Source organism: Pristiophorus japonicus, chromosome 18 (assembly GCF_044704955.1).
Source record: "Pristiophorus japonicus isolate sPriJap1 chromosome 18, sPriJap1.hap1, whole genome shotgun sequence".
NCBI lineage: Eukaryota > Metazoa > Chordata > Chondrichthyes > Pristiophoridae > Pristiophorus > Pristiophorus japonicus.
The window spans coordinates 113,703,075-113,775,163 of NC_091994.1; the positions used below are offsets into that span (position 1 = coordinate 113,703,075).

Consider the following 72,089-nt stretch of genomic DNA (forward strand, 5'->3'; position numbering starts at 1 on the left):
ATATGAAAGATTAGTGCAAATGGTGCAGCCAGATGTAAGTCCCAGTGCGCTAGAACCTGATGATTATGAAAAATATATGTCTCTAACACCTGAGGAGAAAACTGAAGAGCTGAGAAAAGTGACGAGGCAGAATGAAGAACTGAGGAGAAAGCTGGAAGAGATGAAAGAGCATTATAACATGTCAACAGGTACTGTTGAGTCAAGTCTGTTTGATAAATCTTGGGCTGTAATTTGCGGCCCCTACGGGTACGAGACCACTTTCTCCAGGATTGCATTTGCTGCCCAAAATGCCCCCTATTGCCAAGAATGCCCCCTACTGCCAAGAATGCCCCTTACTGCCCAGAATTCCCCCTACCGCCCAGAATGCCCTTACCACCCAGAATGCCCCCTACCACCCAGAATGCCCCCACCGCCCAGAATGCCCCCCACCCGCCCCCTACCACCCAGAATCCCCCCTACTGCCCAGAATGCCCTTACCACCCAGAATGCCCCCTACCGCCCAGAATGCCCCCTACTGCCCAGAATCCCCCCTACTGTCCCCCACCCGCCCCCTACCACCCAGAATGCCCCCTACTGCCCAGAATGCCCTTACCACCCAGAATGCCCCCTACTGCCCAGAATCCCCCCTACTGTCCCCCACCCGCCCCCTACCACCCAGAATGCCCCCTACTGCCCAGAATGCCCTTTGCCGCCCAGAATCGCCGTGTAACACCCATTTTTGCTGCCGGGCGCTTTTTTTCTTCTTTTTTGACCAAACTTGCGCCCAAAGTACCATCAGGATCTTAGCGGCCTTTTTGACAGTAAATGGGTGGAACTTGCCTTTGATCAATTCCAGGTCCTTTATCATTTACATTTTTTTGTAATGGTTGTGCTCCGCCACTAGTGGCCCCAGAGCCGGTTTTGTTTTCAGTCTCTGGGTCTGGGCTGTTCCCCTCCTGCCCCCCTCAGCCTGCTTATGTTGCCTGCTTAGAAGCTCCAAGCCTTAAAGGAAAACTGTTTCAACAGGCCAGGAGTCTTCCCCCCGCACAGCTGACCCATTTTCAGAATTCTCGCTCTACCTGGACCTCTCCCTCAGGCCTCTTACCCTCTCTAGACCTCTCCATTGCAAACTGCCGATGGGACATCGACTATCTCAATTTCTCTGCTCCCCTCACTCACTCCAAACTCCCTCCCTCTGAACTTACAGCACTCCGCTCGCTGAGATCCAACCCCAACCTTGTCCTCAAACCTGCTGACCAGGGTGGCGTTGTTGTTGTTTGGCGAACCAACCTCTACCTTGCAGAGGCTGATCGCTAACTCTCTGACACCTCCTCCTACCTCCCCCTGGACCATGACCCCACTACTGAACATCAAGCCATCATTTCCCAGACCATCACTGACCTCATCTCCTCTGGAGATCCTCCCTCCACAGCCACCAACCTCATAGTTCCCCAACCCCGCACAGCCCGCTTCTACCTCCTTCCCAAGATCCACAAACAGCACTGCCCCGGCAGACCCATCGTTTCAGCCTGTTCTTGCCCCACGGAACTTATTTCTTCCCATCTTGACTCTAGTTTTTCTCCCCTTGTCCAGTCTCTTCCCACCTACCTCCACGACTCCTCCGACGCCCTCCGTCACTTTAACAGTTTCCAGTTTCTCGGCCCCAACCGTCTCCTTTTCACCATGGACGTCCAATCCCTCTACACTTCCATCCCCCACCAGGATGGCCTGAGGGCGCTCCGCTTCTTCCTCGAGCAGACGCCCAACCAGTCCCCATCCCCCACCCTCCTCCGCCCGGCTGGACTTGTTCTCACATCGAACAACTTCTCCTTTAACTCCACTCACTTCCTCCAAATTAACGGTGTTGCTATGGGAACCCACATGGGCCCGAGCTATGCCTACCTTTTCATGGGATATGTGGAACATTCTTTGTTCCAGTCCTACTCGGGTCCCCTCCCTCACCTCTTTTTCCGGGACATTGATGACTGTATTGATGCCGTTTCCTGCTCTCGCCCTGAACTAGAAAATTTCATTCACTTTGCATCCAATTTCCACCCTTCCCTCACCTTCACATGGTCCATCTCCGACTCTTCCCTTCCCTTCCTCGACATCTCTGTCTCCATCTCTGGGGATAGGCTTTCGACCAGTACCCACTATAAGCCCGCTGACTCCCACAGCTCCCTGGACTACACTTCCTCCCACCCCGCATCCTGTAAGGACTCCATTCCATTCTCCCAGTTTCTCCGTCTCCGTCGCATCTGCTCTGATGATGCCACCTTTCACACTAGTGCCTCTGACATGTCTTCCTTTTTCCTCAACTGAAGATTCCCCTCCGCCGTGGTTAACATGGTCCTCGACCGTGTCCATTCTATTTCCCGCACCTCTGCTCTCACCCCTTCCCTCCCTCCCAGAACCATGACAGGGTTCCCCTTGTCCTCACCTTTCACCCCACCAGTCTCCACGTTCAACGGATTATCCTCCGCCATTTCCGCCACCTCCAGCGTGATCCCACCACCAATCACATCTTCCCCTCCCCTCCTCTCTCAACGTTCCGAAGGGACTGCTCCCTCCGCGACACCCTGGTCCATTCCGCAGTCACCACCAGCACCCCCTCCCCTTCCCACGGCACCTTCCCGTGCAAGCGCAGGAGATGCAACACCTGCCCTTTTACCCCCTCCCTTCCCACTGTCCAGGGCCCCAAACACTCCTTCCAGGTGAAACAGCGATTTACTTCTACTTCTTTCAATTTAGTATTCTGTATTCGCTGCTCACGATGTGGTCTCCTCTACATCGGGCAGACCAAGCATAGATTGGCTGACCGCTTTGCGGAACACCTCCGTTCAGTCCGTGAGCGTGACCCTGGGCTTCTGGTCACCTGTCACTTTAATTCTCCACTCCCACTCTGACCTCTCTGTCCTCAGTCTCCTCTCACTGTTCCAACGAAGCTCAACGCAAACTCGAGGAACAGCACCTCACAAGGCACAGAGTTCAAATCTTTAAAGAACCAACCACTTTGTATATAAAAGCAAAACACTACCGATGTTGGAAATCTGAAATATAAACAGAAAATGCTGGAAATACTCAGTGGGTCAGGCAGCTTCAGTGGAGAGAGAAACCGAGTTAATGTTTCCGGTCTGTGACCCTTCGTCAGAACTGGAAATAGTTCGAGATGTAACATGTTTTTAAGTAAGTGTCGGGGCAGGGAAAGGGGGAGGGGGAGGGGAGGGAAGGACAGAGTGGAAGGTCTGTGATTGGGTGGAAGGCAGAAAAAATTTGAGAGACAAAAAGGGGATGGTAATGGGACAAGTTAGGAAACAAAAGATGGGTCTGGAAGTTGGGAATATTGGCCCCAAGTTTCCACATGATTTGCGCCTGATTTTTAGGAGCAACTGGTGGAGAACGGACTATCTTAGAAATCGCAATTCTCCACATTTTTGTTTCTGCAGTTCTAGTCAGGTAGAACAGTTCCACTTTGGAACAGAATTTTTTCTTCAAAAGGGGACGTGTCCAGCCACTGACGCCTGATTTCAAAGTTTCCACAGTGAAAACGTACTCCAAACTAACTTAGAATGGAGCAAGTGAAGATTTTTGTTGAACTGAAAAAACCTGTTCTACACATTAAAAAATCAGGCGCAGGTTACAAATTAGGCGTCCAGAACGAGGGGGGGGGGGAAGGGAAGTCATTAAATTCTACAATAAATCCTTATTTATACTTATACAAATATTATACAAATAAATCCAACCTGAATAAACATTTATAAGCAAAGAAAAAATTAAATAAAGCATCTTCCTACCTGTGTGAAAGTGCTTCAGGCAGGTTCAGTCAGCTCAGCGGTGTGGCGTCGTTCCCGCGAACGGGAGGGAGGGAGGGAGGGCCCGACCGACGGGGGGGGGGCGGGGGGGAGGGCCCGACTGACGGGGGGGGGAGGGCCCGACCGACGGGGGCGGCGGGAGGCCGTCGGGAAACGGCTGCCTCAACTTCTGAGGCTTCCTGCACCTTCTCACTGCTGCAGGAAGCCTCAGTGCCGATGTGCTGATGGCAATGTGCTTTTATTAAAAAATGTTCAAAAATTAAACAGCTACAAAGAACTACAAAAATGGCCGAGTGCCAATGTTTCCTTCACACTGCGCGTGCGCGAACGCTCCAACGCGCACGCGCAGCGTTTCCGGCACAAAAAAAACTAATTTAAATGGTACCCGCCCCCCCCTCCCACTTACAAAATCGGCGCGAGTGTAGGCCCCGCCCCCTGGGCGCCGCGCCAAGTTGCCATTGAGCTGCAGGGCGCTCCAGAATCGCGCGTTTATTTTCAGGCGCGGTTTTCGGCGCGAAAAACGGGCGCCCAGCTCGGAGGGGCGTCCGTTTTGTAACGTGTGGAAACTTGGGGCCCTAAGAACCATCAACAGCTCCCATCCAAAAGAAAGGGGGCAGAGATTACGACCACTGGAGATCGTTTCTTCATCATAAATTGTACAAATTGGCCAGATCAGTTGATGAGATATTGGGGGAGAAATTCATTATCGCCCCGATTGGGGGTGGTCACTTTTGAAAGCGGGGAAATAATTGGTTTTATCGCTCCAGGAAGGGAGTGGAGCTAAATCAAGCACCCCACTTCATTCTTGGAGCGTGAAAGGACGCGGGCGGGACGGAGAACTGAGCAGCGTGCCCACTGGGCCATGCCGCACCTCCGTGTACAATGGGCCCTTCCCTCCCTTACAGCACACGGCCATCGCTGCGGGCTCGGCAATTTCAACCACCCAGGGAACGCCGATCTCACGCGATCGGCCCGGCACTCGAGCAGCGTCCCAGGCTGAGCGATCCCGGGCAGGAACCCGCGAATAAAACAGCAACAACAACGGTATGTTTTTTTTTTTTACTTACTTCAGCCACCTGGCCTTTAATCATCGCCCCGGTAACGGCCGGTCGCCCGATCCGCGCCTCCTGCCGCTCTCGGTGTTTGCGCCCGGCGTTGCCGCAGGTGGCGGAAGTGAATTTTGGGTCTGGGGGCGCTAACGGGGTGATGGCGCGGCGATGACATCGCGATCTCCAGGTGCAGGAGATTGGGGAACAATGCTGTAGTGCCGCCACTAAACCCCGCCCAATATGGCGGAGTCAGCGTCGCGCCTGGTCGCACAGGCAGTTGTGCCCCAGTTAGCCCCCCCCCCCACGTCCCCACCGTCCCACCCGCCCCACCCCTCGCCCCCCAGGAAGGCACAACCCCACCAATTTCTAGCCCTGACTGTTGAAGGAAGTTGTTCAGAGTTTTGAACAAATACATGTTAATGTTCTTTTTCATAGGGGCAGTCATATCAATAAACAGGCAGCTGTCACTCACTGAGGCCCAGCTGAGGAAAGCTGGGGCTGAAGTGGAAAGACTGCAGAAGGAACTGAAGGCCAGATGCACTCAGCTGCAGGACATGTCCAACAAGGTACGGAGCAGACAAGTAAATGGGCAGCACGGTTCTGGGTCCTGGAAATTGCCAAGTGCCAATCCCAGCATTGCCATTGGGATCGCGCTCACCATGGACCTTGCACAGCCAGCCCCACCAGAGAATGGAGGGTCAGTGAGGACATCCCATCGGCCGGCAGGTACTTGTGCTGCTAGCGCTGCCGTGTGTGTGTGGGGGGGGGGGGGGGGGTGGAATATGCTGGGGACCCCTCCTGCACACCTGCAGAGAAGGCTTTATATGTTCCTTGGTCCTTGTCCTCATCTCCTGGACTAGTTTCAATCGCCGAGCTGGGTCGGAGAACAATTTCCAGGATTTCTTTCCCCCAATTGGCCTGGGTTTTGTCTGTTTCTTTGTCGCTCCCAGGAGGTCACATGGCCTTTCGGTGGGGTGGGGAGCGTATAGTGTGACACGTGAGGCACCGTGGTTATGTGGGATGGGCCAGAGCGTCTTCGCCTCTCCACCATTGCTACACTTGCAAGGGATTCTGTACTTGTGTTCTGCGGTGCGGACAGAAGCCAGTCCACGGAATCAGATGAAGCCAGTGCATCACACACCTCCACACAGGGCGGCCGAGTGAGAGAATTATTTCCACAAACACGTCTCTGTGGGTAGGGGAGGGGAATCTACTCCGAGAAGGGTCTTCTGGCAGATTAACTCTTCCTGGGACCTCCTTGTGGTACCATTCGTGCTCTCGGATTCTAACTGACAACCTAGAATAATATTCTGTTTCACAAATGGGACTTATTAAAAGGGGGTGTGCCCGAGTGGCTGTTTTTAATCAACAAATGCTGGGGACACATGCCATTCATATCTTGCTGAGCCATGTCATATTTGGCCAAATCGATTCATTCAGCTCAAACGATACAAGTGTACAGAATTTTGCCCCAAACACCGCCTCCTCACCTGACTTTATTACACACTCTATGCTATCCTTGCGAACATAAATTGACAGTAAAAGCTAAGCTGAGGGTTCCCCCTATCATGGGGCATGCACTATTTGCTGCCCCCCTGGCACACTTATTCTGAACTCCCGTCACACTGTGAGGGCGAGCAGAGGGACTTCACCGTCCATATCTGCTATTTGATTCTTCACATATTAACATGGGATTCCCTTTGTACCTTTGCCAAGTTGTTGAACTTTGTCGTCCGGAAGGACACATAATTCACATGGTCAGCAACTTCACACAAAGCTCACTGCTGCCTGGTTTTAGTGGCGATATATTCCTGCGGGTCTGACCCCTGCACGTTCTGTCTCTCCGTCTCTCTGGGTGTTGAGTTTTCCTTCTGTGCAACTAGGATATTGGCCTCGATTTTAATCCCCTCTGACGGGCGGGAGAGGATGGGGATGGTGGAGGGAGGGGAGGATTTAAAATACAGGTATTGAGCAATCTGACCCCAACCCTCTTCCCACCGTGGCTGCAGTGTGGACCATCTACAAGATGCACTGCAGCAACTCGCCAAGGCTTCTTCGGCAGCACCTCCCAAACCCGCGACCTCTACCACCTAGAGGGACAAGGGCAGCAGGCTCATGGGAACACCACCACCTCCACGTTCCCCTCCCAGTCACACACCATCCTGACTTGGAAATATATCGGCCGTTCCTTCATCGTCGCTGGGTCACAATCCTGGAACTCCCTCCCTAACAGCACTGTGGGAGCACCTTCACCACACGGACTGCAGCGGTTCAAGAAGGCGGCTCACCACCACCTTCTCAAGGGGCAATTAGGGATGGGCAATAAATGCCGGCCTTGCCAGCGATGCCTACATCCCAGGAATGAATTAAAAAATAAGCCCCTATCACACGGCGATTCACGGCCTGGACAAAGCTCCCAATAATTGCAGGCTGGGGCCATCAGCCTGAGAACATCACGGCCCAATGAGGTCATCGGCGGCGTGCCTATAACCCGAACACGGAGCGGGTCCCGTGCTGTCTGATGCCCAGCAGCCACATGGTGGGGGGAATCGACCGGCCAGGTGAGAGGAGGTTTAGAGCTTTGCCTGGTTTTAAGCTCCTTGTGAGCCTGGAGGAGCTGGAGTGCTTCTCCATCCCGCCCCCCGAGGCCTCACAAGGAAGCTTTTACTGGCCCCCCCCCCCACCCAGCCCCAACCCTCCCCTCGCGGCCCGAGGCTTCCCATGGTTCTCCGGCTCTGGCCTCCTGACACCATTCCTGCCCACCACAGGCAAACTGGCCGGCTGTTGGGCGGAGTCTGCGCAGAATTATTTATTAATGAAACATTGCGGTTAAGGTCGGGTTCTTCGCCCCCAAACTGCCCCCCCCCGAGCTGCCCCTGAGCAACCCCCCCCCAAGCTGCCCCCCCCGAGCTCCCCCCAAGCTGCCCCCCCCTGAGCTGCCCCCCTCGAGCTCCCCACAAGCTGCCCCCCCCCGAGCTGCCCCCCCCCGAGCTGCCCCCCCCTGAGCTGCCCCCCCCCGAGCTGCCCCCCCTGAGCTGCCCCCCTGAACTGCCCCCAAGATGCTGCCCCCCCCCCGAACTGGGCCCCCCCCCCAAGCTGACTCCCCCCCAGCTGACCCCCCCGGCATTCCCCCTCGAGATGCTCCCCCGAATTGCCCCCCTGAGTTGCCCACCCCCCGAGATGCCCCCCCCCCCCGAACTGCCTCCCTCAGCTGCCCCCGAGATGCCCCCCACCCGATCCCCAGCAAGGTCAGTAGCTTCTGAGCACCCAGTGTCTGGGCTGCTACATGGAGAATGGCGGAGGGTACCAGAGGCTGGGTTGCTTCGTGATACCAAACTCCAGGAAGAATTAGCAGCTTTCAGGAGAGAGGAGAAAAGTGGGAACGGGGGTTGGGGTGGAATGGATGAGGAAGAGATATTCTGTAACATGCTTTTCTCATCGTGCAGTTTTCCAATCTGAAAGAAGAAAACAACAGTGTAAAAATCATGACCGATCTGCAGAAGGAAAACTTCAGTTTCAGAGAGGTAGGCCTCTGCATATCATTTCATTTTATTATGGTCTTATTGGGAAATAACATCACTTTTTAATAATTTGTTCCTGGGATGTGGGTGTTGCTGGCAAGGCAGGCACTTATTGCACAATCAACCACATTGCTGTGTGTCTGGAGTCACATATCGGCCAGACCGGGTAAGGGCAGCAGATTTCCCTCCCTAAAGGGCATTAGTGAACCAGATGGGTTTTTACGACAATCCGGTAGTTTCATCCTAGCTTTTTATGCCAGATTTATTTATTTAACTTCCCCAGCTGCCGTGGTGGGATTTGAACTTTTGTCTCTGGATCATTAATCCAGGGCTCGGGATTACTTGGAAATATATCGGCCGTTCCTTCATCGGCGCTGGGTCACAATCCTGGAACTCCCTCCCTAACAGCACTGTGGGAGCACCTTCACCACATGGACTGCAGCGGTTCAAGAAGGCGGCTCACCACCACCTTCTCAAGGGGCAATTAGGGATGGGCAATAAATGCCGGCCTTGCCAGCGACGCCCACATCCCAGGAATGGATAACGTTTGCACAATGCATGAGTGCAGTAACTGTGGCTGTCCAATCAGAGATCCTGACCTGATGAAGTGCCATTGAGTGGCATTCGAGGTACCCGCGAGCCACAGCGAGTTCACGAGCCCGGTGCTGGCTGCCACTGACGTCTGATAAAGATCGCAGTCATTGTAGGGTTGTGCCAACCAATCCTCGGTTATATGCAGGTTTGCTCGGACTGATCTGCAAAGGTTTTACCTCAACCACAAGAGGGAGTCGAACTGATCCTGACTGTTTAGCTCCCAGTTAAGCAACACCTCGATTTCAAAATTCTCACCCTTGTTCACAAATCCCTCCATGGCTTCGCCCCTCCCTATCTCTGTAATCTCCTCCAGCCCCACAACCCCCCCCCCCCCCCCCGAGATGTCTGCGCTCCTCTAATTCTGCCCTCCTGAGCATCCCTGATTATAATCGCTCCACCATTGGTGGCCGTGCCTTCTGTTGCCTGGGCCCCAAGCTCTGGAACTCCCTCCCTAAACCTCTCCGCCTCTCTGTCCTCCTTTAAGATGTTCCTTAAAACCTCCCTCTTTGACCAACCTTCCCTGATATCTCCTTATGCGGCTCGGTGTCAAATGTTATAACACTCCTGTGAAGCGCCTTGGGACGTTTCACTGCGTTAAAGGCGCTATATAAATACAAGTTGTTGTTGTTTCAAGACTGCCCGATTCTACGGCCTATCTACAGGGGAACCCTGGTTAGACTGCTAGTCTGGGCCATCCCTCTCTCGGATGTGAGCACTTCAGTACAGTAGAAATCCAGGAGCATTTGCTAAAGATAGTGAAGATAGGAAATACCATTGCCGTGTTTCTGGTGTTGCCAAGACACAGCGACCAAGGGAAATCTTGCCTGAAAGACTTTTAGTTAACCCCTTATTTTATCTTGTGTGATTATCGGTGGTATTGACTCGTACTGAGCTCAGGCAGCCCCAGAGGAAGGTGATTGATCACAGAGCCATTGATTATCTCTGAAATTCCAGCAATTTTCTTTCTTTGAAAATAAATGACCAGGCGAGTGTCTTCGACCAAGAGTCGCAGAATGGGATGGGCACCCTTGGAGGCACAAGACGGTTTTGTGTTATTTTTAATATTTTACTTTCTGATTGACTTTCAGCTTGTTGCCGAACTGCAGTCGGAGCAGAGTGTGAAAGATGAAGCAATCTTGGGGCTGAAGACTGAGACGGACAAACTCCTGCTTCACGTCACCGCCGAAGAAGTGAGGAAGAAGCGACTTCAGGCGGAGTGCGACAATGCCACCAGTCAGGCCAACGTACTGCAGCACGAACTGCAGAATTTAAACATTGCCCTGAAATTCACCAAGACCAGGGTACATGTGCTCTCTCGGGTTCATTGTTGTCTGTGTGGCGATTCGCAGGCCATTGCTTTACTGGTATCAAAGTGCTCAAAGAATCATTCACAAGTTACGAGGGAGGAAAACGAACCCAACCTGAATACAGGGCCACCCACGTGTGATCAGCCCGGTGACATTTTTCACATATTGCCACCTTAATGTTAGGAAAAAGAACTCACAACTCTTAACAAAAAGTTTGTAAAAAGGAACATTTTCCACCTAATTTTTTTTTAGCAAATTCAGTTTGTTGCAGAAAATCAGCTCTTTCTCGTGTTAACCCTGCTGTTCCCAGCCTTTGTTTGTCAAGGGCATTGCACGTTGCAAATAAGTCGTGTTTTCTAGATATTTGTACCTGAAAGATGTAACTCTAAACCTTTTTGCCTCTTCACCTCCCTGTCATCCTGTTAGAAACATTGGCATATTCTTTGACCAAGCCTTTTCTGACTCCTCCTAATCTCTCCCTTTCTGACTTAGCATCTGTTTTTCTTAACATCTCTCTATGACAGCCGTCATATAAACACAGACTATTGCTATTGTTGAGACAGAATCTGATATTTGTCATACTTGATATTTCTCCATCTTTTCTCTACCATTTTATCTTTATATTGGAATTTCCAATTTAATTGACATTTATCCAACTTCTTTTCATCGCATAGAATTACATCGAGTGTACAACATAGAAACAGGCCATTGGGCCCCCCCGCTCCGTGCCGGGGTTTATGCTCCACACCAGCCCCCTCCCACCCCTCTCCATCTCACCCCATCACCATATCCTTCTATTCCCTTCTCCCTCATGTGTTTATCCAGTTTCCCCTTAAATGCATCGATACTATTCACCTCAACCCCTCCCTGTGGCAGCGAGTTCCACATTCTCACCACTCTCTGGATAAAGAAGTTTCTCCTGAATTCCCCATTGGATTTATTAGTGACATCTTATATTGATGGCCCCTAGTTATGGACTCCTCCACAAGTGGAAACATTTTCTTTACAGTTTTAGATACCTCTTTAAGATTAGTGAAAAGAGAAGATTATTATCCTTGGATGTCAATCAGACACCATAATTAATTTTCCGAAACAATATTGACCAAGCTTTTCCATCCCCTAAAGATGTATAAGCAGATATTTTCTAGAGTTTGGAAGAATGACAGGTGATCTCATTGAAACATAAGATTCTGAGGGGGATTGACAGGGTAGATGCAGGGAGGATGTTTCCCCGGGCTGGGGAGTCTAGAACCAGGGGTCACAGTCTCAGGATAAGGGGGCGGCCATTTAGGACTGAGATGAGGAGGAATGTCTTCACTCAGAGGGTGGTGAATCTTTGGAATTCTCTGCCCCAGAGGGCTGTGGAGGCTCAGTTGTTGAGTCTATTCAAGACAGAGAGCGATATATTTTTGGATATTAAGAGAATCAAGGGATATGGGGAGAGTGCAGGAAAGTGGAGTTGAGGTAGATGATCAGCAATGATCCAATTGAATGGTGGAACAGGCCAAATGGCCGACTCCTGCTCCTAATTCTTATGTCCTTATCCCCACCAATAACCAGCAGGCAAACGTGGCCTGCCCTGCTTTAGGAAACTAGTCATTGTCCCTAATCAGTTTTCCAAAACCAGAGGTCCAACTCTCTGACCACTTGCCGTAATAACTGAGGATTTCCACGGGCCAATCTTGTAACAAGGCCTCTGCTCTCAGGACACCTATCTGCACAGGGCTCTGGAGTGGACATTCAGTGAAAGAATGACATTTACAATAACACAACCTGACACATGAGTTAAGTGCCTCACTTTGACAGAACCTTCTCTTAAAGGCTCAAATAATGACCTGAAGTTTAAATATTTACAGAATATTCTTATGAATCAAACTCCTAGATAACAAACACATAAGCAAAGGCAACCCAATTTCCACACTCTTATAATAAATATTCTTTCAGTTATGGAACACACACTGCCTGCTACAAATGATCGGGACCGTGTACGGTTGCGGGTTTGCACGGGAAGGTTGCTATAATATTGAAATTTCAAGAGAGAGAAAAATAAAATGGAGCAAAGAAACTAATTTTTTAAAGTTCTCCGGTTCTAACCTACTCCAAGCATTTACTGACAACAATTCACAACCCTCTAAGTGAAGAAATTCCTTCTCATCTCAGCCTTAAATGTTACTACTTTCTTGGTTTTAATAATATAGAAGGATTATTTATTCATTTACCAGTGTCCTCCTATATTTATCTGCAGCTTGAAAGATTCATTAGCAAAATAGTACAAGCTGTGTACACCACACCTGGAATCGTCCAACCCACAACCCAGGTCAGTGACGAGGACACTCTGACAGTGCTCCAGGTAAGAATTTTCATTAAACCTCCGCCACTCTATTTGTCTCTTGGCTTTGGTTGATGGAAGGTGGTAGCAATATTTCACACAAGTTGTACCATTATACTTGTAGCAATTTAGACTCAGCCGGTGTTGCCTGACCTGAATGTTTTAATTTGCAATATTCTTGTTAGATTCAGCTCGAAAGTGATAAACTCCTCAAACCTGCAAGCATCAAATTTTCTCAACTTTAGGCGAGCAGGCTGAAGCCCATTGTTATATACATAGCTTTGGTGAGACCACACCTGCACTACTGGGCACAGTTTTGGTCTCCTTATCTGAGAAAGGACATATATGCCTTAGAGGCGGTGCATTGAAGGTTCACTCAGTTGACCCCTGGGATGAGAGGGCTGTCCTACGAGGAAAGATTGAGTCAATTGGGTCTACACTCTCTGGATTTTAGAAGAATGAGAGATGATCTCATTGAAACACGTAAGATTCTGAAGGGGATTGACGGGGTAGATGATGAGAGGATGTTTCCCCGGGCTGGAGAGTCGAGAACCAGGGGTCATAGTCTCAGGATAAGGGGTCGCCCAAGACTGAGATGAGGAGGAATTTCTTCAATTGTGAATTTTTGGAATTCTCTCCCCCAAAAGGCTGTGGATGCTGGATCGTTGAGTATATTCAAGGCTGAGATCGATAGATTTTTGGAATCTTGAGGAATCAAGGGATATGAGGATCGGGCGGGAAAGTGAATTTGAGAAATAAGTTCAGCCATGATCTTACTGAATGACGGAGCAGGCTCGAGGGGCCAAATGGCCGACTCCTGCCCCTATTCTTATGTTCTTATGTTAATCGCAAACATTTCATGCCATTGTGAGAAGATGCCTTTGGGACCAGTCTTACTCCACTCCATTTTCACAGTTGGGGGCTCACATGGCAAAGAGTACTAAGTATGATTGACAACAACAACAACTTGTATTTATATAGCATCTTTAACGTAGTAAAACGTCCCAGGGTGCTTCACAGCAGCGATTATCAAACAAAATTTAACACCAAGCCACATAAGGAGATATTAGGAAAGGTAACCAAAAGCTTGGTCACAGAGATAGGTTTTAAGGAGCGTCTTGAAGGAGGGAAGAGAGGTAGAGAGGTGGAGAGGTTTAGGGAGGGAGTTCCAGAGCTTGGGGCCCAGGCAACAGAAGGCACGGCCACCAATGGTGGAGCAATTATAATCAGGGATGGTCAAGAGGGCAGAATTAGAGGAGCGCAGAGATCTCGGGGGGTTGTGGGGCTGGAGGAGATTACAGAGATAGGGAGGGGTGAGGCCATGGAGAGATTTGAAAACAAGGATGGGAATTTTAAATTTGAGGCATTGCTTAACCGGGAGCCAATGTAGGTCAGCGAGCACAGGGGGTGATGGGTGAGCGGGACTCAGTGCGAGTTAGAACACAAGGCAGCGAGCACAGGGGGTGATGGGTGAGCGGGACTCGGTGTGAGTTAGGACACAGGGCAGCGAGCACAGGGGGTGATGGGTGAGTGGGACTCGGTGCGAGTTAGGACATAGGGCAGCGAGCACAGGGGGTGATGGGTGAGTGGGACTCGGTGCGAGTTAGGACATGAGTCAGCGAGCACAGGGGGTGATGGGGTGAACGGGACTGGGTGACAGCTCGGTAGACTGAACCCATCTTCACCCAATCAACCATCTATTGATCCATCTCGCTCCCTGTCTCTGACATATGTGCAGTTGTAGGCTTGCAGCAACAATCAGATACTGTTGTGTTTTAAATGTGGACCGAAAACACATGCCACACACAGACCTTCAATATAATATACAACTTATTTACCTTCCTTCGATATAGGTTGCATTATCATTAAAAATACTGAGCAGTAACAATCCCATCACAGAACAGGTCTGAGAATTGTAAATGATGAAGAAACATTTTTAGATCTTTTAAATCTTTGGAAATAGGTCAATAATAACATGCAGCACATTTCTTAACATGGACGATGTTGCATTTCTGGGATTACTTCACTCCGTTTTGCTTTTTTATCCCTCAACCAACATCAGTAAAAAAAAAAAAATTATCTGGTCATTATATTGCTGTTTGTGGGAGCTTGCTGTGCGCAAATTGACTGCCGCGTTTCCCTCATTACAACAGTGACTACACTTCAAAAGTACTTCAGTGGCTATAAAACTCTTTGTGGCACTTGAGGTTGTGAAAGGCACTATATAAATGCACGCCTTTCTTCTTTCTCACTTGCCCAGCTAAGTAGGTCAGCTTACAGCCTGCAAGGGAATGGAAAGAGAACCTCTTGACTTTATTTCAGCTGTTGGTACATCCCATGCTTTCACGTGATGATGGCAGAGAAGGCCATATATCCAAGTTTGCCGCTGACACAAAGATAGATGGCATTGCAGGAAGTGTAGATGAAAGCATAACATTACACAGTGATATCGATAGATTAAGTGACTGGGCAAAAAGGTGGCAAATGGATTTCAATGTCAGCAAATGTGGGGTCATCCACTTTGGACCTAAAAAGGATGGAACAGGATACTTTCTAAGTGGTGAAAGGCTAAAAACAGTGGAGGTCCAAAGAGACTTGGGGGTTCTGGTACATAGATCATTAAAATGCCATGAACAGATACAGAAACTAACCACACTGGTTGGGGATTCTAGGACCAGGGAGCATGGTTTAAAAATTAGAGCCAGACCTTTCAGGAGTGAAATTAAGAAACATTTCTACACACAGGGCTCAAGTTTCGGACTGAGTTGCTCCTATTTTTTTTGAGCAACTAGTTTAGAATGGAGCATCTTAGAAATTGCAATTCTCGGCATTTAGTTTGCTCCAGTTCTAGTGAGTTAGAATAGTTTCATTTTTAAAACCGATTTTTTTTCAAAAGGGGTCGTGTCCGGCCACTTACGCCTGTTTTGAAAGTTTAGGCAGCGAAAACTTACTCCAAACTAACTTAGAATGAAGTAAGTGTAGATTTTTGTATGCTCAGAAAAACCTTGCCTACACTTATAAATCAGGCATAGGGAACGAGAGATGAGGGGGAGGAAAGTTTACAAACACTAACCACTTCACTTTTACAAATCAAGAGCCATCAACAATAATAAACGATAAATAAATTATTAATCAACCAATAAATCAATCAAAAAATATTAAGAAATAAAAAATAAAAAAAATAATAAAAAATCAATCAATAAATAAAAAAAATATTTCTACTCACCTACTGCAGCACAGGGAGCCCTCCAACAGCATGCTGGGACGGGGCCCCCCAGTGTCTCTGTGTCTCTCTCTCTGTCTCTGTCAGTGTCTTTCTCTGTCTCTGTCAGTGTCTCTCTGTGTTTCTGACAGCGAGGGGGGAGGGGGGAGAAAGGAAAGGGGGGGGAAAGAGAGAGGGGGTAAGAAAGAGAGAGGGGGGAGAAGATGAACAGTGGGGGAGAAGATGCTGAACGGGGGGGGGGAGAAGATGAATGGGGGGGAGAAGATGCTGAACGGGGGGGGGAGAAGATAAATGGGGGGTGGAGGAGAGGAGAAGATGCTGAATGGGGGGGGAGAAGATGAATGGGGGGGTGGGGGAGAAGAGAAGATGCTGAATGGGGGGGGAGAGGAGAAGATGCTGAATGGGGGGGGCGGGGAGAGGAGAAGATGCTGAATGGGGGGGGGAGAAGATGAATGGTGGGGTGGGGGAGAGGAGAAGATGCTGAATGGGGGGGGAGAAGATGAATGGGGGGGTGGGGGAGAGGAGAAGATGCTGAATGGGGGGGGCGGGGAGAGGAGAAGATGCTGAATGGGGGGTAGCTGAACAGGCCCCGCCGCCGTCAATGAAGCCAGGCCCCCGCCGAGGACTTCGGGCAGGGCCCGCACGCAGCAGATGCCAGGCCCGCCTCTACTGATGACTCTTCGGGCGGGGCCCACCCCCAGCGAGATGCCGGGCGGGTGGGCCCCGCAGACGAGGTAAGCGGTGTCAGGCCACTTGGCCTGGGATAGGGTGGTCGCCCGGAGACAGGAGGCGCTGGGAGGGCCAGGAGCTACTGCGCACCCGCGCAGCTGCCGGCATTGTTTTTGGCGCAGAGCTGTAGCCCCGCCCCCACATATCTAGAACAGCATATATATATATCTTTACAGTCATGGTTAAGGTATCTCCTTGTGTTGCAGAAAATAAATAGTTCCTAACCACTGTGATAAACTGTGTTGAAAGTAATACTCTTATGTAACAGTTATTTTCATTCCCTTGCCATCCAGCGGAGATAACTAGCCTGACTATCTCCCCTTAAAGGCTACAAGCAGACACACTAACTGGAAAAAGACTAGTTGATAGAAACTGTCAAAAATTAATGCCAGGACCAAACAGATTTAAATAATTACCTGTTGAATTAACCAAATCCCACAAGGTGTTCGCACTGCATTGACTTCCCCGCCCTTAGCCATCAAGTGCAGACAACACAACAAAATCTCCAACAGTTGTGCCAAGTGAAATTATTGTGACTTCTCGGAATGAAGCTGTTCTTTAACCGCTTTTCATGGAATCATAGAATAGACTCCCCACCCCCCCCTTCCTTCAACCACTGTCTGTCCTACCTGTGACAGAGACTGTAATTCCTGTATTGGACTGTACAGTCACCTGAGAACTCAGTTTTAGAGTGGAAGCAAGTCTTCCTCGATTGCAAGGGACTGCCTATGGTGATGATGATGATGAGAATAGTACAACACAGAACGAGACCATTCGGTCCATCGAGTCTGCGCTCTTTCGAAGAGTGACCCAGCCAGTCCCACTCCCCCGCTCTATCCCCATATCCTGGCTGTTTTTTCTCCTTCAATTATCTCCTACTTATCCAATTCCCTTTTGAAAGCCTCGAGTGAGTGCCTCCATCACCCTCTCGGGCAGCACATTCCAGATCCTAACCACTCGCTGCGTAAAAACCTCTCTTTTGGTTCTTTTGCCAATCGCCTTAAATCTGTGTCCTCTGGTTATCGACCCTTCCGCCAATGGGAACAGTTTCTTTCTATTTACTCTAGCTAAACCCCTCATGATTTTGAACACCTCCATCAAATCTCCTCTTAGCCTTCTCTGCTCCAAGGAGAACAACCCCAGCTTCTCCAGTCTATCCATGTAACTGTAATCCCTCAACCCAGGAACCAGTCTAGTGAATCTCTCAGGACCCTCTCCAGAACCTTTGTTGGGTACATCTGCAGCTTCAGTTCCAGAGCCTTCAGTGTCATTGTTTCTGTGTCCAAGGTGAGCTTTGGGCCATTTTTGAGTTGTCAGCTTTTTAGACGCTGTTTTGCTTCTTCTAATTTTCTCGCCTGGCTTGTGCGGATGTTCCATTATCAGTATTAGTTGTCACTAGATTACAACACGTTCAAAACTTGATACATCGAGAACAAAAGCTTATTTGTGTCTTGTATTTCAAACTATGTTAACAGTGCTGTTAGGGAGGGAGTTCCCGGATTTTGATCCGGCGACGATGAAGGAACGGCCGATATATTCCCAAGTCAGGATGGTGTGTGACTGGGAGGGGAACGTGGAGGTGGTGGTGTTCCCATGCACCTGCTGCCCTTGTCCTTCTAGGTGGTAGAGGTCGTGGGTTTGGGAGGTGCTGCCGAAGAAGCCTTGGCGAGTTGCTGCAGTGCATCTTGTAGATGGTACACAGCAAAACAGAATAGTAGAACTGTACTTACACAATTAGTAATGGCTTGTTTTCCTTTTAGAAGATATTAGATGACCGCCTTCAATTTCAAGGCATGCTGATCGATTATGGAATATCGGTTCCTCCCCTGTCTGTCGATGAAAACCCAGATGACTCCCAAATGCCTCCATAACTGTCTCCACAGAAGCGACCTTCTCATTCTTATTTAAATAAGTCAAAAGAGGTCATCTTTCTGTAATGATCGAGATCCAATTTCTGTAATGATAGAGTTAATGGGCTATCATTACCCTGTGACAAGAAAAAAATAAAGACAATACAATGTCTCAAACGCTTTTATTATCCTTTCAAAACCACAAGCTGGGAAAGGCTCTTTGGTTTATAGCACAGTACATTGGCCCGGAATTTGTGTTCAGAGGAAATAGGCGGTCTCAATGATGGTGCACCTCAGGGACAAATATGTTTTCTTTGTTCATTCACGAACTGTGGGCATTGCTGGCAAGGCCGGCATTTATTGCCCATCCCTAATTGCCCCTTGAGAAGGTGGTGGTGAGCCGCCTTCTTGAACCGCTGCAGTCCATGTGGTGAAGGTGCTCCCACAGTGCTGTTAGGGAGGGAGTTCCAGGATTGTGACCCAGCGACGATGAAGGAACGGCCGATATATTTCCCAGTCAGGATGGTGTGTGACTGGGAGGGGAACGTGGAGGTGGTGGTGTTCCCATGTACCTGCTGTCCTTGTCCTTCTAGGGGGTAGAGGTCGCGGGTTTGGGAGGTGCTGCCGAAGAAGCCTTGGCGAGTTGCTGCAGTACTTCATTGGCTGTAAAGCGCTTTGGGACATCCTGAGGTCATGAAAAGTGCTATATAAATGCAAGACATTCTTTTATCTTTTTAAAAAAAAATGCAAAAATATTTCCAGTTGAGGCATGACAGGGATATGCTTCATCACAGTTCCATTGGGAGATCATTCCTGATATTTAACAGATTGAAATACTAATACACAATTTATCATACCTTTTATTTTGTAAGTCTACCAGCTACCAGTAACAAATGACTCAGGTACACTAACAGATTAGTTTACATAGATTACATTACACAGGATATACGGCCCAGAAACAGGCCATTCGGCCCAACCAGTCCATGCCGGTGTTTATGCTCCACTCGAGCCTCCTCCCGTCTTTCCTCATCTAAATTTATCAGCATCATAGGCGGTCCCTCGTATCGAGGATGACTTGCTTCCACGCCAAAAAGGGATGAGTTCACAGGTGTTTCAGTGAAGGACCTAATATTCCAGGTCCCAAACTACATGTTGAAGGGTGGAAGATGCCTGTGCGTGGATTTTTTTAACGTGGGGTGACCGTTGCACACCAGCCACCACACGGGCTTGACAGAGCGAGGTCTTGGTCCAGTGGCAAGGATTAACCAGGACGACTGGAGACCAGCTCTGCTGCACGGACCTAGTGCGCTCACATATCGCAGTGTGGGCTGGGTCCGTGCTGCCTCTGGGCCCCGAACTCTCGCCTCTCCTGGGCTCCGATCACGTCGCTCCACGATCACTCGCTGCTCCTTCGCCCCGACCTCGCCGCTCCTGCTGTACCTGCCCACGCTCCAATCACCGACCTGGACCTTGGTGACGTCCAATCCAGTCGCCCTTTTGTTGCCATCGCCCTCCTGCACCAGCTCGCACTGCTCCCTGAAGTGGTCAAGGGGCGGCTTGCCGCTCGCCTTTTATGGCCCTGCTGGTATTTCCTCGCAGGTCGGGGCCACCACATTGGTCACCATAACCCTCTATTCCCTTCTCCCGCATTGGCTTGTCCAGCCTCCCCTTAAATGCATCGATACTATTCACCTCAACCCCTCCCTGTGGCAGCGAGTTCCACATTCTCACCGCTCTCTGGGTAAAGAAGTTTCTCCTGAATTCCCCATTGGATTTCTTGGTGACGATCTTATATTGATGGCCTCTAGTTATGCTCCTCCCCACAAGTGGAAACATTCTCTCTCTATCCACGCCATCAAAACCTTTCATCATTTTAAAGCCCTCTATTAGGTCACCCCTCAACCTTCCTTCTCTTTTCAAGAGAAAACAGACCCAGCCTGTTCATCCTTTCCTGATATGTATACCCTCGCATGTATATTACAACAGTGACTACACTTCAAAAAGTATTTCATTGGCTGTAAAGCGCTTTGAGATGTCCGGTGGTTGTGAAAGGTGCTATATAAATGCAAGTCTTTCTACTTTGTATAAAACTTTGTATGCGAAGTCACCAAACTGACAAGTTTGTGGAGGGGGGGTGGATGGGGCTGGAATCTCGCACCGCTTGGACCGCAGGACAAATATACAAATGGCTCTCGGACCCTATTAAAATGTAACCAGTTTTTGAACACTGCTGAATGGGACTCTGTACATTCATGCACAGAATGACGCTGACCCTGATGACACAGTGATGCGGAGCTGACAGTATTGGTTGAATTTGTTGCCCCTGTGTGGCTCTAAGCATATGCCAGTTTCCAACCGGTCCCTGGATTATACCGGGCCCAGGCCCGATTTACGGTTCACAACTCTCTGAGTTTACGAATGTTCTCATAATTTCATGAAATGGTCCAATATTGATCTTGTTTTAATGACATGTAAATGATGGACGTGTATGTCGAAGTCCTGATGTCGGAAAGTATTTTCACTTACTCAACACAATGTTTCCATTTGACAGCAAAAGATTAAAAAAATTAAAGCTTTGTCCAGTTGGCTGTATAATCTCGATGAAATTCATTTGTCAACCGTGACTCAGTGCACTCGCCTCTGAGTCAGAAGGTTGTGGGTTCAGGTCACACCCCAGGGAATTGAGCTCAAAAAAATCTAGGCTGGCACTCCAGTGCAGTGCTGAGGGAGTGCTGCACTGTCGGAGGGGCAGTGCTGAGGGAGTGCTGCACTGTCGGAGGGGCAGTACTGAGGGAGCGGCGCACTGTCGGAGGGGCAGTACTGAGGGAGCGGCGCACTGTCGGAGGGGCAGTACTGAGGGAGCGCCGCACTGTCGGAGGGGCAGTACTGAGGGAGCGCCGCACTGTCGGAGGGGCAGTACTGAGGGAGCGCCGCACTGTCGGAGGGGCAGTACTGAGGGAGCGCCGCACTGTCGGAGGGGCAGTACTGAGGGAGCGCCGCACTGTCGGAGGTGCCATCTGTCGGATGAGACGTTAAACCGAGGTCTGTGGACGTAAAAGATCCCATATCCCTATTTCAAAGAAGAGCAGGGGAGTTATCTCCGGTGTACTGGGGCCAATATTTGTCCCTCAATCAAAATAACAACAAAAAAAATTATCTGGTCATTATCACATTGCTGTTTGTGGGAACTTGCTGTGCACAAATTGGCTGCTGTGTTTCCTACATCATAGGCAGTCCTTCGGAATCAAGGAAGACTTGCTTCCGCTCTAAAAATGAGTTCTTAGGTGGTTGAACAGTCCAATACGAGAGCCACAGTCCCTGTCACAGATGGGACAGACAGTGGTTGAAGGAAAGGGTGGGTGGAGAGTCTTGTTTGCCGCACGTTCCTTCCGCTGCCTACGCTTGATTTCTGCATGCTCTCGACGATGAGACTCGGGGAGCTCAGCGCCCTCCCGGATGCACTTCCTCCACTTAGGGCGGTCTTTGGCCAGGAACTCCCAGGTGTCAGTGGGGATGTTGCACTTTATCAGGGAGGCTTTGAGGGTGTTCCTGTAACGTTTCCTCTGCTCACCTTTGGCTCGTTTCCTGTGAAGGGGTTCCTTACAGCATTACACATTACAACAGTGACTACAGTTCAAAAAGTACTTCATTGGCTGTAAAGCGCTTTGGGTCGTGAAAGGCGCTATATAAATGCAAGTCTTTCATTGATATCTAGGGTCTATTGGCTCCACAGAGCCCTACACTGTATTTACCCATGTGCAAACGAGTTCTCAGCCCAAGGCTGGGTCACTGCTCTCTCCAATGTTGTTTTCCCTGAAGGGATGGTGGGGGATGGTAAATGGGTGCACCGAGTGATTTGGAAGTTAATAAGTGGCCGTGGAAGGGACCAGGCTGAACACTTTGACCCCAAAGGGCTTGGGTTTACTGGATTGTGCAATGTATTGCAACAAAACCATCTGTCCAGAGTCCGGCTCCCGACCGCAAGTCCCACTCTGCACTTTGACATCTTCCCGGCTGTGCACTGTGCCGGGGAGTGCTGAGGCCCGGGAGTTTGCAGAAGTTTGCTGTGAGCGGCAGAAGTTACTGGTCGTGTTGTGAAGTAGCAGTACGATGTCTCCCAGACCCACATGACACACACTCAGTGCCAGGCAACTGCACCAGCCACAAACTCCTCCAAGATTCCACTGCACACGCCGGCAGCTATCGCCCTGGTCGTTTCTGATTCACCACAAACTTGTCAGAATTGTTAAAGATTTCCGCAGTTTGTGAAGCAACGCTGCGAGTGTTTGGCAACATTCTCATCGGGCTGTTCTCAAACTTGGAAGCATTTTCCGAAAGGGGGGCTCGGTTACTTTGGGAAGAAGTATTTCCCAGATACTGTATCGGGTAAGTCCATCTCTTTATTTTATTTGGTGACATTTCAATCCCAGGCTGGTTTCTGTTGTGTAGTAATTGGGCGATATTCAGGCTGCGGTGCGAGCAAAGAAACGGACCGTAATCCTGCAATATTCGCAAGGGCTGCCAATAACATTATTGTTACTTGGACTGAGATTCAATTTGTGATTTTTTTTGTGTCTCATAATTTAGTTCTGTATCGTATCAAACAATACACTGTGGGCTTTATTTTATATATTGTGATACCAAGCTGTACTTGATAAGCGTCAGCAATGCTATTGACATTTTTGTTCACAGAAGTTACAATGTACTGTGAGCCTGCAAATGCAAACGTAAATGACCCCCGGGCTTATTTTATGAGTGTTCCGTTGGATGCTGGCTTACTGTTAGGTGGAAAACTCCATTCTTTACAAGCTGCCGGCCTCCCTCCACATCTCATTGGGTGAAGGTGCTCCCTGATGGAGTACTGAGCCATTCCAGCTTCAATTCCTTCCTGATCACAACTGGGCCAACAACAGAGGCAAGCCTACACGGCAAGCGAGCCCCAGGTGGGGCAGAGGAAACGTTACAAGGACACTCTCAAAGCCTCCCTGATAAAGTGCGACATCCCCACCGACACCTGGGAGTCCCTGGCCAAAGACCGCCCTAAGTGGGCGGGCGCTGAGCACCTCGAGTCTCGTCGTCGAGAGCATGCAGAAACCAAGTGCAGGCAACGGAAGGAGCGTGCGGCAAACCAGCCCCACCCATCCTTTCCCTCAACCACTGTCTGTCCCACCTGTGACAGAGACTGTAATTCCCGTATTGGACGGTTCAGTCACCTGGGAACTCACTTTTAGAGTGGAAGCAAGTCTTCCTCGATTCTGAGGGGCTGTCTAAGATGATGATGATGATAATAGCACAGGCTCTCTGGGACTGGGAGATGGGACTACCATTCAAAAGTACTTCATTGGTTGTAAAGCACTTTGCACCCTCGAGGTTGTGAAAGGCGCTATAGAAATGGGCTTCCCCTGGACCCCCAAGCTTACCCTCTTTGCTTGCATTGGACCCCTCCCCCCGCCCCCCATATAACAACATAGGAATTAGGAGCAGGAGTAGGCTATTCAGCTCCTCGAACCTGCTCCACCATTCAATGAGATCATGGCTGATCTTCTACCCCAACTCCACTTTCCTGCACTATCCCCATATCCCTTGATTCCCTTGATATCCAAAAATCTTATCAATCTCTGTCTTGAATATACTCAATGATTCCACAGCCTCCACAGACCTCTGTGGCAGAGAATTCCAAAGATTCACCACCCTCTGAGTGAAGAAATTCCTCCTCATCTCAGTCCTAAATGGCCGACCCCTTATCCTGAGACTGTGACCCCTGGTTCTAGACTCCCCAGCCCGGGGGAAACATCCTCCCTGCATCTACCCTGTCAATCCCCTGTAAGAATTTAGATCATCAGACCCTCCCCTGTTACAAAGACCTCCCAGGGTCGGGGATCGGAACCCACCCCCCCCTTTGCAGACCCTCTGGAGTCAGAGGTGGGACCCCCCAACCCCGCTCCCAGTAGCAGCTGCAGGCGCCCTACCCCTGCCCTCCGGTCTGCTCCCTGCCCGGCTGGAAGCCAACCTGTCGATCAGGCTGACTTCCGGGCGGGAATCCTGTTTAAAAAAAATCACATGATGTAGAGCTAAACCTTCCGGATTTCCTGTTTGAAACCCCATCCTCCTGCCTACGAAACCGGCCCCCATCAATATGGGGGCCATCAGGTCTGGAAGTGACGTCAGTGTGGACGGGAGTTCAGTGGCAGCAGAGGTGCAATACAGTTAGAGAGGAATCGCTATCCCATCCTCCGCTTGGATGCAATGTCTATCGTATTTTCCTTAATTTTTAGATCCCTTGTTTAATCCAAAGATCCCTTGGGGCTTGACAGGGTAGATGCAGAGAGGATGTTTCCCCTCGCGGGGGAATCTAGAACCAAGGGGCATAATTTCAGAATAAGGGATCGCTCATGTAAAACGGAAATGAGGAGGAATTTCTTCTCTGAGGGTCGTGAATCTTTGCAGTTCTCTGCCCCAGACAGCTGTGGAGGCTGGGTCATTGAATATAGTTAAGGTGGAGATAGACAGATTTTTCAATGATAAGGGAATAAAGGATTATGGGGAACGGGCAGAGAAGTGGAGTTGAGGCCAAGATCAGATCAGCATTTGGAAAGCAGTGACAGGATCAGTCCAAATCAGCATGGATTTATGAAAGGGAAATCATGCTTGACAAATCTTCTGGAATTTTTTGAGGATGTAACTAGTAGAGTGGACAAGGGAGAACCAGTGGATGTGGTGTATTTGGACTTTCAAAAGGCTTTTGACAAGGTCCCACACAAGAGATTGGTGTGCAAAATCAAGTACATGGTATTGGGGGTAATGTACTGACATGGATAGAGAACTGGTTGGCAGACAGGAAGCAGAGAGTCGGGATAAACGGGTCCTTTTCAGAATGGCAGGCAGTGACTAGTGGGGTGCCGCAGGGCTCAGTGCTGGGACCCCCAGCTCTTTACAATATACATTAATGATTTAGATGAAGGAATTGAATGTAATATCTCCAAGTTTGCAGATGACACTAAACTGGGTGGTGGTGTGAGCTGTGAGGGGGACGCTAAGAGGCTGCAGGGTGACTTGGACAGGTTAGGTGAGTGGGCAAATGCATGGCAGATGCAGTATAATGTGGATAAGTGTGAGGTTATCCACTTTAGGGGCAAAAACACAAAGGCAGAATATGATCTGAGTGGCGGCAGATTAGGAAAAGGGGAGGTGCAACGAGACCTGGGTGTCATGGTTCATCAGTCATTGAAAGTTGGCATGCAGGTACAGCAGGCGGTGAGGAAGGAAAATGGTATGTTGGCCTTCATAGCTAGGGGATTTGAGTATAGGAGCAGGGAGGTCTTACTGCAGTTTTGCAGGGCCTTGGTGAGGCCTCACCTGGAATATTGTGTTCCGTTTTGGTCTCCTAATCTGAGGAAGGACGTTCTTGCTATTGAGGGAGTGCAGCGAAGGTTCACCAGACTGATTCCCGGGATGGCTGGACTGACATATGAGGAGAGACTGGATCAACAGGGCCTTTATACACTGGAGTTTAGAAGGATGAGAGGGGATCTCATAGAAACATATAAGATTCTGACTTGTATAGGTTAGGTGAGTGGGCAAATGCATGGCAGATGAAGTATAATGTGGATAAAAGTGAGGTTATCCACTTTGGTGGTAAAAACAGAGAGACAGACTATTATCTGAATGGTGACAGATTAGGAAAAGGGGAGGTGCAACGAGACCTGGGTGTCATGGTACATCAGTCATTAAAGGTTGGCATGCAGGTACAGCAGGCGGTTAAGAAAGCAAATGGCATGTTGGCCTTCATAGCGAGGGGATTTGAGTACAGGGGCAGGGAGGTGTTGCTACAGTTGTACAGGGCCTTGGTGAGGCCACACCTGGAGTATTGTGTACAGTTTTGGTCTCCTAACCTGAGGAAGAACATTCTTGCTATTGAGGGATTGCAGCGAAGGTTCACCAGACTGATTCCCGGGATGGCGGGACTGACCTATCAAGAAAGACTGGATCAACTGGGCTTGTATTCACTGGAGTTCAGAAGAATGAGAGAGGACCTCATAGAAACGTTTAAAATTCTGATGGGTTCAGACAGGTTAGATGCAGGAAGAATGTTCCCAATGTTGGGGAAGTCCAGAACCAGGGGTCACAGTCTAAGGATAAGGGGTAAGCCATTTAGGACCGAGATGAGGAGAAACTTCTTCACCCAGAGAGTGGTGAACCTGTGGAATTCTCTACCACAGAAAGTTGTTGAGGCCAATTCACTAAATATATTCAAAAAGGAGTTAGATGAAGTCCTTACTACTAGGGGGATCAAGGAGTATGGCGAGAAAGCAGGAATGGGGTACTGAAGTTGCATGTTCAGCCATGAACTCATTGAATGGCGGTGCAGGCTCGAAGAGCCGAATGGCCTACTCCTGCACCTATTTTCTATGTTTCTATGTTTCTATGATGGGACTGGACAGGTTAGATGCGGGAAGAATGTTCCCGATGTTGGAGAAGTCCAGAACCAGGGGACACAGTCTTAGGATAAGGGGTAGGCCATTTAGGACTGAGATGAGGAGAAACTTCTTCACTCAGAGAGTTGTTAACCTGTGGAATTCCCTGCTGCAAAGAGTTGTTGATGCCAGTTCATTGGATATATTCAAGAGGGAGTTAGGTATGGCCCTTATGGCTAAAGGAATCAAGGGGTATGGAGTGAAAGCAGGAAAGGGGTACTGAGGTGAATGATCAGCCATGATCTTATTAAATGGTGGTGCAGGCTCGAAGGGCCGAATGGCCTACTCCTGCACCTATTTTTTATGTTCTCATTTCCTTGATTGCCAACAATGGAAATTACATTGTATATTTTATTCTACTATTCTGATCAAAAACAACAGAACAGCCACCCGAAATAAGCATGTTGTACTTTCTGTGCCAGTATATAGGTGAGTATTAAAAGTGTGGATAGTGGGATCAGGGGTTATTCTTAGTCTGAGGAAGGGTCATCGACCTGAAACGCTTCTCTCTCCCCAGACCCGCTGAGTATTTCCAGCATTTGCTGTTTATATTTCTGATTTCCAGCATCCATCTGTTATTCTGACATTTGTGTTATTTTTTGCTCATTGTGCCAGCCATCGATCGTGGAAAATGCTGCTGGCTGTGTGAAGAATCTCTCAGCCACACATCTATCCATGTTCAGAAATAAAAATCTCGTGGCAGGCGGCCACTGCCCCTCACCACCCAATACTCCAGCCTTACCCAGCTGCTAACGTACCAGGACAGCCTGACCTGTACAACTCATGCTCAAATGTTAACGACATAACTCCCAGCCTCAGCCAACATTACGAGCCCTGAAGAACCGATGACCCTTCAGCACCTCAAGCCATGTTACAGATAACAGTACAAACCACACACGTGACTTGGTGATCTCCCAGTAAAAGATCCTCTCGGAATGAGTGATCACAGTATGGTTGAATTTGTAATACAGATTGAGGGTGAGGAAGTAGTGTCTCAAACAAGTGTACTATGCTTAAACAAAGGGGACTACAGTGGGATGAGGGCAGAGTTGGCTAAAGTAGCCTGGGAACACAGACTAAACGGTGGCACAATTGAGGAACAGTGGAGGACTTTTAAGGAGCTCTTTCATAGTGCTCAACAAAAATATATTCCAGCGAAAAAGAAGGGCGGTAAGAGAAGGGATAACCAGCGGTGGATAACCAAGGAAATAAAGGAGCGTATCAAATTAAAAACCAATGCGTATAAGGTGGCCAAGGTTAGTGGGAAACTAGAAGATTGGGAAAATTTTAAACGACAGCAAAGAATGACTAAGAAAGCAATAAAGAAAGGAAAGATAGATTACGAAAGTAAATTTGCGCAAAACATAAAAACAGATAGTAAAAGCTTTTACCGATATATAAAACGGAAAAGAGTGACTAAAGTAAATGTTAGTCCCTTAGAAGATGAGAAGGGGGATTTAATAATGGGAAATGTGTAAATGGCTGAGACCTTAAACAATTATTTTGCTTTGGTCTTCACACTGGAAGACACAAAAACCATGCCAAAAATTGCTGGTCACGGGAATGTGGGAAGGGAGGACCTTGAGACAATCACTATCACTAGGGAGGTAGTGCTGGACAGGCTAATGGGACTCAAGGTAGACAAGTCCCCTGGTCCTGATGAAATGCATCCCAGGGTATTAAAAGAGTTGGCGGAAGTTATAGCAGATGCATTCGTTATAATCTACCAAAATTCTCTGGACTCTGGGGAAGTACCAGCGGATTGGAAAGCAGCTAATGTAAAGCCTCTGTTTAAAAAAGGGGGCAGACAAAAGGCAGGTAACTATAGGCCGGTTAGTTTAACATCTGTAGTGGGGAAAATGCTTGAAGCTATCATTAAGGAAGAAATAGCGGGACACCTAGATAGGAATAGTGCAGTCAAGCAGACACAACATAGATTCATGAAGGGGAAATCATGTTTAACTAATTTACTGGAATTCTTTGAGGATATAACGAGCATGGTGGCTAGAGGTGTACCGATGGATGTGGTGTATTTAGATTTCCAAAAGCATTCGATAAGGTGCCACACAAAAGGTTACTGCAGAAGATAAAGGTACGCGGAGTCAGAGGAAATATATTAGCATGGATCGAGAATTGGCTGGCTAACAGAAAGCAGAGAATCGGGATAAATGGGTCCTTTTCAGGTTGGAAATCGGTGGTTAGTGGTGTGCCACTCGGATTGGTGCTGGGACCACAACTGTTTACAATATACATAGATGACCTGGAAGAGGGGACAGAGTGTAGTGTAACAAAATTTGCAGATGACACAAAGATTAGTAGGAAAGCGGGTTGTGTAGAGGACACAGAGAGGCTGCAAAGAGATTTAGATAGGTTAAGCGAATGGGCTAAGGTTTGGCAGATGGAATACAATGTCAGAAAATGTGAGGTCATCCACCTTGGGGAAAAAAAACAGTAAAAGGGAATATTATTTGAATGGGGAGAAATTACGACATGCTGTGGTGCAGAGGGACCTGGGGGTCCTTGTGCATGAATCCCAAAAAGTTAGTTTGCAGGTGCAGCAGGTAATCAGGAAGGCGAATGGAATGTTGGCCTTCATTGCGAGAGGGATGGAGTACAAAAGCAGGGAGGTCCTGCTGCAACTGTACAGGGTATTGGTGAGGCCGCACCTGGAGTACTGCGTGCAGTTTTGGTCACCTTACTTAAGGAAGGATATACTAGCTTTGGAGGGGGTACAGAGACGATTCACTAGGCTGATTCCGGAGATGAGGGGGTTACCTTATGATGATAGATTGAGTAGACTGGGTCTTTACTCGTTGGAGTTCAGAAGGATGAGGGGTGATCTTATAGAAACATTTTAAATAATGAAAGGGATAGACAAGATAGAGGCAGAGAGGTTGTTTCCACTGGTCGGGGTGACTAGAACTAGGGGGCACAGCCTCAAAATACGGGGGAGCCAATTTAAAACCGAGTTGAGAAGGAATTTCTTCTCCCAGAGAGTTGTGAATCTGTGGAATTCTCTGTCCCAGGAAGCAGTTGAGGCTAGCTCATTGAATGTATTCAAGTCACAGATAGATAGATTTTTAACCAATAAGGGAATTAAGGATTACGGGGAGCGGGCGGGTAAGTGGAGCTGAGTCCACGGCCAGATCAGCCATGATCTTGTTGAATGGCGGAGCAGGCTCGAGGGGCTAGATGGCCTACTCCTTTTCCTAATTCTTATGTTCTTATGTTCTTACCAAGCAATAAACTGCCAACTGATAAAGAGAAGGGGATGAATCCGAATTTAAAACGGTTGCACAAACTGAACAGAACCAGCCAGCCAGCAAGCAGCCTCTGCTGGGTGTGGGTGACTATAACCAACTGGAAGTACAAGTCTTTCAATGCATTTTGGATTTCTTTCCCTAACTATGCGGGTGGCCTGCAACAGCCAGAAAGTGATCGGTGTGTTGGGACTGCCGAATTCAAAAGTTGATACAATTCCTACCATGGTATGGTCATGCAGTGGTTATATTGCTGGACAAATAAATCTTCCCCAGGGCAGAGAGCAGGCGGAACTCCCTGTGGGGTAGGAGCTCAGAACAGAAACCAGAGCCACTGCGCCTCCGCCCCATGCAAAGTGCCGCCTCCAATTCTGAGGGGAGACGGGAGCGATGTCTCTGTTGCTCTCTCCCTCTGCAGGAGATGTATCTGAAGGGGTTCCTGGGCTACTCTGAGAATTCCGCCCAGGACATCATTATGATGGCCTCAACCCAATTTTTGGCAGCTGAGAGGTGGTGTGCATTTCATTGAGGCCCTTGGAATCATCGAAAAATCACAAAACCGAAGGAGGCCATTCGGCCCATCGTGTCCGTGCCGGCCGACAAAGAGCTACCCAGCTGAATCCCACTTTCCAGCTCTCGGTCCGTAGCCCTGTAGGTTACGGCACTTCAAGTGCACATCCAAGTACTTTTTAAATGTGATGAGAGATTCTGCCTCTACCTCCCTTTCATGCAGTGAGTTCCAGACCCCCACCACCCTTTGGGTGAAGACATTTTTCCTCATCTCCCCTCTAAACCTTGGAAAGGCCCGAGAAGATGCCTATGGATCAATTAAGTTCGGAGCCGAAGAATAAAAAAGTGCCATTTTTCTTTGGCCCTGAGCAGGGTCTCAGTGCCCGGTAGAGAGGCATGAGTTACTTTACCTTCGAGGGCAGATTCGAGCAGGCACCACTGAAGCGCTGGTACAGGAGCAGGCAGCTGACCTTGACCACGGGAAGGACCCTATCTCCACACGTTGGGAGGGGCGGCACCCTTCAGTGTTGCTGCACTTTGGTGCCACTCCAGCTGACTTCCACAGGGGCAGCAGGGCCATTGTAACTTTGGTCCCATGGATCGAAAAGTTATTAACCAAAGAATAGCTTAGCATTTAGATTCTAATGTGTAATGTCTGTAGCTCCACACTGTGGATGCCTATGTTACTGAGCTAGTGCTGTTTACTAAAGAACAGGTCATCTGACCAGCGGGTCAAAAGTTTACGGAACCTGCAGCCATCTTACAGGTTGTGTGTTGTGTGCTCTCCAACGATATGACAAAATGTTTTATTTTACCTACTTTCCAGAAGCTAAATTGACGAATTTCTACTTTACGTATATTATCTTACTGCTCATCTTTCTTTTATTAAATGAATTCTCTACATAATTTAAACCTATAACAAGGTCTTGTGTTGTGATGCAGTGTGCTGCACTGTCGGAGGGGCAATGCTGAGGGAGCGCTGCACTGTCGGAGGTGCCGTCTTTCGGATGAGACGTTAAACCGAGGCCCCATCTGCTCTCTCAGGTGGATGTAAAAGATCCCATGGCACAATTTCGTAAAAGAGCAGGGGAGTTCTCCCCGGTGTCCTGGGGCCAATATTTATCCTTCAATCAACATAACAGAAACAGATTATCTGGTCATTATCACATTGCTGTTTGTGGGAGCTTGCTGTGCGCAAATTGGCTGCCGCATTTTCCCACATTACAACAGTGACTACACTTCAAAAATTGCTTCATTGGCTGTAAAGTGCTTTGAGACGTCCGGTGGTTGTGAAAGGCACTAAATAGATGCAAGTCTTTCTCTCTTTCATTCTGCAGAGTCAAGATAGGAGCGAGATCCTACAGACAATTCCAATAGCTAATATTGAAATCAGGAAAAATTCTGACAGTATTTATATAGTGCCTTTCACATCCTCAGAGTGTCCCAAAATGCTTCGCAGCCAATTAAATATTTCTAAAATGTAGTGTTGGTAGGCACTGTAGCTAGTCTGCACATAGCAACGTAACCACAAACAGCAATGGATAAATGACCAGATAATCTATTTTTCATGGTGTTGGTTGAGGGATAGGTGTTGGTTGGGACACAGGAGATCTCATCTGCTCTTCAAATATACGGCTGCCATCTATCTCAAAAGACAGCGGTGTAACGCACTAAAGCCGTTCAGTCACTTTACCATGCACCATGAGTGGTTGAAGACTCCCAATTCTCGAGCGACAGAACTTGCCACAGATGGTGCAGGTACATGTCACGGGGACATGAGGCACTTTCCTCTCTCTTCTCCCTGTCTCTCAGCCACCTCTCTCCAGTCTCTTTGGCTCCCTGGTGCAGTGCAGACCTCCAGTGCGGCCTGTTGTTAGCCACATCTTGCCAGCTTGTGCTTTCAATGTTGAAAGTTTTTAAGTACGCTTTGCAAACGATGTTGAACCTGAGTCTAGCTCAGCAAAGCAGCCTTGAAGAATCTACAATTTCTCCATGCAAGAGATCCATTGCAACATGACTATCTTCCATCTAAGATGGATGACCAAGGAGTCTATGTCTGAGAGAGGTTATTGGACTCGGCAACTTAACTTCCTCAACACTTCAGTAACAGGTTCTGTATCTTCCCACTTGATATTTACAACACAGCAGGTGCGGTAAGAGTTCAGCCTTCTCATAAAGAAAAGAAAGAACTTGTATTTATATAGCACCATTCACAGCCTCAGGATATCCCAAAGCGCTTCACAGCCAATGAAGTATGTTTAAAGTGTAGTCACTGTTTTACATCGGATCACACGGGATATACGGCACAGAAACAGACCATTCGGCCCAACCAGTCCATGCCGGTGTTTATGCTCCAGTCGAGCCTCCTCCCGTCTTTCCTCATCTAAATCTATCGGCATAACCCTCTATTCCCTTCTCCCCCATTGGCTTGTCCAGCCTCCCCTTAAATGCATAGATACTATTCGCCTCAACCCCTCCCTGAGGCAGCGAGTTCCACATTCTCACCACTCTCTGGGTAAAGAAGTTTCTCCTGAATTCCCCATTGGGTTTCTTGGTGACTATCTTATATTGATGGCCTCTAATTATACTCTTCCCCACAAGTGGAAACATTCTCGTTATATCCACTCTATCAAAACTTTCCATAATTTTAAAGACCTCTATTAAGTCACCCCTCAGCCTTTTTTCAAGAGTTGTTGTAATGTCAGAATGTAGGAACCGCGACATCCAATACCTGTTGTCGGTTGTCCAGTCCTCACTGCCCTACAGCAGTGAGCTCAGAACCAGATTTAGTAGATCCATATATTGGTGTTCAATCTCAATTTCCTATTAATCCTATTATTAATTGGCCGAACATGCTGGTTACCTTTCTGATGATCTAATTAAGCTTGTTGGCCAGAGATAAGTTGTACAATACAGTTAATCCTAGGTAACAGAACCTGTGGTGTTAACTATTGAACCGTCTGGTGCCATCAACGTACCTTGTGCCATGATCATTTTCCTCCCTACACTGATGGCTAGACTAAATGAATCTCCAGTTGGTGCAGTGTTGTAGCAAAGCAATTTAAGCTCCCGTTCCCATTGTGGGATCAGCACTGCAATGTCAGCGAAAATAAGTTCCCTTATCAACGGATGTTTCATTTTACTTTTTGCTCGTACATGCAATATTAAAGAATTTTCTATCTGATCAGACCTTTGGTACTAAGTGAGAAAGCAGAGAGAGGGATACACCACCGAGTGAAGTCAGTACTCCTCATTGCCAGTCATCCAGTTGACATTGAACACATTAACGTGCATTAACTAAAACTGATCGTTTTTAGCCACATCTATGGTAGCACAAGTAATGCCCTTAAACATTGAGACTGACACTGAGTACATGGTCCTACATTACTAATTGTCATGGGGTTTAGATCATCATCATAACTTAAATGTATCTCAGTCTTAGCTCCACTAACCCACTCCAGGGACTTGAGCACAAAAATCTAGGCTGACTTATCCCAGTGCAGAGTGCTTACATAGAAACATAGAAAATAGGTGCAGGAGTAGGCCATTCAATATGATCATGGCAGGGGGATGGGAACCTATGCAGGGAGACAGAGGGAAGTAGAATAGGGGTAGAAGCAAAAAATAGAAAGAAGAAAAGTAAAATGGAGGGCAGAGAAACCTAAGGCAAAAAGCAAAAAGGGCCACATTACAGCAAAATTCTAAAGGGGCAAAGTGTGTTGAAAGACAAGCCTGAAGGCTCTGTGCCTCAATGCGAGGAGTATTCGGAATAAGGTGGACGAATTAACTGCGCAGATAGCAGATAACAGATATGATGTAATTGGCATCACGGAGACATGGCTCCAGGGTGACCAAGGTTGGGATCTCAACATCCAGGGGTATTCAACATTTAGGAAGGATAGACAGAAAGGAAAAGGAGGCGGGGTGGCGTTGCTAGTTAAAGAGGAACTTAATGCAATAGTAAGAATGGACATGAGCTTGGATGATGTGGAATCGGTATGGGTGAAGTTACGGAATACCAAGGGACAGAAAACACTAGTGGGAGTTGTGTACAGACCACCAAACAGCAGTAATAAGGTTGGGGACAGCATCAAACAAGAAATTAGGGATGCATGCAATAAAGGTACAGCACTTATCATGGGTGACTTTAATCTACATATTGATTGGGCTAACCAAACTGGTAGTAATGCGGTGGAGGAGGATTTCCTGGAGTGTATTAGGGATGGTTTTTTAGACCAATATGTCGAGGAACCAACTAGGGAGCTGGCCATCCTAGACTGGGTGATGTGTAATGAGAATGGACTAATTAGCAATCTTGTTGTGCGAGGCCCCTTGGGGAAGAGTGACCATAACATGGTAGAATTCTTTATTAAGATGGAGAGTGACACAGTTAATTCAGAAATTAGGGTCCTGAACTTAAGGAAAGGTAACTTCGATGGTTTGAGGCGTGAATTGGCTAGAATAGACTGGCAAATGAAACTTAAAGGATTGAAGTTGGATAAGCAATGGCAAACATTTAAAGATCACATGGATGAACTTCAACAATTGTACATCCCTGTCTGGAGTAAAAATAAAACGGGGAAGGTGGCTCAACCGTGGCTAACAAGGGAAATTAAGGATAGTGTTAAATCCAAGGAAGAGGCATATAAATTGGCCAGAAAAAGCAACAAACCTGAGGACTGGGAGAAATTTAGAATTCAGCAGAGGAGGACAAAGGGTTTAATTAAGAGAGGGAAAATAGAGTACGAGAGGAAGCTTGCCGGGAACATAAAAACTGACTGCAAAAGCTTCTATAAATATGTGAAGAGAAAAAGATTAGTGAAGACAAACATAGGTCCCTTGCAGTCGGATTCAGGTGAATTTATAATGGGGAACAAAGAAATGGCAGACCAATTGAACAAATACTTTGGTTCTGTCTTCACGAAAGAAGACACAAATAACCTTCCAGAAGTACTAGGGGACCGAGGGTCTAGTGAAAAGGAGGAACTGAAGGATATCCTTATTTGGCAGGAAATTGTGTTAGGGAAATTGATGGGATTGAAGGCTGATAAATCCCCGGGGCCTGATAGTCTGCATCCCAGAGTACTTAAGGAAGTGGCCCTAGAAATAGTGGATGCATTGGTGATCATTTTCCAACAGTCTATTGACTCTGGATCAGTTTCTATGGACTGGAGGGTAGCTAATATAACACCACTTTTTAAAAAGAGAGGGAGAGAGAAAGCGGGTAATTATAGCCTAGTTAGCCTGACATCAGTAGTGGGGAAAATGTTGGAATCAATTATTAAGGATGAAATAGCAGCGCATTTGGAAAGCAGTGACAGGATCGGTCCAAGTCAGCATGGATTTATGAAGGGGAAATCATGCTTGACAAATCTTCTGGAATTTTTTGAGGATGTAACTAGTAGAATGGACAAGGGAGAACCAGTGGATGTGGTGTATTTGGACTTTCAAAAGGCTTTTGACAAGGTCCCACACAAGAGATTGGTGTGCAAAATCAAAGCACATAGTATTGGTGGTAATATATTGACGTGTATCGAGAACTGGTTGGCAGACAGGAAGCAGAGAGTCTGGATAAACGGGTCCTTTTTAGAATGGCAGGCAGTGACTAGTGGGATGCCGCAGGGCTCAGTGCTGGGACCCCAGCTATTTACAATATACATCAATGATTTAGATGAAGGAATTGAGTGTAATATCTCCAAGTTTGCAGATGACACTAAACTGGGTGGTAGTGTGAGCTGTGAGAAGGACACTAAGAGGCTGCAGGGTGACTTGGACAGGTTAGGTGAGTGGGCAAATGCATGGCAGATGCAGTATAATGTAGATAAATGTGAGGTAATCCACTTTGGGGGCAAAAACACGAAGGCAGAATATTATCTGAATGGTGGCAGATTAGGAAAAGGGGAGGTGTAACAAGACCTGGGTGTCATGGTACATCAGTCATTGAAAGTTGGCATGCAGGTACAGCAGGCGGTGAAGAAGGAAAATGGTATGTTGGCCTTCATAGCTAGAGGATTTGAGTATAGGAGCAAGGAGGTCTTACTGCAGTTGTACAGGGCCTTGGTGAGGCCTCACCTGGAATATTGTGTTCAGTTTTGGTCTCCTAATCTGATGAAGGACTTTCTTGCTATTGAGGGAGTGCAGCGAAGGTTCACCAGACTGATTCCCGGGATGGCAGGACTGACATATGAGGAGAGACTGGATCAACTGGGCTTGTATTCACTGGAGTTTAGAAGGATGAGAGGGGATCTCATAGAAACATATAAGATTCTGACAGGACGGGACAAGTTAGATGCGGGTAGAATGTTCCCGATGTAGGGGAAATCCAGAACCAGGGGACACAATCTTAGGATAAGGGGTAGGCCATTTAGGACTGAGATGAGGAGAAACTTCTTCACTCAGAGAATTGTTGGAATTCCCTGCCGCAGAGAGTTGTTGATGCCAGTTCATTGGATATATTCAAGAGGGAGTTAGATATGGCCCTTATGGCTAAGGGGATCAAGGGGTATGGAGAGAAAGCAGGAAAGGGGTACTGAGGGAATGATCAGCCATGATCTTATTGAATGGTGGTGTGGGCTCGAAGGGCTGAATGGCCTACTCCTGCACCTATTTTCTATGTCTATGTTTCTATGGCTGATCATTCACCTCAGTACCCCTTTCCTGCTTTCTTTTCATACCCCTTGATCCCTTTAGCCATAAGGGCCACATCTAACTCCCTTTTGAATATATCTAATGAACTGGCCTCAACAACTTTCTGTGGTAAAGAATTCCACAGGTTCACAATTCACTGAGTGAAAAAGTTTCTCCTCATCTCTGTCCTAAATGGCTTACTCCTTATCCTTAGACTGTGACCCCTGGTTCTGGACTTCCCCAACATCGGGAACATTCTTCATGGATCTAACCTGTCCAGTCCCATCAGAATTTTATATGTTTCAATGAGATCCCCTCTCATTCTTCTAAATTCCAGTGAATATAAGCCTAGTCGATCCAGTCTCTCCTCATATGTCAGTCCTGCCATCCCGGGAATCAGTCTGGTGAACCTTCGCTGCACTCCCTCAATAGCAAGAATGTCCTTCCTACGATTAGGAGACCAAAACTCTACACAATATTCAAGGTGTGGCCTCACTAAGGCCCTGTACAACTGCAGTAAGACCTCCCTGCTCCTATACTCAAATCCTCTCGCTATGAAAGCCAACATGCCATTCAGGGAGTGCTGAGGGAGTGCTGCACTGTCTGAGGTGCCGTCTTTCGGATGAGACGTGAAACTAAGGCCCCATCTGCTCTCTCAGGTGGACGTAAAAGATCGCATGGTACTATTTTGAAGACGAGCAGGGGAGTTATCCCCGGTGTCCTGGACAATATTTATCCCTCAATCAACATCACAAGAACAGATTATCTGGGTCATTATCACATTGCTGTTTGTGGGAGCTTGCTGTGTGCAAATTGGCTGCCGCGTTTCCTACATTACAACAGTGACTACACTTCAAAAGTACTTCATTAGCTGTAAAGTGCTTTGAGACTTCTGGCGGTCATGAAAGGCTTTTTTATAAATGCAAGTCTTTATTTTGAGTTGGGTTGTGTTCAATGACAGTGTTACAAGATTGCAGTACGGCTTAACCAAGCTAAGTTTACAATATGTGATCACAGTGTTACTGACAAGATTCCAGCATTCTGCCATTGCACTGAAATATAAACATGAACTGACATCGCATGTACAGCACCAAGACATGCTGTTCGGCCCAACGTCTTTATGGTCCACTCGAACTTCCTCCCACCTGATCACCATATCCGTCTATTCCTTTCCCCCCATGTACCTATACAATTTCCTTTCAGCAGGCTGCCTGCTGTGGCCCTGAGCAGTTCTGCCTCACTCTTGGAAAAGCTCAGTCCTTCCCTTGACATAGCAAATATCTTAGAATTAAATTAGAGACAAGCATTCAAAGGAAGCGACAACAATGGACAGGCCGTGTTATACAAACAAGGGGAGACTGTACACAGTGTTCCAAGGTCACAATGTATCAGCACATTTATTCGTGCATTCTGCATCTGATTCAGTAGCTAAAGTTCTTTGTCTGGTCACTGTAATCATAGTCCAATTCAGAAGTGCGCTGCTTGGTGGAATGGAAAACAGGAAGATCCCAGGATTGATTCCCTGTCTAAACAGGGTTGCCAACCCTCCTGGAAATGCCCTGGAGTTAAAGATGAATCTCCAGGTGTAATGTATTTGCTTCATGGGTTCTTTGCTTAAGAATTCACAGCAACACATTGCTATTGAGAACTAGTTGGTTTATTAACAAAGGTTTAACAATCACACTACACATTACCAGTTCATCCACCAGGCTCACAACTGCATACCTCATTGTGGATGACCTAGACCCAACTGACTGGGGTTTTATTGAGTCTTGTGAACATCACATGACTGGCTAAGCCAATCACAGTGCAACAGCTCTACAAACCTCTGAGCATGCTCATAGGGGCATACCTTACAGCAGGACACTGCTGTGAAAAAACCCAGGAGAAAAATGATAGGAGCATCATTTTCTTTGATAACCTTAATTTCTTACTTACAAAAACGAGGGGAAAAGGCAGTTTGACAGACTGTCAAGAATCATTCAAGCGGGTAACAAAGACTGCGATCGGTTTCAGTCGGGCTGGGAAAGTGGTGCGACACAAGGGCTGATGGCGGGAGCAGGGAGCGGGCGGGGCGGAGGTGAGAGGTCATGTGATCAAACCTCTCGGAAGACGTCTGACCAGGGTTGGCAACCCAAAGTCTAAGCTACACTAGCTGGTGTCAGCCAGGCTGGTAATAGGCCCTGGAGGGGAAGAATCCCCTGAGATTGCTGGCTGGGGACTCCTGTACAAGCGGGGTTCAGTTCTGCAGGAGGCTGTGATGGATGACCCCTCCCTCCCTCCATGGGAGAGCAGCCTTCTGACACTCACATTGAAGAATGGCCCTTTGGGCAAGGTACTGCAGGATAACAGGAGGAGGCCATTCAGCTCCTTGAGCCTGTTCCGCCATTCAATGAGATCCTGGCTGATCTGTGACCTAACTCCATATCCCGCCTTTGGCCCATATCCCTTAATACCTTTGTGTGGATGGCACCTCTGGATTTGTCCCTTGGTGTCAGTCAGTAGCTTCAGGAGAGCGGAGGAGAAAGTTGGAGCGGGAGAACTCCATCTTTTCTTGGTTGTGGTGGTCCATGATGAAGACGCAATGCCTTGCACCTGGCTGGTAGGATTGGGATTATCTGCCTGAAGTTCCAGATCCAGCCATGCTATGGAGGTGGCAAACACACGAGACACTCCCAGTAGCCGAAGAAGAAATGTCAGTGGGACTGGGGGAGAGGCACAGGTCAACCTGCTGTGTCCCAGCAATCGGTTCCACAACCGCTTTGGGGGAGGTTTGGGAATTCCCGTTGGGCGAATGGAGCGTGGTGGGAAGGGAAGGAAAAGTTGGTTAAAAATCAAGAGAAAAATGACTATTTTTGAAGAGAAAGAATAATGTAATTATGTATCATCTTTCACATCTTCAGCACGTCTCAAAGCACCTCACAACCAGATAATTACGTTTAAAATGTCGTCACTGTTGAACTGTCAGCAAGCACAGCAGGAAATCTGCATACAGCAAAGTCCCACAAACAGCAAGGCATTAAGTGACCAGTTAATATGTTGGTTAATGGATAAGCATTGGCCAAGGTCATGTGGAACATTTCCCTGATCTTCCTTTAGTGTCTTGGGATCTTGTCACGTCCACATCGCCAGGTAATGGGGCCTCGGTTTATCTCAAATACAGCAGCTTTGTCAATACAACACTCCCTCAGTACTGCCCCTCCGACAGTGCGGCACTCCCTCAGTACTGCCCCTCCGGCAGTGCGGCACTCCCTCAGTACTGACCCTCCGACAGTGCGGCACTCCCTCAGTACTGCCCCTCCGACAGTGCGGCGCTCCCTCAGTACTGACCCTCCGACAGTGCGGCGCTCCCTCAGTACTGACCCTCCGACAGTGCGGCACTGCCCCTCCGACAGTACGGCACTGCCCCTCCGACAGTGCGGCGCTCCCTCAGTACTGACCCTCCGACAGTGCGGCACTCCCTCAGTACTGCCCCTCCGACAGTACGGCACTGCCCCTCCGACAGTGCGGCACTCCCTCAGTACTGACCCTCCGACAGTGCGGCGCTCCCTCAGTACTGACCCTCCGACAGTGCGGCACTCCCTCAGTACTGACCCTCCGACAGTGCGGCACTCCCTCAGTACTGACCCTCCGACAGTGCGGCACTCCCTCAGTACTGACCCTCCGACAGTGCGGCGCTCCCTCAGTACTGACCCTCCGACACTGCGGCGCTCCCTCAGTACTGACCCTCCGACAGTGCGGCGCTCCCTCAGTACTGACCCTCCGACAGTACGGCACTGCCCCTCCGACAGTGCGGCACTGCCCCTCCGACAGTGCGGCACTCCCTCAGTACTGACCCTCCGACAGTACGGCGCTCCCTCAGTACTGACCCTCCGACAGTGCGGCACTCCCTCAGTACTGCCCCTCCGACAGTGCGGCGCTCACTCAGTACTGACCCTCCGACAGTGCGGCGCTCACTCAGTATGGTCACTCCAACAGTGTTGCGCTCCCTCAGTACTGCCCCTCCAACAGTGCGGCATTCCCTCAGCGCTGCCCCTCCGACAGTGCGGCACTGCCCCTCTGACAGTGCGGCGCTCCCTCAGTACTGACCCTCCGACAGTGCGGCACTCCCTCAGTACTGACTCTCCGACAGTGCGGCACTCCCTCAGTACTGCCCCTCCGACAGTGCGGCGCTCCCACAGTACTGACCCTCCGACAGTGCGGCGCTCCCTCAGTACTGACCCTCCGACAGTGCGGCGCTCCCTCAGTACTGACCCTCCGACAGTGCGGCGCTCCCTCAGTACTGCCCCTCCAACAGTGCGGCGCTCACTCAGTACTGCCCCTCCAACAGTGCGGCTCTCCCTCAGTATTGTCCCTCCAACAGTGCGGCGCTCACTCAGTACTGCCCCTCCAACAGTGCGGCTCTCCCTCAGTATTGTCCCTCCAACAGTGTTGCGCTCCCTCAGTACTGCCCCTCCATCAGTGCGGCACTCCCTCAGCGCTGCCCCTCCGACAGTGCGGCGCTACCTCAGTATTGTCCCTCCGACAGTGCAGCACTCCCTCAGTACTGCCCCTCCAACAGTGCGGCGCTCCCTCAGTACTGCCCCTCCGACAGTGCAGCACTCCCTCAGTACTGCCCCTCCAACAGTGCGGCGCTCCCTCAGTATTGTCCCTCCGACAGTGTTGCGCTCCCTCAGTACTGCCTAGACTTTGTGCTTAAGTTCTGGAATCACGTTTTTTTTATAAAACCTCAAATGTTTTTTTTTTAAATCTTGTAAATTAATAGATTTTAAAGGCTTTAATTCCATGCTAGAGGATTGCATCAATGACCAACAAGCTGAAAAGAGAAGGCTGAGGGGTGACCTAATTGAGGTCTTTAAAATGATGACAGAGTGGATACAGAGAGAATGTTTCCACTTGTGGGGAAGAGCATAACTAGAGGCCATCAATGTAAGATAGTCACCAAGAAATCCAATGGGGAATTCAGGAGAAACTTCTTTACCCAGAGAGCGGTGAGAATGTGGAACTCACTGCCACAGGGAGGGGTTGAGGTGAATAGTATCGATGCATTTAAGGGGAGGTTGGACAAGCCAATGGGTGAGAAGGGAATAGAGATTTAGATGAGGAAAGATGGGAGGAGGCTCGAGTGGAGCATAAACGCCGGCATGGACTGGTTGGGCCGAATGGCCTGTTTCTGTGCTGGATATCCCGTGTAATCCAATGTAAGATACAGATCAGCCACGATCTAATTGAATGATGGAAAAGGCTCGAGGGGCTGAATGGCCTCCTCCTGAACCTAAGTTCCATCTGGCTTTATTATCCAACTAGCTACAGGATGCTGACTTAAAAAAAACTTTTGGTTCACAACTTTGACTAACTACCAGAGCCATTTAACCTTTAAAAGTGCGAGTTTTGTGCCCTGACAGATCTTTGTCACCAACGATTGAGCTCCAAGATGAACACTCGCGAGACAGACGTGCAGTACAGCCGATGGAATGACAGTGCTCAGGATCAGGTCACCATCAATGTTTCTGCAATAGAAGCAACAGGCTGTAAACGGTAAGGCCCGTTTCATGTTAGATTGTTCCATAGACCGCCGCGTGCTTTGACTGTTATGGGCAGAAATTTGATTAATATTGTCTGGGTCCTTCAAATATCTCTATCTGTCTGGTGTTTCAGCTGGGAGCTCTGCACAATTTAAGTTTGTTACCTTTAATCAGTAGCATTATTAAGCTGGAAATGTGTAATTGTGTGATTACAGGCCATTGAACTCAGACTGATGGCTTTAAAACATGGTGTATATTGCAGTGTGAGCTCTCACAGAAATTACTTTTAATACTATTAACTGAATAAAGAAAAGGCTACATAACAGCTGTGTACTTTGCATTTGCTTTTTGTTTTAAATCCCTAATTCCGGTTCACTTTTCCTTCCCGTAAGCTCTGCTTGTTGCTCGGATACAGTTGTATGGGAGCCAGTCCAATGACCAGTCGTCATCTTTCAGCCTGGCCCCTGGGGTGTAGCTGAGCATAGGCCTGCTCACAGCCAGCATCCATATGCCTTGCAGCTGAAACCATTGAACAGCGATCAGGAGCAGGAACCCTGGCTGATTTATCCCCTTCATAGCCGAGGAATGTAGCGTCCAATGATGGCATTGCAGCACTGCCCTGCCTGGCATCAGCTCAGTCAACAGTCAAGGACTAGAACCTGTGACCTTGGTGATCTGAATGTATCCCTGTCTGACTGGCACAGGCAATGGCAAAGAGTGCCGGGCCAACATTGGTAGAAGTTTCATTGACACTCTCTGAGGATAGAACGACATCCGCACTCATTCCTTGCAAAGCCATTGGTGCTGGGCACAGTGTCTGAGCTGCTACTGGTCAGTGCGATCACAAACTCAATATTCCCATTCGGATCTTGGAGGTCCTGAGAAAGTGCTTTGTTCAGAACATCCATTGCAGCACCGTTAGCTGACACTCCCAAAGCCCCCGATGGCCTTAGAACCTTTTCCCGCTGCCTGGTCACTGCAGCAAACTCCTGGGCTTTCACCATCTTCAGGTTGTTGCCAATGTGGATGGTGGACTCCGTCACCGTAGCCGTTCCCGTGGAAACCATCTCCACGGCCTCCACATCAAATCAATGTTGTCATGACATTGAGAGATGCAGTTCCAACACTCAAGAAGCTCGACACCATCCAGGACAAAGCAGCCGCTTGATCGGCTCCCCATCCCCCACCTTCAACACTCACTCCCTCCACCACCGGCGCACCGTGGCTGCAGTGTGCACCATCTACAAGATGCACTGCAGCAACTCGCCAAGGCTTCTTCGGCAGCACCTCCCAAACCCGCGACCTCTACCACCTAGAAGGACAAGGGCAGCAGGCGCATGGGAACACCACCACCTCCACGTTCCCCTCCCAGTCACACACCATCCTGACTGGGAAATATATCGTCCGTTCCTTCATCGTCGCTGGGTCACAATCCTGGAACTCCCTCCCAAACAGCACTGTGGGAGCACCTTCACCACACGGACTGCAGCGGTTCAAGAAGGCAGCTCACCACCACCTTCTCAAGGGGCAATTAGGGATGGGCAATAAATGCCAGCCTTGCCAGCGACACCCACATCCTGTGAATGAATAATAATAAAAAAACTGCTGTGACCTTTTAAATGAAGTGTCCTTGATGTTGAGCTGTGAGAGTGGTCTTACGTACAGACAGTGCTTGAGTGTTTGGAGAGGTTGCTCTTTGCAGAAGTGAGATTCCCCGACACCCAATTGCTGAGAGCGAAAGAGTATGATGGGTGAAGCTGTGTGAGTGAGAGAGGATGTTTGTTAGCATTGGAACCATGGCCACCCTTCTGAGGTCATTGAACCTCATGCTGCAATGCAAGGCAGTCTGTGTGCTGATACCTCTTTGTAGCGGTTGTGTACAACAGAGTGTCTCACTGGGTCATTTCAGGGCAGTTAAGAGTCAACCACATTGCTGTGGGTCTGGAGTCACATATAGGCCTAGACCGGGTAAGGGCAGCAGATTTCCTTCCCTAAAGGGCATTAGTGAACCAGATAGCTTTTTACAACAATCCGGTAGTTTCAGGGTCACCATTACCGACACTAGCTTTTTATTCCAGATTTATTTCATTAACTGAATTTAACTTCCCCAGCTGCCGTGGTGGGATTCGAACTCATGTCTCTGGATCATTAGTCCAGGGTGCTGGGTTATTGGTCCAGTAACATAACCACTGTGCTACTGTTCCTGTTACTGTTCCAGTTGTTTATGACTATCTTTGTTAATGTAATATTAATGATCCCGATCTCCCGCTGCGATTCTCCCGATCTCCCGCAGCGATTCTCCCGCTGCAATTCTCCCGCTGCGATTCTCCCGATCTCCCGCAGCGATTCTCCCGCTGCGATTCTCCCTCTGCGATTCTCCCGATCTCCCGTGGCGATTCTCCCGCTGCGATTCTCCCGCTGCGATTCTCCCGATCTGCCGCTGCGATTCTCCTGCTGCGATTCTCCCGATCTCCCGCAGCGATTCTCCCGCTGCGATTCTCCCGCTGCGATTCTCCCGCTGCGATTCTCCCGATCTCCCGCAGCGATTCTCCCGCTGCGATTCTCCCTCTGCGATTCTCCCGATCTCCCGTGGCGATTCTCCCGCTGCGATTCTCCCGCTGCGATTCTCCCGATCTCCCGTGGCGATTCTCCCGCCGCGATTCTCCCGATCTCCCGCTGCGATTCTCCCGATGCCCCGTGGTGATTTTGGTGCAAGGTGAGTGGAGCCCACAGAGAAACAGTCGGAATGGAGAAATCACCGATTTATCTCCTTTCTCTGGAGGCTCTGACACAGTTAGGCCTTAGTGTTTATTTCTGTGCCAAGATGCAAAATCTATAAACAAACAAGCCAGTTGGAGGGCTGAGTAGAGCGGTTCCCCTGGACCTGGCAACAATGTATGGGTCATTGCATTGTGCTGTTATTCTGGGTCAGCAGAAATTTTCTACAATTGAATATTGGGAAGACCCAAGCCATTGTTTTCAGTCCCCATCACAAACTCCGTTCCCTAACCATCCCTCTCCCCAACTTCTGTCTGATGCTGAACCACACTGTTCACACCTTGGTGCCATATTTGACCCTGAATTGAGTTTTTGGCCACATATCTGCAGCATAACTGAGACCGCCTATTTCCATCTCCGTAACATCGCCCATCTCCGCCCCTGCCTCAGCTCATCCGCTGCTGAAGCCTTCACCATGTTTTTGTTACCTCTAGACTTGACTATTCCAAAGCATTCCTGGCTGGCCTTCCACATTCTACCCTACGTAAACTAGAGGTGATCCAAAACTCGGCTGCCTGTGTCCTAACTCGCACCGAGTCCCGCTCACCCATCACCCTCTGTGCTTGCTGCCCCGTATCCTAACTCGCACCAAGTCCCGCTCACTCATCATCCCCTGAGCTTGCTGACCTATACTGGCTCCCGGTTAAGCAACACCTCGATTTGGTGTATTTGGACTTTCAAAGGGCTTTTGACAAGGTCCCACACAAGAGATTGGTGTGCAAAATCAAAGCACATGGTATTGGGGGTAATATACTGATGTGGATAGGGAACTGGTTGGCAGAGTCGGGATAAACGGGTCCTTTTCAGAATGGCAGACAGTGACTAGTGGAGTGCCGCAGGACTCAGTGCTGGAACCTCAGCTCTTTACAATATACATTAACGATTTGGATGAAGAAATAGAGTATAATATCTCCAAGTTTGCAGATGACACTAAACTGGGTGGCAGAGTGAGCTGTGAGGAGGACGCTAAGAGGCTGCAGGGTGACTTGGACAGGTTAGGTGAGTGGGCAAATGCATGGCAGATGCAGTATAATGGGGGCAAAAACACGAAGGCAGAATATTATATGAATGGCGGCAGATTAGGAAAAGGGGAGGTGCAACGAGACCTGGGTGTCATGGTTCATCAGTCACTGAAAGTGGGCACGCAGGTACAGCAGGCAGTGAAGAAGGCAAATGGTATGTTGGCCTTCGTAGCTAGGGGATTTGAATATAGAAGCAGGGAGGTCTTACTGCAGTTGTACAGGGCTTAGTGAGGCCTCACCTGGAATATTGTGTTCAGTTTTGGTCTCCTAGTCTGAGGAAGGACGTTCTTGCTATTGAGGGAGTGCAGCGAAGGTTCAGCAGACTGATTCCAGGAATGGCTGGGCTGTCATATGAGGAGAGACTGGATCAACTGGGCCTTTATTCACTAGAATTTAGAAGGATGAGAAGGGATCTCATAGAAACATATAAGATTCTGACGGAACTGGACAGGTTAGATGTGGGAAGAATGTGCCCAATGTTGGGGAAGTCCAGAACCAGGGGACACAGTCTTCGGATAAGGGATAGGCCATTTAGGACTGAGATGAGGAGAAACTTCTTCACTCAGAGAGTTGTTAACCTGTGGAATTCCCTGCCGCAGAGTGTTGTTGATGCCAGTTCACTGGATATATTCAAGAGGGAGTTAGATATGGCTCTTACGGTTAAGGGGATCAAGGAGTATGGGGAGAAAGCAGGAAAGGGGTACTGAGGGAATGATCAGCCATGATCTTATTGAATGGTGGTGCAGGCTCGAAGGGCCGAATGGCCTACTCCGCAACCTATTTTTCTATGTTTCTAAAATTCTCCTCCTTGTTTTCAAATCACTCCATGACCTCGCCCCTCCCTATCTCTGTAATCTCCTCCAGCCCCACAACCCCCTGAGATTTCTGTGCTCCTCTAATTCTGCCCTCTTGAGCATCCCTGATTATAATCGCTCCACCATTGGTGGCCGTGCCTTCTGTTGCCTGGGCCCCAAGCTCTTGAACTCTCTGCCTAAACCTCTCTGCCTCTCTACCTCTCTTTCCTCCTTCAAGATGCTCCTTAAAACCTCCCTCTTTGACCAAGCTTTGACCTGCCCTAATTTCTCCTTATGCAGCTCGACGTCAATTGTTTAAAAATCTCATAACACTCCTGTGAAGCGCCTTGAGACGTTTCATTACTTTCAGTAGATTATCATCATCATCATAGGCGGTCCCTCGAAGCGAGGATGACTTGCTTCCACGCCAAAAAGGGATGAGTTCACAGGTGTTTCAATGAAGGACCTAATATTCCAGATCCCGACCTACATCCTGAAGGGTGGAAGATGCCTGTGCGTGGATTTTTTTAACGTGGGGTGACCGTTGCACACCAGCCACTACACGGGCTTGACAGAGCTAGGTCTTGGTCCAGTGGCAAAGGTTAACCAGGATGACTGGAGACCAGCTCTGCTGCACGGACCTAGTGTGCACACATATCGCAGTGTGGGCTGGGCCCGTGCTGCCCCTGGGCCCTCGCCTCTTCTAGGCTCTGAACTCGCGCCTCTCCTGGGCCCCGATCACGTCCCTCTACAATCTCTCACCGCTCCTTCGCCCTGACCTCGCCGCTCCTGCTGTACCTGCCCACGCTCCAATCACCGACCTGGACCTTGGTGACGTCACTCTTCACTGCCGTTGCTCTCCTGCCCCAGCACGTGCTGCTCCCTGGAGTGGTACACCGCCACACTGCTCCTTCCACTCCCCGGCCTGCTCCGATGGTGCTCACAGGCCGGGGGCCGCTCAGCCTGATGGGCCAGGCCGCCACGCTGCTCCTTCACTAGGTTAAAGGTGCTATATAAATACAAGTTGTTGTTGTTGTTTGTCCATTGCTTCAACAGTTTTATCAAAGTTTTTAACGCTGGTCTGATTTAAACTGAGCTCATTTTGTTTGTTTCTCTCAGGATTTACAATAAATTGTGCACCGGGAAACTGGGCATTGTGATGAAAGTACTTGGAGGGATTGTTGTGTTTTGGATTATCTTCCTCATTGGATACATGACGGGCTACTACGTTCACAAGTGCAAGTAGCGAGGACGGGCCAGAGCCCTGGGAGTTACCACAGTCCGAGAGCTCCATCCACAGTAATCCAGTGCCCTTCCAGCTCTCATCTCCACAGCCGCTGCCTGCCTTCTGTCTCAATATATGGAAAGTATAAATGTTGTGAAAGGGTTGAAGACCACAGTTGCTGCAGAGAAATTCATTCTATTAACTTTTTCTTTCTCTTACGCTTGAAAATGCATCTATCAGATAACTTACTGGAGTAGAGCGTTGTTTGAAAGTTGGACTTCAAATTAAATCCTAATGTTGTTTGTTTTGACCTTGTTAAAGGAACATTGTTGCCCTGATAATGTGTCGAGCAAGACGCGTGCACAGAGGAGGGTACACCATCAGCAGCTTAGTAACGTCACTACATTGCCAGTCCCAGCAGTGTCAGCTGGACACAAGAACAGTGTTAATTATTTTTCTTTCTTTTAAAATTCAAACTAAAGTGCCTTCCTCCCAATGCACCATTCCATTTTTACTGATGCAAAATTCTGCGGATGCTGGAAATCTGAAATATAAACAGAAAATGCTGGAAATACTCAGCGGGTCAGGCAGCATCTGTAGAGAGAAACAGAGTTAACGTTTCAGGTCGATTCCCTTCGTCAGAACTGGCAACAGCTTATTGACCTGAAACGTTAACTCTGTTTCTCTCTCCACAGGCACTGCCTGACCCGCTGAGTGTTCCCAACATCTTCTGTTAATGTCCCATTTTTAGTATCTGGTTGCGTTACTGCGCTATATGGACCAGGCAGGTCCCAGCTTGATCCCTGGTTGCAATGCCCTTTGGGTTAGGGAGGGAAATCTTCCAATGCTGCTTCTCCTGATCGCTATCCAATGACCCCCCACCCCCGACCCCTGCACCTACTGAAAGGTGTGTGTGTGGACATTGGGTGAGGAGGCGAACAGGCTGTGATGCCCTCCACGGTCGCATGACCTACCAATGAACAATGTGTTTCTGACACACCAGTTAAGTGAGGTAAGGGTGCACATGCAGTGCCTGTGGAACTGTACCCGAGGGTGGGTTAGTGTCTTTTAGGGGAAGAGGAGAGAATGTTGAAGGGGGGTGGGGGAAAGAACCTTAAATAATAATTGACTTCCCAGTTATCTTTTCTCAATTGACTGAGATCTCACTGGCAGCAAAGTATAGCTGTGTGCAGGTGTGTGGGTGCGGATCAGGGCAGCCGCCCACACCAATATAAGTGCAGCTCCCACTCACCCTGCTGCCCCAGGGCCAGCATTATTTATACCTGGTGCAGTGCAGGCAAGCCTTCATCGTTCAGCACTCGATTCACCAACCCATTCGCAGACTGAGCAGAACCCCTTGCCCATCCCCGAGTGCATTGCCGCTTCTGGCACCGGAGAGTGAGGCTTGGCCAAACTTCGGGTCTTGTGTGAAGGACAGTCCCAGCCATCCTCATCTGGCTCAGTGAATGACTGCACCTTCGAGTGTAGTATTGAGCCTGAGTCCCGATTCAGATCTCGGTGCCGGGTGCACTGGTTTTAATCGAAGGAAATGCGACGGGATAAGTGTGTATACTGAGGGTCATTTTCCAATGTTCCACTTCTGGTGGGAAGCATGGCCAGCTGGCATCACACGTTGGAAGTTTGGGCGCCATCAGTTAATTAAACTAACTGATGGCGGGTAAATAATGTGCGGGGCACACCAGCCTCCCTCACAAGCCAGAAAACGCATGTGCATTGACATATTTAGACGCAATATCTCCCGATCCATGTACAAGCATTGTACATTGACACACACATCTATATGTACACATTCAGGTGGATGTAAGATTTGAGACCCAATTTTCCCAGACTCTGCGAACACCTTGGCACCTCTCTGGTGCAGGACAGAAAACCTTGCCCCTCACTTCACGCACCCAAATCATGTGCTGCCAAATTTCCCAAGACACGTTTGGGGCCCGAAGCAGGTTACACTGCAGATATATGTGAGCCATGCCTAAACAGAATAATGATCAAAGCTGGATCCCACACTGGATTACCCACATTCGGGTGAAGCTCTCCCTCAGTGCGTGCCTCACCTGTTTAAAATGGGCCTCTGACAGGAGGAAGGGCCTGGTCTGCTCTGTAAACAAGGGTGTCGATGTATCACTGGATCCTGAAGTTTGCCAGTAAACAGTTCTCTAATTGTGCATTCAACATCTTGCAGACTTTTTATTTCCTGAGTATTTTATTGACTCTTTGTTGAAGCCGTCGGTTTGCGACGATTCACGTTCCCGGAGGGTTGACCATTCCTGACTGCGTACAAGGTCTAGGAGGCAAAGTTTGGGAGGCTGGGAGTTGCTGAGCTGTGTTTATTGCGCTGCATGGATTGGGTGATGATGACCAGTTCAGGTCCAACACCTCGGGGGGGTATGATCACTGCCGTCAATACCAAGAAAGAAAGACTTGCATTTCTATAGCGCTGTTCATGACCACCGGACATCCCAAAGCGCTTTACAGCCAATGAAGTACTTTTTAAGAGTGTAGTCACTGTTGTAATGTAAGAAACAAAACAGCTAATTGGTGCACAGCAAGCTCCCACAAAGGGAAATGTGATAATGACCAGATATTCTGTTTCAGTGATGTTGATTTGAGGGATAAATATTGACCAGGACACCGGGGATATCTCTCCTGCTCTGCTTCAAAACAATGCCATGGGATCTTTTACATCCACCTCAGAGGGTAGACAGACAGAGCCTCGGGTTAATGTCTCATCTGAAAAACAGCACCTCTGACAGTGCAACTGCACTGGGAGTGTCAGCCTAGATTTTTGTGCTCAAGTCCCTGGAGTGGGACTTGAACCCACAACCTTCTGACCCAGAGGCAAGTGTGCTGCCCACTGAGCCACAGCTGACATATGAGCAAGGGCACATATTTACAGACCACACAACTCATATCTGGGTATGCCCAAGGAGACCTGTCCACAGCACCTCCAGTTCACAGCAGACCAAGACAAGCCATCAGCTGCAGTCTGATTGATGGACATCGTCAAGGAATGTGACAGCTTTTCCCACAGCTGCAGAGGTCAATGCTGCATTCGCCGTTTAGACAACGCTGTCTGTGAGGATCACTGCAATGGGACATCTGCCAGATAAGCCAGTATGCAGTCCCGTCTTGTATAAAACAAGTGCCTTAGAGAGAGATTACAAAATGCTGAGGGACAGAGGGACCTGGTGGTCCTTGTGCATGAAACACAAAAAATTAGCATGTAGGTACAGCAAGTGATCAGGAAGGCAAATGGAATGTTGGCCTTTATTGCAAGGGGGATAGAGTATAAAAGCAGAGAAGTCCTGCCACAACTGTACAGGGTATTGGTGAGGCCACACCTGGAGTACTGCATACAGTTTTGGTCTCCGTATTTAAGGAAGGATATATTTGCATTGGAGGCTGTTCAGAGAAAGTTCACTCGGTTGATTCCTGAGATGACGGGGTTTTTTTTTTTTTTAATTCGTAGCCAATCGTTCCAATTCTTTGTCAAATCACAAACGCCAGAGGTCACCTTGCACATGCCAAGGATCACTCTGCGCCAATGCTCTTAGCCAAAAGGCCTAGAGCCACTGCACCGTTCCTGGAAGTACTGCAATACCAGGTTCGTGCCATGGAGGTGGATGGGTCAGGTCCCCCACACACCTCCGTGGAGGTGGATGGGTCAACCCTCCCCATGACGGGGTTGTCTTATGAAGATAAGTTGAGCAGGCTGAGGAGGAATTTCTTCTCTCAGCGGGTCGTAAATCTGTGAAATCCCCTACGCCAGAGAGCGTTGGAGGCTGGATCACCGCCTGTGGCATGCTGCAGTTTGCCCTCCAAGGGAAAGTGAGAACGCAGTAGGACAATGTGGACCATGGGAACAGGAGGCGGCCATTCAGCCCCTCGAGCCTATCCCACCATTCAATAAGATCAGGGCTGACCTGCGACCTAACCCCATATACCTGCCTTTGCCCCATATCCCTTAACATCTTTGGTTAACATAAATCGATCAATCTCAGATTAACAATTGACCGAGTATCAATTGCCATTTGCAGAAGCGAGTTCCAAACATCTACCACCCAGGGCAGGTCAATGGGCCTGCAGCCCACAAGTTGCCACTCGCCAAATTTGTTTTCCCAAAGCTGCCTTGATAAAGTGCAACATCACCACCGGCACCTGGGAATCCCTAGCCCAAGATCGCCCTAAGTGGAGGAAGAGCATCTGGGAGGGCGCTGAACACCTCGAGTCTCGGCGCCGAGAGCATGCAGAAACCAAGCGCAGGCAGCGGAAGGAGTGTGCAGCAAACCAGTCCCACCCACCCCTTCCCTCAACCACTGTCTGTCCCACCTGCGATAGAGACTGTAATTCCCGTATTGGACTGTTCAGCCACCTGAGAACTCACTTTTAGAGTGGAAGCAAGTCTTCCTCGATTCCGAGGGACTGCCTATGATGATGATGATGATGATTTCCCAAAGAGCTCCCAACATTGTCGCCCCAAGTACATGTTGCACCTTCCCTGCACTGAAGCTGAACAGCCATCTTCCAACCTCCTCCTGACCCCAGTGACCTCCCTACAGTCCGACCCACCAACACTGGTTGTATCACAGTGTAATAAGAGGAATAATCTTCATATCACACTTTTTTTACAGGGGGTTTGGTTTCAGCCCAGGGCTCTTGGTGACTCTATAAGATATACTTGTCCTACTTGTAACGTTAGGCTTGGGAACAATCTGGAGGAAGGGAAGAGGACAGTGATTTGCAGTTCATTCCCAAGACAAAGCCTTCAAAGAAAGGTAAGATCACAAAAGGTTTTGTGCATCATGGAAGCTGTTTAGTGTGTGCAACCCTGCTCCGGGGATTCAGAAAGGGAGTTAGGGAATGAAAGATCAGAAGAAATGGAGGATCATTTTTGGCACTATGTCTCCAAACTCACCCTCACTAATGCCCTCTGCAACTGCACTACCGAAAGGAGCAGGGGGGGGGGGCGAGGACGGATAATGGGAAAGTGAGGTGGGAGGGGGAAAGTGGGGTCAGGGAAGGAGAGAGCTGAGGGGAAGAAGATGATAAGAATTGGGGTGGAGGATGTTTGGATTAGTGGTGGGGGAGAAAGGACAGTTTGTCAGACCCATTCTGATACTTTGTGAAGGGGGGTGGGCATTGGTCCAGGGACAATGTCCCTGCTCCGTGAGGGGGGTTCAAATGTGCTAATGTTGATTGCTCTTCCCATGGGGGTGGGGAACTTTACAGTGGGTCAACTGCTTAGTTGGGTGGTGGGAGGGTTACATGGACCAGGTTTGAAATTATTCTCAATGGGGTACAGATCTTTGCGGAAAGGGAGGCTGTGGCCAAGGCTGGGAACTGAAAGCTGATCTGTGAGGGGGGGGACATTGGCGGGGCGGGGGGGCGGAGGAGGCTGGTGTGCTGTATTGTCAGGGAAGCAGACTAAAACGTTGCTTGGTGTGGAAGGATCGGGGACTTGACATGATTCTCGTTGCGAGGGTACGTGGAACAGGTCATTGGGATAAAGTGGGAGTGGCTGAATTGTAGGTTACAAGGCTGGTGGGTGGGGCGAGGGAGAACTGGCTGACATACTGCTGAATGTGGGGGAGTAGACAGAGGCCAAAGTACTGCCCAGTGTGGGGAGCGAGCGGAAAGCTGCTCAGCGGGAGATGGGGCAGAAGTTAAGGTACATGAGAGGGAACATGCAGAGATAATAATGGGGGGAAAATGCTTTGGGGCGGGGTCACAGATTTTGGTAGTTGTAATGTATGCAGCGGTGAGCATGCTCACAGGTTTGAAGAGTGACTTAGCCAGTCACGTGATGTTCACAAGGCTCAATAAAACCCCAGCCAGTTGGGTTCGGGGGATCCACGATGAGGCAGGAGGTTGTGAGCCTGGTGGATGAACCGGTAATGTGTCGTGTGATTGTTAAACCTTTGTTAATAAGCCAACTAGTTCTTAGTAGCAACGTGTTGCTATGAATTCTTAAGCAAAGAACCCATGAAGCAAATACATTACAGTAGTGTACCCCCAGAAGATACAATGGGGCTGACTTTGATCGCCACCCCTGGACTATAATGTGCTAGAGTGGGACGCCTGCCCACTGATCTCAGTGGAACGATAATTGGACGAGTTCTACAACAGGTGGCTACCCTGCTCAGCGGATTATTGGCCAGGAGGTGACGGCAGAAATTGTCCCCAGTCTGTGGAGCGGGTGAACGGGCTCCATGTGCGTGTACTTGTGGACGATGCGTGGGGTGAGATTGGAAGGCCGGGCAGACGGCAGGAGAAGTGACCGGGTATGGCCTGCCTCACGCACGGCCAGGGACCAGCAGCTGCTAAAGGATTGACCAGTGACACGTGATTGAGCCGGCAAAGGATGGGAGAGGCCCTGGAGATCACAAATCGATCGGGCAGGCTGAGCTGCGGCATCTCTAAGAACGTACACAGAGTGGAGTGAGGTGGGATCAGGAGAGCTGTGAGGACCAGCAACAAAAAAACTTGCATTTATACAGCGTCTTTAGCATAGTAAAACGGCCCCAAACATTTAACCAAACAAACTTTGACACCCAGCCACATAAGGAGATGTTAAGACAGGTGAACAAAATCTTGGTCTAGGAGATGGTTTTAAGGGTCATCTTGAAGGAGGGAATTGGATAAATACTTGAAGGAGAAAATATTGTCGGGATATGGGGAACGAGCCGGGAGTGGGACTGACTGGATCGCTCTTCGAAAGCGCCAGCGCAGACTCGATAGGCCGAATGGCCTCCTTGGGTGCTGTACTGTTCAATGATTCTGTGAAAGAGCAGTAGAGAGGCGGAGAGGTTTAGGGAGGGAATCCCAGAGCTTAGCGCCTTGTTAAAAACTGCTAAAAGTTTCAAATTTGCTTAGAAATGTCAATATCCATCACCTTATTTTACCGACACCAACTGCTGATTAAGACAGTTGAAGACTTAGGCTGCTCCACACGCCACTCAGTGGCCAGACACCGCCACTGCACACGCTCTCGATGTACTGCGGGGCAGCTGTTGTTTTAGAAGCTAACGTTACGTGACTGTTAATATTGAAAAGCCCCATCACTGGCCTGACTGCCGGTGCATGTGCTCGAGAGTGCTCTGCCATTCAATAAGATCATGGCTGATCTTCAGCCTCAACTCCACTTCCCTGCCCGCTCCCCATAACCCTTCACTCCCTTATCGTTCAAAAATCTGTCTATCTCCACCTTGAATATATTCATTGACCCAGCCTCCACAGCTCTCTGGGGCAGAGAATTCCAAAGATTCACGACCCTCCGAGAGAAGAAATTCCTCCTCATTTCCGTCTTAAATAGGCGACCCTTTATTCTGAAACTATGCCCTTAGTTCTAGATTGCCCCACGAGGGATTACATTCTCTCAGCATTTACACTGTCAAGCCCCCTCAGAATGTTATATGTTTCATTAAGATCATCTCTCATTCTTCTAAACTCCAATGAGTACAGGCCCAACCTGCTCAAACTTTCCTCATAAGTCAACCCCTTCATCCCAGGAATCAACCCAGTGAACCTTCTCTGAATTGCCTCCAATGCAAGTATATCCTTCCTTAAATACGGAGACCAAAACTGTACCAGTACTCCAGGTGTGGTCTCACCAATACCCTGTACAGTTGTAGCAGGACTTCCCTACTTTTATACTCTATCCCCCTTGCAATAAAGGCCAACATTCCATTTGCCTTCCTGATTACTTGCTGTAACTGCATACTAACTTTTTGTGTTTGATGTACAAGGACCCCCAGGTCCCTCTGTACCACAGCATTTTGTAATCTCTTCCCATTTAAATAATACTCTGCTTTTCTATTCTTCCTACCAAAGTGGATAACCTCACATCGTCCCACATTATACCGGTCCAGCAACACCTCGATTTTATAATTCAAGAGAGAGGAGGAAGACGCGAGGGTAGAGCTTGATTGCTGAAGCCACTGGCAGTGCCAACCTCAAGGTGCATGCTTGCAGCGGGTGGCATTGACAGAAAACGGCACAGCTCTGCATCTGTGTGCCGTCTGATCTGGAGTCAGTGTGCCCAGTTGGCAGGGTCATTGCCAGAGAGGTGGAGCGCTGCCGGTAATTGTGGGTGAGAAGGTTCTGATCATTGGGCGCAGTCTGCCACTGATCCATTGTCGCAAAGTAGCAGGCTGTGCCAGAACACTTGGCTCAAGGTCTCCTGGCCAATTAAGTAAAAACAGAAAGAGCTTGAAAATAAGTCAGAAATAATCTCAAAATGCTGCTGCAAATCGTACAATCGGGTTCTTTCATTGTACTTCACACCATCGCCAGTGACCTGGCCAATGATTATCCTTCAATCAACATCACTAAAATAGATTATCTGGTCATTTATCACATTGCTGTTTGTGGGAGCTTGCTGTGCGCAAATTGGCTGCTGCGTTTCCTACATTACAACAGTGACTACATTCCCAAAAAAGTACTTCATTGGCTGTAAAGCGCTTTGGGACGATCGGTGGCTGTGAAAGGCGCTATATAAATGCAAGTCTTTCTTTTTATACCAGCTCTGGATACCCATTTTAGATATACGGGCGCTATATCGACAGAACATCAAGAAATTGGGTGAATGTCTACATATCACCATGAGGGGGCCAATGTGAAGCTGGCAAACAAGTCGTGCACCGGTGTAAAACCCAACAAGAACACTAGATGGCGGAAATAAGACACAACATCTTCGCCTGTTGATCAGTTATGTACAATCAGAAAATCCACCTGCTCACACACATGAATAGAATCGCACTTCACAACTTCTAAACAACCGAACATGCATAAATATTTATTTGGTGTAGAATCTGTCCCACAATGTAACGGATGTTGGTGTACTGCCATGGGATCCCCAGGGCATTCGATCCACTTGTTGAAGCACTTCTGTAATATATTGAGGGCGGGAAAGGATAATGGTTTGATTTCAGAAGGAATTTACCACATTTTTCTGATTCGGTGAAGCAGAAGGTGGTGGGAGAATCCCAGTTTATCCCATCATTTGAATCCTACCTCATGACCCACACAGAACAATTTAAGTTCCCTCTCGCACCAGGCTCATATACATCTACTCCCTGCCCACGGTCACAGGTACACAGGACAAGGGACAGCATGGTGGCATTAGAATGCTGTCATTCTATCTCTGGCTTCCCAAAGGACAGGATGGACATTTTTTCCTTTTAACTTAAGGGCTTTAAGGGAAATGTGTTTGGACCAGTTCCTAAGGACATTCTCAAAACTGGCCGTGCTTTGACAGTAAGTCATCAGCATCATAGGCAGTCCCTCGAAGTGAGGATGACTTGCTCCCACACTAAAAAGGGATGAGTTCACAGGTGTTTCAATGAAGGATCTACTATTCCAGATCCCGAACTACATCCTGAAGGGTGGAAGATGCCTGTGTGTGGATTTTTTTTAACGTGGGGTGACCGTTGCACACCAGCCACCACACGGGCTTGACAGAGCGAGGTCTTGGTCCAGTGGCAAGGGTTAACCAGGACGACTGGAGACCTGCTCTGCTGCACGGGTCTAGTGCGTGCACATATCGCAGTGTGGGCTGGGCCCGTGCTGCCCCTGGGCCCTCGCCTCTTCTGGGCCCCGAACTCTCGCCTCTCCTGAGCCCTGATCACACCGCTCTGAAATCTCTCGTCGTTCCTTCGCCCCGACCTCGCTGCTCCTGCTGTACTTGCACACGCTCCAATCACCAACCTGGACCTTGGTGATGTCGCTCTTCGCTGCCATCCCCCTCCTGTACCAGCTCGCGCTGTACCGTACCGTGGTACGCCGCCACACTGTCCGTGACCGCAGCTCGTCCCGACCCTGACCTGCCGCTGATAGTCTCTCGCAGGTTGGGGCCGCCACAGTAAGTACCACTCCACTGTCAGCCACGGAGACAGGCAAGAGTATATTCAAGACAGAGAGCAATAGATTTTGGATCCCAGAGGAATTAAGGAATATGGGGATCGGGCGGGAAAGTGGAGTTGAGGTCAAAGATCAGCCATGATCTTATTAAATGGCGGAGCAGGCTCGAGGGGCCGAATGGCTGACTCCTGCTCCTCATTCTTATGTTCTTATGAAAGCGGATTAGGAAATAACAAAAGCCATACTGGTGCCTAAGCAGCAGATTAAAGATCAGGTTGAAATGTGATCACCAGAATAGATAGGGGGTTCATTAAAAAGGTTTTAAACAAGATTCTAGGCAGGACTTTAAAGCATAAGGGCCCGGAATTTGTGGTGGGCGGTGATGGCCACATTGTCAGCGATCGCTCGGAAACTGACCGCAACTTCAGGATGTAGAACATGTGCATCCTGTCATGGAAGGAAAGACTTGCATTTATATAGCACCTTTCAGGACCACCGGACGTCTCAAAGCGCTTTACAGCCAATGAAGTACTTTTGGGGTGTAGTCACTGCTGTAATGTCCTAAAATCCTGAAGTTGCGGTCATTCAATGGCCGCTCCGACACTGGCTGTGCTGTGACCCCTCCCCGCACCCCCCCAGAGCCGGCAATCCATGTCATCAGGAAAAATCAGTGATACTGACGGAAACTTGAGATTTTCCGCGGCAATATTGCTGTTAAACACCCCATTAAATGTTAGACCTCGTTAGATTAGGTGTAACTGGGGTTTTAACAGCGTATTGACTGCTAAACAAAGGTTATGGTTCTGTAAACTGATTTTAATTTTGCAGACGCAAATTTATACATTTTAATAAAAATTACAATTTTTATGAAACTTTAAAAATATATATTTTTCAAATTTGTTCATCTTAATTTCAGGTTTACCGTTTTGAGAGCCCCAATCTTTGTTTTGCTGTCGAACATTTCTAAAAAGTTAGAATAGAAGGGGCTTACCCACTTCCGGGTTCGCTGCCGATGAGAATTCTGCAGTCCCCGGGAGTGTGTGAATATTTCCAGGGGGTCCCTGGGAGTGTGTGAATATTTAGAGGAGGGTCCCCGGATGTGTGTGAATATTTCCATGGGGGTCCCCGGGAGTGTGTGAATATTTAGAGGGGGTCCCTGGGAGTGTGTGAATATTTCCAGGGGGGTCCCCGGGAGTGTGTGAATATTTCCAGGGGGTCCCTGGGAGTGTGTGAATATTTAGAGGGGGTCCCCGGGAGTGTGTGAATATTTAGAGGGGGTCCCCAGGAGTGTGTGAATATTTAGAGGGGGTCCCCGGGAGTGTGTGAATATTTAGAGGGGGTCCCTGGGAGTGTGTGAATATTCCCAGGGTGTCCCCGGGAGTGTGTGAATATTTCCAGGGGGTCCCCGGGTGTGTGTGAATATTTCCAGGGGGGTCCCCGGGAGTGTGTGAATATTTAGAGGGGGTCCCCGGGAGTGTGTGAATATTTCCAGGTGGACCCAGGGAGTGTGTGAATATTTCCAGGGGGTCCCCGGGAGTGTGTGAATATTTCCAGGGGGTCCCCGGGAGTGTGTGAATATTTAGAGGGGGTCCCCGGGAGTGTGTGAATATTTAGAGGGGGTCCCCGGGAGTGTGTGAATATTTAGAGGGGGTCCCCGGGAGTGTATGAATATTTAGAGGAGGTCCCCGGGAGTGTGTGAATATTTAGAGGGGGTCCCTGGGAGTGTGTGAATATTTCCAGGGGGTCCCCGGGAGTGTGTGAATATTTAGAGGAGGTCCCCGGGAGTGTGTGAATATTTAGAGGAGGTCCCCGGGAGTGTGTGAATATTTAGAGGGGGTCCCTGGGAGTGTGTGAATATTTCCAGGGGGGTCCCCGGGAGTGTGTGAATATTTCCAGGGGTTCACTGGGAGTGTGTGAATATTTAGAGGGAGTCCCCGGGAGTGTGTGAATATTTAGAGGGGGTCCCCAGGAGTGTGTGAATATTTAGAAGGGGTCCCCGGGAGTGTGTGAATATTTAGAGGGGGTCCCCGGGAGTGTGTGAATATTTAGAGGGGGTCCCCGGGAGTGTGTGAATATTTCCAGGGGGTCCCAGGGAGTGTGTGAATATTTCCAGGGGGTCCCAGGGAGTGTGTGAATATTTAGAGGAGGTCCCCGGGAGTGTGTGAATATTTAGAGGAGGTCCCCGGGAGTGTGTGAATATTTAGAGGGGGTCCCAGGCAGTGTGTGAATATTTAGAGGGGGTCCCCGGGAGTGTGTGAATATTTAGAGGAGGTCCCCGGGAGTGTGTGAATATTTAGAGGAGGTCCCCGGGAGTGTGTGAATATTTAGAGGGGGTCCCTGGGAGTGTGTCAATATTTCCAGGGGGGTCCCCGGGAGTATGTGAATATTTCCAGGGGGTCACTGGGAGTGTGTGAATATTTAGAGGGAGTCCCCGGGAGTGTGTGAATATTTAGTGGGGGTCCCCAGGAGTGTGTGAATATTTAGAGGGGGTCCCCGGGAGTGTGTGAATATTTAGAGGGGGTCCCTGGGAGTGTGTGAATATTTCCAGGGGGTCCCCGGGAGTGTGTGAATATTTCCAGGGGGTCCCCGGGTGTGTGTGAATATTTCCAGGGGGGTCCCCGGGAGTGTGTGAATATTTATAGGTGGTCCCCGGGAGTGTGTGAATATTTCCAGGGGGAACCCGGGAGTGTGTGAATAGTTCCAGGGGGTCCCCGGGAGTGTGTGAATATTTAGAGGGGGTCCCCGGGAGTGTGTGAATATTTCCAGGTGGACCCAGGGAGTGTGTGAATATTTCCAGGGGGTCCCCGGGAGTGTGTGAATATTTCCAGGGGGTCCCCGGGAGTGTGTGAATATTTAGAGGGGGTCCCCGGGAGTGTGTGAATATTTAGAGGGGGTCCCCGGGAGTGTGTGAATATTTAGAGGGGGTCCCCGGGAGTGTGTGAATATTTAGAGGGGGTCCCCGGGAGTGTGTGAATATTTAGAGGAGGTCCCCGGGAGTGTGTGAATATTTCCAGGGGGTCCCAGGGAGTGTTCGAATATTTAGAGGGGATCCCCGGGAGTGTGTGAATATTTAGAGGAGGTCCCCGGGAGTATGTGAATATTTAGAGGAGGTCCCCGGGAGTGTGTGAATATTTAGAGGGGGTCCCCGGGAGTGTGTGAATATTTCCAGGAGGTCCCCGGGAGTGTGTGAATATTTCCAGGGGCTCCCCGGGAGTGTGTGAATATTTCCAGGAGGTCCCCGGGAGTGTGTGAATATTTAGAGGGGGTCCCCGGGAGTGTGTGAATATTTCCAGGAGGTCCCCGGGAGTGTGTGAATATTTCCAGGGGGTCCCCGGGAGTGTGTGAATATTTCCAGGAGGTCCCCGGGAGTGTGTGAATATTTAGAGGGAGTCCCCGGGAGTGTGTGAATATTTAGAGGGGGTCCCCAGGAGTGTGTGAATATTTAGAGGGGGTCCCCGGGAGTGTGTGAATATTTAGAGGGGGTCCCCGGGAGTGTGTGAATATTTAGAGGGGGTCCCCAGGAGTGTGTGAATATTTCCAGGGGGTCCCAGGGAGTGTGTGAATATTTCCAGGGGGTCCCAGGGAGTGTGTGAATATTTAGAGGAGGTCCCCGGGAGTGTGTGAATATTTAGAGGAGGTCCCCGGGAGTGTGTGAATATTTAGAGGGGGTCCCAGGCAGTGTGTGAATATTTAGAGGGGATCCCCGGGAGTGTGTGAATATTTAGAGGAGGTCCCCGGGAGTGTGTGAATATTTAGAGGAGGTCCCCGGGAGTGTGTGAATATTTAGAGGGGGTCCCTGGGAGTGTGTGAATATTTCCAGGGGGGTCCCCGGGAGTGTGTGAATATTTCCAGGGGGTCACTGGGAGTGTGTGAATATTTAGAGGGAGTCCCCGGGAGTGTGTGAATATTTCCAAGGGGGTCCCCGGGAGTGTGTGAATATTTATAGGTGGTCCCCGGGAGTGTGTGAATATTTCCAGGGGGAACCCGGGAGTGTGTGAATAGTTCCAAGGGGTCCCCGGGAGTGTGTGAATATTTCCAGGTGGACCCAGGGAGTGTGTGAATATTTCCAGGGGGTCCCCGGGAGTGTGTGAATATTTCCAGGTGGACCCAGGGAGTGTGTGAATATTTCCAGGGGGTCCCCGGGAGTGTGTGAATATTTCCAGGGGGTCCCCGGGAGTGTGTGAATATTTAGAGGGGGTCCCTGGGAGTGTGTGAATATTTAGAGGAGGTCCCCGGGAGTGTGTGAATATTTAGAGGGGGTCCCTGGGTGTGTGTGAATATTTAGAGGGGGTCCCCGGGAGTGTGTGAATATTTAGAGGGGGTCCCCGGGAGTGTTTGAATATTTAGAGGGGGTCCCCGGGAGTGTGTGAATATTTAGAGGGGGTCCCCGGGAGTGTGTGAATATTTCCAGGGGGTCCCCGGGAGTTTGTGAATATTTCCAGGGGGTCCCCGGGAGTGTGTGAATATTTAGAGGGGGTCCCCGGGAGTGTTTGAATATTTAGAGGGGGTCCCCGGGAGTGTGTGAATATTTAGAGGGGGTCCCCGGGAGTGTGTGAATATTTCCAGGGGGTCCCTGGGAGTGTGTGAATATTTAGAGGGGGTCCCCGGGAGTGTGTGAATATTTCCAGGGGGTCCCCGGGAGTGTGTGAATATTTAGAGGAGGTCCCCGGGAGTGTGTGAATATTTCCAGGGTGTCCCCGGGAGTGTGTGAATATTTGCAGGGTGTCCCCGGGAGTGTGTGAATATTTGCAGGGGGATGTACTATTTTCAGAGTAAAGTGTGAAGCCTCTGTGCTTGGAGCTGAGCAGTATGTGAAGACAAGCATGCAGCCAGCAGATGGCAATGGTCCTGTACAGGAGAGGGGAGGTGTGGGCAGGGAGGTTGATGCTGGTTGGCCGGTCAGATGCTGATATAAGGGCAGTCAGATCCCAGAGGGGGCAGCAAAGCCGGGAGCCAGCATGGCACCGTCCTCACGGAGGAAGCAGGCGTGGGTCAGCAGGGAGGGAAGGGGCTGGAGCCCTCAGGAGGTGCCCGAGGGCTGGGGGCAGAGCCCAGCCAGAGGGCGGAGGGCCACCTGGGCAGCCCCTGGAGCTGGGCAGCAGAAGGTCCACTTGCCCAGCAAGGTCCACGCCCCGCTGCCCCTCCTGTTCCCCAAACCCCGGGCGGGAGCCCCTGCCCAGGGCGGCCGGAGACATTCCTTCCCGTGCCGCGGCACCCACGACCCTGCGGCGCCCCGCCGGCCGGGCAAGGAGAACCTGCCGCCGCTACTGCTGCGCCCGCCCGAGAAAGGGCGTAAGACCGGCGCCCCGGGCAAAGTGCGGCGCGGCGGCGGCCAGAGCCAGGAGGGAGCGGCGGAGTGCCGAGTCCCGGGGCCGGACAGACCTCCCCACCCCTCCCGGGACAGGCTGCCGGCGGGCCGGGCGGGCACGGTGCGGAGCGAGGTACCGAGCCAGGACTCGGGCTCCGGGAGCAGCGCCGGGGAAGAGGAGGAGGAGACCACCGGCCGCATCATCCAGTGGCTGATCGGAGTCAATGAGTGTTTGTACCGGGAGCCCGGCCTCGGACACTGCACCTCGCCGGCCCCGCGGGACCAGGGCACCGCCATAAAGATTGTACATGAGGGGGACTGAAGGACCTTCCCTGACCCAACCTGGGACCTTCCCAAACTCAACCTAGGATTGCCCAAACTTAACCAGAGGGATCTACCAAACTCAACTTGGAACCTTCCCAGACCCAACCTGGGACCTTCCCAAACTCAACCTGGGATCGCCCAAACTCAATCTCTGGGACCTTCCCAAACTTAACCAGAGGGATCTACCAAACTCAACTTGGGACCTTCCCAAACTTAACCGAGGGATCTACCAAACTCAACCTGAGACCTTCCCAGACCCAACCTGGGACCTTCCCAGACCCAACCTGGGATCGCCCAAACTCAACCAGAGGGATCTACCAAACTCAACCTGGGACCTTCCCAAACTCAACCAGAGGGATCTACCAAACTCCAACCTGGGATCGCCCAGACTCAACCTCCGGGATCTCCTACCTTCCTTTCCAATGGACCATGAAGCTGGACGTGGTACAAGGTGTTGGGACAAGACTTTAACATGATTGATTTATCTGTCTAATGTTCGAAAGTTTTACGGATTGATTTTTCTGTCTAATGTTCTAAAGTTTTACAGACTGCTATTTTCCCTCAATGTTTTTATCCTTTAAAGATGCATGTGGGAAGCCTGCCTTGCCCAGGAATGTTGCATGTTAACCGAGTGTCTGTGTGTGTGTCTGTGTGTGTCTCTGTGTGTCTGTGTGTGTGTGTCTGTGTTTGTGTGTGTGTGCATGTGTCTCTGTGTGTGTGTGTGTGCGTGTGTCTCTGTGTCTGTGTGCGTGTGTGTGTGTGTGTCTGTGTGTGGGTCTGTGTCTGTGTGTGTGTCTGTGTGTGTGTGTGTCTATATGTGTGTGTCTGTGCATGTGTGTCTGTGTGTGTGTGTGTGTGTCTCTCTCTGTCTGTGTGTGTGTGTGTGTGTGTGTGTCTCTGTGTGTGTGTGTGTGCCTCACTGTCTGTGTGTGTGTCTCTGTGTGTGTGTGTGTGTCTCTCTCTCTCTCTGTATGTGCCTCGCTGTCTGTGTGTGTGTGTGTGTGTCTCTGTATGTGTGTGTCTGTCTGTGTCTCTGTGTCTGCGTGTGTGTGTGTGTGAAGTTTTGTGGTGAGCTTGCTTGGGTCCGATGGTTCCGCGGGTTGAACACACTGTAGAATGTGGTGAGATGGGCTGGGAATTCTCGGGTTGGAGCTCTACCCTGTGTTGAGTTGGTTAAGCACCGCACCAGTAATCAGAAAGATGTTCTGACTGGTCTTGGTGCTCCCAGATTATGAAGGGAGGAATCGACAAAGACCCCGCTCCTGATTGCATTCCAAGGCTGTTGTTGGAAACCCCACACTGGTGGGTACCAAGTGACTGCCCAGAGTCAGACTTGGGGGCGAGGGTCACATTGCCTGCTGACATTGACTGTCTGGGCTCACACAGGGAGAAAGGTCACCAAGTAAAGTAGCAGAGAGTGGCCAGTGTCCATGGAATTGTGGTGCCACACATAACAAATTGCATTTATCTAGCGCCTCTAACGTAGTAAAACGTTGCAAGGCGCTTTGTAGGAGCGTTATCAGACAGAATTTGACACCGAGCCACAGGAGGAGATATTGGGGCAGGTGAGCAGGTTTGTCAAAGCACAGCACCAGCTTCAGGAGGAGAGAAAGACTGGAAGTGGAGCGAGCCATTATTATGTTTGTAGTTTTTTTTGCTTAACTGCAGATGTGAAACAAAAGAACTATCTGCCAGCATGTTTCTGAAAACATTCCCATCTCCAGGTCTGTTACCTGGACTGGGCCGCTTCCCTTTACCAGCACAAACCAGCGTCCACCCTGGACTATTGGTCCAGCCGATTCCAGCATTGTCTATGGTCTGTTCATGTTAAACAGGGATGGAACTGGCATTTCCCCAGATCGACCCACACCATTAAAGTCATCATCATCACAGGCAGTCCCTCGGAATCGAGGAAGACTTGCTTCCACTCTAAAAGTGAGTTCTCAGGTGACTGTACAGTCCAATATGGGAATTACAGTCTCTGTCACAGGTGGGACAGACAGTGGTTGAGGGAAGGGGTGGGTGGGACTGGTTTGCCGCACGCTCCTTCCGCTGCCTGCGCTTGGTTTCTGCAAGCTCTCGGCGACGAGATTCGAGGTGCTCAGCGCCCTCCCATTAAAGCGCCCTACCATTAAAGTGTAGTAACAGCGAAGACAGTGAATGTTACGGGTAGATGTGCTGCTGAAAATGAATGTAAGAGCAGCTGGTTGGCTGTATTGCTTTGCACTATTACAATTATTTAACGAGATGTATGGTGGTATGGAACTCCAGTGGATACGAATTCTGATTTGTTTTGTCACATTTAATCCTGTAATATTTCAGTCCAGGCAAAGTTAATGCAAACCATTATTTATTCATGTTTTCAAAAAAGATGTGTTTGTGTATGATAACGTTCATTGTAACATGTCACATCAGAGCAATTTATTGCTAATCTGTTACAGATTACAGAGCAATAAACTGGCTGTTTGTACTTTGACTCATCCATTGAGATACTGTCACATCAGATGCACAGAACATCCTGTCCCGCAGTCTCTGCTCTGGGGGGGGGGGGGGGGGAAATAATGAAATGGAATCATCACCAATCCCAACATTTGTGCTGCAATTTCAAGAAGTGATTCAAATGAGGCTCCCTGGATAACGATTAGGGAGAGACTCCACTTCACTTTCTGGGCTGCCAATCTCCGTCAGTGCTAGTGAGGTGTCAGCGAGCCTGGACTTTAAAACATTTATTCAGGCCGGCATTTATTGCCCATCCCTAATTGCCCTTGGGAAGGTGGTGGTGAGCCGCTGCAGTCCGTGTGGTGAAGGTGCTCCCACAGTGCTGTTAGGGCTGGTGGGGACGGAGAGACAGCTTGCTGCCTGTAGTAATACCCTCCCTCCTGTATGGCTCAGAGACATGGACCATGTACAGTAGACACCTCAAGTCGCTGAAGATATATCACCAACGATGTCTCCGCAAGAACCTACAAATCCCCTGGGAGGACAGATGCACCAACATCAGCGTCCTCGTCCAGGCCAACATCCCCAGCATTGAAGCACTGACCACACTCGATCAGCTTCGCTGGGCAGGCCACATAGTTCGCATGCCAGACACGAGACTCGCAAAGCAAGTGTTCTATGCAGAGCTCCTTCACGGTAAGCGAGCCAAAGGTGGGCAGCGGAAATGTTACGAGGACACCCTCAAAGCCTCCCTGATAAAGTGCAACATCCCCACTGACACCTGGGAGTCCCTGGCCAAAGACCACCCTAGGTGGAGAAAGTGCATCTGGGAGGGCACTGAGCACCTCGAGTCTCATCGCCAAGAGCATGCAGAAACCAAGCGCAGGCAGCGGAAGGAGCGTGCGGCAAACCAGTCCCACCCTCCCCTTCCCCCAACGAATGTCTGTCCCACCTGTGACAGTCTGTGGCTCTCGTATTGGACTGTTCAGCCACCAAAGAACTCCAGGAGTGGAAGCAAGTCTTCCTCGATTCTGAGGGACTGCCTATGATGGCTGGTATCCTTACAGCCGGCAGCTTTATGTGTATTGTGATCGGGTGAGGTCAGGCTCAGGCCCAGCAATCCCTCGTCCGCCCCTCCCAGCCCCCCCAAACCTCAATGCTGCCTCACTGAGGTACTGGAGAGTTACTGGTTCCCATGAAACTTCTGCACAGTTGAGTTAGTGCCTCAGGGCTGGAGGGAGGGGGGGAAATTGTAACCAGGGAGGGGAAATGTCAAAATGAATCCCATTTTAAGGATCTTTATATTCCTTCAATGTTTTATTCTCTCCATGGAATAATATACATTTAATCTGCAAAAGGATTATTGCATAAAACTGGCCTGAAATGGTGATATTAAAGACAGTCGCTTGTACATAACGTTTGTACATATCCTTTGTACTCCCTACCTATTGAAATGGAATGTACAGATGATGTAATCTATTCCTGGTGAAACAACTCTTGCAGTAGTTGCTGCAGATTACACTTGTTTTTCTGTAAAGCACCACATTTCATTTTGCATAAATAAGAATATTATTCCCAATAACTAATCTCTCTCTGGAATCTCTCATTCCTGTGGCACTGGATATTACAGTATTATATTTAATCTGAAGATCATAGTTCATGAGTCAATTTAAATGGTTCATCCGTAACTGCAGAATTATTCTGAAGAATATTAACAAATGTATCACCGGACTTTGTTCCAGGGAATGTGTAACAGTTCACTCAACTAATGGACAGTCAGACCTGCTACATGGGGATGATAATTTAATGGAATAATTGGAGAATTTAAATGACAGCAAAATGTGTTTTTGACAGTGAAGAAGCACATGAAAAGCCTATCCTCAAAGTTAACACAAACCATGTACACTCTGGCTCACTGACACCAAAGAGCTGCTAATGAACATTGCACTATAGTAAATCAGGCACCAATGATTCATAAATTACTGGGGCAACAGCAACCACTGAATGAATACATACATTCGGCATTGGCAATCTACAAATTAATAAATTACAGTATAACAACATAAGAAATAGGAGCAGAGTCAGCCATCTGGCCCCTCGAGCCTGCTCCGCCATTCAATAAGATCCTGGCTGATCCGATCATGGACTCAGCTCCCCTTCCCTCTCTCCAATGGGCAGTAGTTTATTAATAAATTAAAATAAAGAAAGACTTGCATTTATATAGCACCTTCCAGGACCTCAGGATGCCCCAAAGCACTTTACAGGCAATGAAGTGCTTTTGGAGTGAAGTCACTTTGTAATGTAGGAAACACAGAAGTCAATTATACACAGCAAGTTCCCACAAACAGCACTGTGATAATGACCAAGATAATCTGTTTTAGTGATGTTGATTGAGGGATAAATATTGGCCCCAGGACACCGGGGATAACTCCATGGGATTACTGCCATGGGATTTTTTACAGCCACCTGAGAGAGCAGCCGGGGCCTCGGCTAACATCTCATCTGAAAGACAGCACCTCTGACAGTGCGGCGCTCCCTCAGTACTGCCCCTCCGACAGTGCGACGCTCCCTCAGTACTGCCCCTCCGACAATGCGGCGCTCCCTCAGTACTGCCCCTCCGACAGTGCGGCGCTCCCTCAGTACTGCCCCTCCGACAGTGCGGCGCTCCCTCAGTACTGCCCCTCCGACAGTGTGGCGCTCCCTCAGTACTGCCCCTCCGACAGTGCGGCACTCCCTCAGTACTGCCCCTTCGACAGTGCGGCGCTCCCTCAGTACTGCCCCTCCGACAATGCGGCGCTCCCTCAGTACTGCCCCTCCGACAGTGCGGCGCTCCCTCAGTACTGCCCCTCCGACAGTGCGGCGCTCCCTCAGTACTGCCCCTCCGACAGTGCGCGCTCCCTCAGTACTGCCCCTCCGACAGTGCAGCACTCCCTCAGTACTGCCCCTCCGACAGTGCGGCGCTTCCTCAATACTGTCCCTCCGACAGTGCGGCGCTCCCTCAGTACTGCGCCTCCGACAGTGCGGCACTCCCTCAGTACTGCCCCTCCGACAGTGCGCGCTCCCTCAGTACTGCCCCTCCGACAGTGCGGCGCTCCCTCAGTACTGCACTGGAGTGTCAGCCTAGATTTTTTGTGCTACAACCTCCTGACTCAGGTCAAGGGTGCTACCCACTGAGCCATGGCTGACACTATGGGCAACTGGTCATAAATGAAGCAGTGAGTAGTACTGAATCAATAAATTCCAAGACTACAGCGACATGAGCAAATAAATTAATGGAGCAGCAAATTAATGAATTGATGATGAAACAAATTCCAGTGAATTAATAAATTCATAGACCAGTAGGCACACCAGTAATTCAGGAAATTAATGGGACAGTGGACACTGATGAATGAATGCATCAATGGTGGGATGACGGGGATGGTGGGGTGTACCAGCAAATTCATGTATAGGGTTACATAACATAGGAATACATAAGATCTGGAATGCGCTGCCTGAAAGGGTGATGGAGGCAGACTCAATCTTATCTTTCAATAGGGAGTTGGATAAGTATCTGAGGGAAATAGATTTGCGGGGCTAGGTGGAGGAGTGGGACTGGCAGAGAGCCAGCACGGGCTCGATGGGCCGAATGACCTCCTTCCGTACTGTAACCATTCGATGAGTCTCTGATGAGATATACAGCACAGAAACAGGCCATTCGTCCCAACCAGGCATTTATGCTCCACTCGAGCCTCCTCCCGTCTTTCCTCATCTAAATCTATCACCATAACCCTCTATTCCCTCCTTCCTCATATGTTCATCTAACCTCCCCTTAAATGCATCGATGCATTCGCTTCAACCCCTCCCTGTGGCAGCGAGTTCCACATTCTCACCACTCTCTGGGTAAAGAGGTTTCTCCTGAATTCCCCATTGGATTTCTTGGTGACTATCTTATATCGATGGCCTCTAGTTATGCTCTTCCCCACAAGTGGAAACATTCTCTCTGTATCCACTCTATCAAAACCTTTCATCATTTTAAAGACTTCGATTAGGTCACCCCTCAGCCTTCTCTTTTCAAGAGAAAAGAGACCCAGCCTGTTCATCCTTTCCTGATATGTATACCCTCATAAAATGGTGGAGTTTGGGCCACCAGGCAATTACTAAATCAGCACAGCAACAGACTGCAGTGGGTTAATGCCACTGTTTTAAACTTTTGACGTCACTCCCTCCTGTCTCCATGGCTGCTAACGGACTTTTGCCCATTCCATGGGCTGTTCAGCTTTCAGAGTGCTGTGAACACTAATAAAGGCTCATCCTGTGCCTGGGTGATCCTGGGGTAAGGCGACATTTTCATCAGCAAATTGTAGTGTCCTTTAATTACTCTATTAATTTAAATGGGCAGAAAATAATGTCTTGGCCAGAATTTCCTGCAAGCACTTTCACACTGAGGCACCCAGTCATGTAATTATCGCTGTAAAGATCATGGGAAGGAATGAGCCCATGGAGAAAGGGTAAAAGTGGGGGTGTGGGGGGTTTGAATGGGGGATAATAGAGAGGTCTTGGCTGATGATATTGGTGGGCTTTGCTTTTAATTAATTCACAGGATGCGGGCATCGCTGGCAAGGCCAGCATTTATTGCCCGTCCTAATTGCCCTCGAGTATCTCGCTGGGCCATTTCAGGGCAGTTAAGAGTCAACCACATTGCTGTGGGTCTGGAGTCACATATAGGCCAGACCGGGTAAGGGCGGCAGATTTCCTTCCCTAAAGGGCATTAGTGAACCAGATGGGTTTTTACGACAATTCAGTAGTTTCAGGGTCACCATCACTGAGACTAGCTTTTTATTCCAAATTTATTTAATTGGTGGGATTTGAACTCACGTCTCTCAGAATTATAAATCCAAGCTTCTGGATTATTAGTCCAGTAACATTACCACTATGCTACCGTTCCCGTGTGTTGTGGGCTGCCGTGAGCCCCAAAGCCTAAGATCAGCCTCTCAGTACCAGGGGAAACAGGCCATGCAGGTGGGCTTGTGGGCAAGGCCTGGACTCACTCACAGAGAATGGGGCAGGGAGGGGATCTCACACACCGCCAGCGTCTTCCCAGGTGCCCAGTTTTTTGGGATGAAAAACCCGAAAGTTCTGTTTTAAACAACCATCTCGGCCTTTTGGCTAAGATCAAGTGGAGTACCTGTTGATTGGGCATTCATATGCAAATCGACTGACTGCAGAAACTCGTTTTTCCAGTTTTGCTGGCTCTGGCCTTTGGCTTGAGCCAGGCGCCAATTGGAGAGAGGAGACAAAATCTGCATGTCGACTGACGATTCGACGGGCCTTTGGGCCTGTCAAGGGGCGGGCTGGAGGTCCGCCCGTGCCCCGGACTGGGGCAACAAGAGAATGAAGGCTTCGGCCAAAACTCACAGCGAAAGGAGGAATCTGCAACCCGGATGGCGGCCAACCGAGCGGTGAACCAGGGAGTCCGAAACACCATCCGAGTGGCGGTAAAGAAAGTGGAAGGACAGACAATGATCAACCGGGAACTTTTCGTGAAGAAAATC

The 72,089-nt window shown here is 49.2% G+C and overlaps 1 protein-coding gene across 2 annotated transcripts; it reads left to right on the plus strand.

The window, feature by feature from the left end:
- Positions 1-12,596: 12,596 nt before the first annotated feature.
- On the plus strand, positions 12,597-49,139 carry smim1 (small integral membrane protein 1). 2 transcript variants are annotated; one of them, XM_070861050.1, is made up of 3 exons: positions 12,597-12,612; positions 42,670-42,802; positions 48,503-49,139. In XM_070861050.1, exons 2-3 carry the CDS (start codon positions 42,699-42,701, stop codon positions 48,627-48,629), a joined length of 231 nt encoding a protein of 76 aa, XP_070717151.1. In that variant the 5' UTR covers positions 12,597-12,612; positions 42,670-42,698; the 3' UTR covers positions 48,630-49,139. The 2 variants fall into 2 exon arrangements, with proteins under 2 accessions (XP_070717151.1, XP_070717150.1); XM_070861049.1 differs by lacking the exon at positions 12,597-12,612 and adding an exon at positions 22,498-22,779.
- The last annotated feature ends 22,950 nt before the right edge of the window (positions 49,140-72,089 follow it).

What these genes read in the sequence shown, in the direction of transcription:
- smim1 (XM_070861050.1), top strand. Translation starts at nt 42,699, where the DNA reads ATGAACACTCGCGAGACAGACGTGCAGTACAGCCGATGGAATGACAGT. An exon ending in GAAGCAACAGGCTGTAAACG is followed by an intron (nt 42,803 to 48,502) that starts GTAAGGCCCGTT and finishes TGTTTCTCTCAG; the next exon opens with GATTTACAATAAATTGTGCA.